This window comes from Pinus tabuliformis, chromosome 5_1 (assembly GCF_031772625.1).
Source record: "Pinus tabuliformis cultivar Carrire ecotype Pingquan chromosome 5_1, CPIR1, whole genome shotgun sequence".
NCBI lineage: Eukaryota > Viridiplantae > Streptophyta > Pinopsida > Pinales > Pinaceae > Pinus > Pinus tabuliformis.
Window position 1 is genome coordinate 52,991,694 of NC_142305.1, and position 72,089 is coordinate 53,063,782.

Sequence of the window (72,089 nt, forward strand, 5' to 3'; positions counted from 1 at the left end):
CACCATCTTTATCCCCTTTTGTAGTGCCCTTTTGGTTCATCGCTTATGGCTCCAAAGGCAAAGGTGAAGGAGAAGGAACGGTGATTTATCATACACTTGTGGTGCAGACAATGTAGAAAGAAGTTGCAGATTATTTTTCATGCTTTTGGGGGACCAAAAGATCCTCAGTGTGGAGGGTTGATCCAAGTGGCTCCAGAAACATGCAGAAGTCCCTGAGGACTCAGAAAGGGTCAAAATTAAAAGAGGCTAGATTGCTCTGAAACCAACACCAAATCGAAGTGCTCGTCGCCCTAATTCTAACAGTGCGAACAACACTCGAATCCAAGCTCGTATGGAGGAGATAGAGCAAGTCAAAGTTTTGTTCATAGTTGGGCAGTGGGCCACGTTTAAGTGTCCTACAAATTCATCGTCAACCGGCACGGAAACTTAGCTCCCGAGAGAGAGCGAAATTGTTGCATCTTTAAAATGCCCAATGACCCTTATTTTTCATTGAAATTAAAAATAATCAATATTGTATTAATATATATATATATATATATATATATATATATATATAATGAGGTGGCCAACCATGACCCTCGCCACCCCCCAAACATATGTTTAAAAAAAAAATTATGACCTTTCCGGCCGGGCGGGTTGAAACCCCACTGCCCACAATACTATTTTGACAAGTGGCAAGGGTAGCGGTCAGGTCCGCCAGTGGTGGTTGCCGCTGGCAGGCATCATGGCTCATCAGCCCATATCGGCCCATATATATATATATATATATATATATATATATATATATATATATATATATATATATATATTATATATAAATACATAATGTAAAGTTTTTTAAATAAAGAGCCAAAGCTTCTAGCTCTAGAAGCTTCATAACGGAAGTCTGGTAAATGGTTTGGCCGGATGGGGTCGAGGATGTCAGTTTGGGCTCCTTTCCTCTATAAGGATGGAACTACCTCAAGAGATAAGACCTTCTCCCATGAGAAGAGGATCCATCTCCCATCCATTCATGCTATATAAACCTCCCTTTTTCCCAAGCACAAGCTAGTGTTAATATTGGTGTGCTAGTGCTAATTAAGTTTGGAGTAAACAGCAAGCTATTCATAGTTGTAGCTCTCTAGTTGTGTGAGGGAGAAGTGTGAATTTGGTTTAGTGTGAAGCCTAAAGGGAAGAGCCTTAAAACTATCATTGTTGAGGCCATCATGGAATGTTAGCAGAAGTGTGTGGGAACCTGGTTTTGTCGGAGGAGAACGGAAACGTCAAGGCAATGGTTGTAATCTCTTCTTGATTCAATATATATGAAACTATCGATTGATTTCCTACATGATGTGTCATCTTACATATTCATGGTTTAATGTTTCTTGACTTGTTAAGTAGTTTGAATTACAATTTGTCTATTATCATGGTTGTTGTTTGTTGTGTGTTTACTTGTTTCAGGTGTTTGAAGAAGGAAACGAGAGATAGCTAGAGCGAGCAAGCAAGGACATCATCAAACGGGATAAGCATACTAAGAGGTAGGCCCTCTTAATTGGTTCCAACCTAAGGAAATCTTCCATAGAATGTATCGGTTGTGGCTAGAACCATTATCGGGCTAGAGGAATTGTTTATGTCCGCACTTATAATTTTACTTCACCACAAATTGGTGACCATACTGGGGAGCCAATCCTTCTGTTTGTCTTATTTGATATTTCATGGTTTTGTGTGAACTTTTGTAGTTCCACTTTTTCCCTTTGGTTCTGTTTGTTTTCCTTTTCTTATTGGTCTCAGTTTAAAATTCCTAGAAGCAAATATGGTCCCAACTTTAAAAAAATATATTTTTTTTTCTTGGCTCCCTCGCTCAGCGAGCTTAATTCACTGACGGTCGCGCCGATCAGTGCAATATGCTGAGAAACAGTCGTGGCAACCTCCCTCTAGCGCTTGTTGTCAGTTAGGCAGTCACGCCAATGCCTGTAAGTGAAGATTAGGGTTTGTCCCAAATCTTGGCCAGTGTGTTTTGCTCTCATGATTTCGACCCCATAAGCCTTTTAGACCATTTTCTCCCTGACTAGAAAGCTTCTTTTCATTTGGTTTTGTTTGCTTGTTGATTTGTCATCTTTCCACTTGATTTCTTGGGTCATTGGGTGGTTAGTGGCACTAGGTCATCTAGATTGTCATCCATTCAGCGAATTGTGAACTTAGTGAGTCGAGTTGTTGGCGTATTTACTCCTTGAATTTTTTTTGCGATCCTGTTACGGCTTTGACCTCCATTACACAAGTTTGAAAAGTTTTCATTTGCTTGTCTAAACGTTTCTTTTCCGGCATGGATCACATTGCTTGTCTTGTTTTTGGTAAAGTCGGTGCTTCATTAGTCTGAACGAGTTTCTCTTTTCATGTTTTTATTTGCTTGAAGAGCTAATCATCTCGAAAAAATTTTCGTTGAAGTGTTGTATGCGAAAAATTCATTTCCTCGATTCATGAAAAAGTATGAAATTCTAGTTTGTTTCAGCAGTATGCTACGATAGTCAGTATTATTAAACACTAGGATTGCATTAGAATTTGAAAAGGAAAAGTATTATTTTTGCTTTTGGAAGGACCATTAGAAATGTACTTGTCAGGAAATTAGGAATTGGAATGTATTTTTCATTAGTTTATTTTCTCAAAAAGTGAAGTAATGAAAAATCATTTTGCTTTCAGTTGCTTGGTTGTTTGCATTTGATTGTGTGTTTTCTACCCTCTCTAGTGTAGACAATTCATCGAAAAGGGTCTTGTCTCATTTAGTTGCATTTAAGGTTTTTCGAGTCACATTCCTAAGGCCTGAAAACTAAGACATAACTCAAGATAAAATTTAAAATGAATTCAATTAACCTAAGGCACATTTGAAATCTAATGATCATATCTAGAAGGTCTAGGCTAGAGACGTGTTCCAGTGTCTTTAAACCTAGCAGCTATCGTTAGCTTCAACATTAGACAGTGCTAGTACGGATTTGTGCTCCCCGTACCATCGAGTATATAATGGGAGACCCCTCTAGGCTGCAATCCTTTATCCATAGGAAGTCGAGTCAGCCACCTTGCAAACGTGATACACCGAACATAGCATTCGAGGAGATTGTCTGCCCGTACTTCTTGGTTCACCGGGAGGTATTCTGCAGTTCACAGTTGCCTGGTAATCCTTTTTACCTAGATCATCCAGAGTAGTCATTTGATCTTTTTGACTCATTAAACTTAAAAGATCATTCGAGCACTTGTCCTTTCAAGCTCGTTTCCAATCGAAAGCGATAGAGTCATATTTGTTTCTTTCTCAACTCTTAAAAAATGAAAGAGCACCAGTCTATTTATGTGTCTTAATAATTGATTGCCCACGATCTAATAACATCTTGTTAGTCTTTTCTAGACCAAATCGTGAGTTTCCCTTAAAGAACATTTTAAAGCCTTGAATTTTATCTCTCTTTTTTCTTGTTAACTAAGACAAGGTCATCATGGCTGAACCATCTGGTTCACCTAGTTCCTCTTCCTCTCCTCCGTCTGAAAGATTGCCTGAGGAGCCATTTCCTGAGTTACCAAAGTCACTCGAGGACCAAGGTGTTGAACTTGGAATTGTTCTGAGAATTCAACCTTTGTCATCTCGTCCTCCGCCTACTTCAGATACTGGGTCACCTGCTGATCTTGGCCTGGAATCTCCAGACAATCCCGTTCAAACTCCTGAGAGTTCGCTGACCACTGACGGTTATCTTGGACTGGTTATCTATCCTCTGAATCCTTTGTTTGACCCTGTTGTGATATCACCACAGCGTTCATACAGTCCGTACGATCAACCAGGTGTTCCTTTGGAATTATCCCCTCGTACTTCTTCAATCGTTCGTCATCATTTGTTCCCAGATATGGAACCCGAAGGCAATGCTCCAGTCACCTCCCGAATGAGTCAGAATTTTCTACTCCACAGACTCTTGAGGAGGAAGAACATCCTTTTCCTCCTGAAGGTTTCCCTATACAGGGAGCATTCCCATCAGTGTGTATCAAGAATTGCCGCCTAATTATGTATCCTTGACACGGTTGGTTTCAGGCACACCTAGTGCCTCATCACTTTAACATAACCTTGTTTGCGCGTCTGGCGCCATGCCCACTACAGGTCCATTCATTGTGAACTCGACCTCCCAACAGGCCATCACCTCAGTCCCGATGCAACCCACCGCTCTGAACCCTCTTGTATCTTCAATCCCAGTCACTCGTCTGGTTCAACTGGTGGTCTCGAGGAATGTCTCTGTCAGTTCCTCCATCCCTCCGGTCAGTGGCCAAGATGTGCCACCACCTGGGGGGAAAAATCTGAATTTTTTTGTGGTGTTAGGTGCCACCAATGTGAGTGTATCACAGGCTCACATGCTTGGTATGAACCAGCCTTCTTCTAGCGTTATTCAAAACCCTGCTGATCCCGCTAAATCGAGCAATGTCCAGTACCAATAGGTTCACAATCCCGTTGGTCCGTCTGGGTCAAGCAATGTCCAGTATCAGCAGCCTTATGAGGCTCAGGTCCAATACCAAACTCCTTACATTCCGTATGGTTCTCTCAAGGAATATTTAATCATCCTTACACCCTTCGGTCTAGGCAGTACGTTTAGCCTGGCTCATCCACTTTCCAGGGTGGCTATGGCCAGATTCAGTTCGGGAATTTTCCAGGCACTGTTCAAGTACCCTTGCAATAGCAAGGACAACCTCTACAACAACAAGGGCAACCTTTGTTACCGCAAGGGCAACCTTTGTTGCAGCAAGGGCTATCCGCGCAACAGCAAGGGCAAATGATCCTGTAGCAAGGTCAACTGCAACAACCGCAGGGGAAACCCTTGCAACAGTTGCAGCAAACCGTGCAGCAGTAGATGCACTATGCTCCACAAACCTCCCAGCCCATGTCCTCGCAGGGCCAACCTCTGCAACCCCAGGGACAAATTTTGCAACTACAAGGCCAACCCTTGCAGCAGCAAAACCAACCCGGGCAGCAGCAACCCTTGTATACATATCAGGAGGGTCAACCCTTGAAAGGGTAAGGCCAATGTCAAGTCTTGCAGCAGCAGGCCCAAAATCCTAATGTCCTAGGTCAACAAGTCTAGAATCCTTTTGGCCAAAAGCAGCAGGCACAAAATCCTCATGTCATAAGTCAACAGGTACATAATACTTTTGGTCAAGGGCAGCAGGTATAGAATCCCTATGTCTAAGGGAAACAAGTGTATAATCCTTACGCTCAAGGACACCAAGTCCAAAATCCTCTTGTTCGGGGGCAACAGGTTCACCACCCATATGTTCAGGGACAACAGGTACAATACCCATATGTCCAAGGTCAACAGGCTCAATAGCCTCTTAACCCGCACGTTACATATCAGCAACCTATGACTGGACAGTTCCAAGGTATTCAAGGTCAAAATCCTCCCTGAGGCCAAGGTGACCCGCAATAGGGACAGAATCAAATGCCATATGGCCAAAATCCCCCACTGTGGGGCCAAAATCCTTACCAGTAGGGATGGGCTCCTCCGCTTGGACCCGCTTACCGACCTCTAATGCCTTTTAATACTCAATTGCCATTCTTGGCCACACTAGAGTTGCTAGATCTATCTCACCTTACGAATGATCCAATTCTTCATTCGCCATATTGGCCTCCGGTTCTATCCAAGATCCCAAGCGATTGTCTGAAATTCGATGGGAAAGCAAAAGAAGATCCTCAAGCCCATGTGATGACATATCACCTTTGGTGCTCTTCGAATTCTTACGTTGATGATTCCATTCGTCTCCATCTTTTCCAACAAACCCTCACAGGTGTTGCAGCCAAGTGGTACATCGAGCTTCCTCGAAGTACTTACCATGACTTTAACTCTTTAGCCATGGCTTTCCAACTATCGGTTTTCTATGAAACTGGCACCTATTTGCTCACATCACTTAAGCAAGATACTGTGACACACATCTCCAATCACATCCATGAATGGAGACATAGACGTCGCCTGATCAAATTCAAGATTGTTGATCAGTTACTCATCGAATGGTTCACTAAGTCATTCATGGCCCCAATTGCTCACGATATAGCTATGGGTGGGTGCATTACTGAAGAACAAGCCATTGCTTGTGCCCAGTACTTAGATATAGTTTACTGTCATTCTGGCACTTTATATGAGTTATTACATGATGATCTGCAGCCATCATCCGTCACAAGTTGCACCCTCTATTGAAAAAGTTATTGGTTCAGTGTCCCAGACCCCTGCTAAATCTTCTTCCAAACAAAAGTCGGTCTCGAACACTATTTCCAATAGTTCTTCGCAGAATGCACTAGGCCCTAATAAAACCTCAGAGGTCCACGCTGTCCAGTCTACCGCAGCGGACAAATCCTCGAAAGGTAAGAAGAAAGGCAAAGGAAATCGTAAAGTTGATGCCCCAAAATAGGGTCCTCCTAAATCGTCTGCTGGTGAATCTTCACAATAGAAACCTAAGTATCCCTACCTAATTTGCGAGGAGGATCACTATACCAAGGATTGTCCCCAAAGATCTTAAGTTAGTAATTTGCTCAAAGGGACCCTAGTTGTCCTAAAAGAGCCATTTTCGTCTTAGTAGACCCAAATGGTAGACCAACCTCAATCATCTGCTTCCTCAGGATCTCAAGTGTTCATGATGAGTACACCTATTAATGTGGCTACTAGATCAAAAGATTACCAAACTCCTGCTCTGACCGTTGGGAAAGAGAAAGAAGCCACCCCTTCTTCTTCTGCCCCGAGTTCTGGCCCTCTTCATATCGAGTGCCCTAACCCTGATTCCACTATACGGCCACCCTCTCGAGGTGTGCTAAGGAAATCCTCGTACAATCCCAACGCTCGAGCCGCTCAGCACTACAATATTGTTGAGGACTTGGCTCAGGCACCGTCAACTATGTCGACTCTCGAGGTGCTCCAAAGCTGCCCATCACAGAAAAAATCTCTGATGTCAGCTATTGGGGGTATTGATCCCACCGATTCCAATTTGATATGTTTCGATCTAGAGAACCATGTTCTGCACCTACCTCATCAGATTGCCTTTCTCATTCAGGTAATCATCAATGGGAAGACCATCCACAAGATTGTCATCGATGAGGTGCCTCCACCTGCATCATGTTAATCGCATGTTGGAAGGCCATTGGTTCTCCTACTTTGAACCAATCCCCAAACACTTTGGAAGCTTTCGATGGGCACGATTTGCGACCCTTCGGTGTCTTACCTAACCTTGCCATTACTCTAGAAGGCAAGACAGTAAGGGTCGAGGTAGAGATTGTTGACGCTAATCTCAATTACAATCTTCTACTCAGCTAAAGTTGGCCCATGTTATGCATGTTGTAGCCTCCTCCCTATTCCGCGTGATTTGTTTTCCCCATCAAGGGAATATTGTCACTGTCGACCAGTTGTCCTTCTTTGCCTCTTCCTCCTCAGATGGAAATGTTCTGTACATCAAGCACATTGGTGCTCCCTATGAGAGTGTGGGGGCAGGTCTTTTCAAAGATTCTGCCTTAATGGGAATTTTTCCGCTCCCACCTCCTCATGTTGCCTTTGTCAACATGGTCTCGGTCAAATATGATCCTTGGGTCATACCTTCACCAGATCTTGTTGATACCTGGGGCGAGGTTATGCCACTTATTCCTGCTGAAATCAAATATGTGGAAATTGTTTTGGCCTCAAGTTCCGCATCCTCTGATTCTTCTGTTTTGAAGACCTCTCTCGACAATCCCCATGGCTTGGCACTTTGGAATTTCTTGATCCCTTAGCCGAGACTTTTCTTGCTAATGAAAGTATCATGGAAGTAATGTCTCTCGAGGAACCACCTTGGAATGATACTCATCATCATTCCTCATTCCTGCCTAGCCCGGCGGTCATGTTTATGCATCTTGAGCAGTTCTCTTCTCAGTTATCTATTAACATGTCAGTTTCACCTGCCATTGTCAAGATCTTCCAACTGAGGACGCCTTTATCTCATCATGGATTCAGGATTTTTCTCCCTCCCCGAGTTTTTACCAATTACCCATTCTTGCAATGGGTTTGTCATCTAACTCGTAACCCTCCCTCGCCCAGGGGGCATGGGGGTAAAACATTATATGAGTTCCACTCTATTGTTTGGCTGATTCGATGCTTACTCTTCATGTCAAGGGTAAAACTTTGGTGTTCATCTCTGTTGATTGATTACCAGAGTCCCAACATGGACTCTCTCAAGAAGTACTATGATTAGGTCATCTTGCATAGTTACCTGTGTACATTAGTGTGTCATTCATTTTTGTGCAGTGTGGCTTGGTGTGTTAGTTTTCAAACAGCTTTCTTGTTTACTATGTTTTCCTTGCTTTGCAGATGTTTGTGTCTCCACACATCGGTTTTGTTGACGGTGCTTGCCGTAGTACCCGGAACCTATCATCTGCGGCATGGGCTATTTATGACCCTAACAGTGAGTTGATTGACCTTCAAGGTATCTGTTTAGGTCGTATAACTAACAAAATTTCTTAATACAATACGGTCATCAAACTGTTGTCAGAAGCCATTTCTCTTGACATTCGAGAGTTGGTTGTTAACCTGGATTCACAGCTTGTCGTCCTTTAACTTAACGGGAAATATTCCGTTAGAAACCCTCAAATATTGAGAATGTATCTCTGTATTCGTTTACTGGAAAGGCATTTTGATTATATTACATATCATCATATTCCTAGACGCATGAATACATTGACAGATGCATTAGCTAATTATGTGTTGGATAGACATTTACGAAACATGTGAAAAGACAAAACAAATCATTTGTACCATAGTAAGCAAGATATACAACATATATATGGTGATAATGTTTTCTACATCAAAACCCCAAAAATATGAGTCCAAAGTAACATCGACATCTCGCAGGCCTCATATATCCATGACACGCAGGCCTCAAAAAAATGTAAATGCTGGACCTAGGAACTAATCAACATGGTGATCGTGGTAGCATGACACAGCTCGTGCAACACAAGTGAGAAATCAGCGAATTTGATTTAATACTCCCACCATGTGTCTCTGGTACTGGCAAGGAATGTCTCCCACCCGAGCATACTCTGGGATACCATGAGTCAACCCCTCAAGGTTCCTTGTGATCTCCTCCTCGTTGTTACTCCCCTCCTAATAAGGGTGACAGCATCAATCGGGTAGGCGACATGCCTGGCTATTGGGGACATCCCAGCAGGACGCTCTGGTCCAACGTCTACATTAACAAAGCAAAATGATATAAACACATATATATCAAAAACAATTAAAAAATCACAAAATTAAAAAGATTGATTTTTACCTTCATCGTCAAAATCCTCTCCATCTGGTAGTGGCATGTCCAGATCTCCACGGAAGTCGGTGCCACTGTATGGCCAGTCCTCCATGACGATCTTTTGTCATCGTAGCCATGAAAATAAGGCAGGCATGTACGACATGTGCTGGCCCCCAGTGATCTTGGGCATCAAACGACTCCAGCGGGCCATCCACGGGTCGCATGGCATGGGAGGATCTACCTCAGTCAACTGGTACTGGAACAGTGGCACTCGTTCCATGCCTTAGCTTTGGTCAGCTGGTGTTTTATGTTGATCTTCATGGCCTCCGCCCAGTTGAAGATCGTCGGTGCTGTGCAGTCGATGGCATACAGGAATTTCGACTTGTTAGTCTCATGCATTGCCTGGGACCCCACCACTCTGTTGATAGTCAACAGTAGCACTCTCAGTGTTAGATCTTGAATGGTGGAAATCTCAATCTTGCCACTCTTGGATTTGAGGGCTTCATGGCAATGTTCAGCGAGCAACATGGATATGCTTGCCCCAATCGGTTGTGACTAGTACAAGTCGACTGGTTCCCCTCCTCGGTAATATCCTGTGAAGAAATATATGTCTGAAGTTTCTAACTCCAGCTCCTGGTCACCAATGATGAATATCTCTCGATTTATGTCCCAGAGACTAATCAAGTACTGAAGCAACTCAGGTTGGGCCCGCATCCCTGGCGTGAGAAAGAATTTGAGGAGCCCACAAGCCCTCAAAGATTCCAGGCAATTTGGATCATTTAGTGCCTGGGTGTCCACATCCTCATGCTCACATTCTTTCCAGTCTACCATTTTCGGCGATTCTTTCCTGCAAAAACCATAAATTTAAGTCAATAATCATTTTTGACCCATAAAATTCAAATTTCAACGGTGGTTTTAAGGGGAAATAGGTTTTTTCCCTATTCACGGTGTCGGTGCGCCTGTTTCAAAAACAGTTGCACTGAGGGCGCGATAGGCCGTGTTAATTACCCTCGGCTAACGAGATTCCGTGCCTGGAAGTCGCGTCAACCGAGGGCGATTTTTTTCAATAAATCCTCCCTCAAAAATCCCAAAAATGGTTAAAAACAGGAATAAATGGTATGAAAATGAAGCTTAGGGCTTTGGCTCTTACCTGTAACTGGCGGCTCGACGAATGACCTCCCGGATCTCCCGCAATCTGCTCCAGAACAATTAGGGAAAAAGTGAGTAAAAAGTATTTCACAACAAGGTAAAATAGTAAATGGTAAAAAATATTTACTTTTCCTCCTTTTTATTCAGTTTTTCATGAAATATTAGGTTTTTGTAAATATTTTGACCTATTTTGCCTCAAGAATTGGATAATGCACTTTACCTTTTTGCGCAGCGACAGGTGATGGATGTTCGACGATGATGCTGAGTCACATTTCAGCTCTTTTCTCGACTCGTAAAACTCATATGAAAAGATTGTCGAGTATTTTTCCCTTTTGACTCGTAAAAGAGAATAAAATGGGGGGTCTGCTTTCAAGCTCTTTTCTAACCCTTTAAAAATGAAAAGATAATCGAGCTCTTGTCATTTTAAACTCGTTAACGGATGCAAAACGTCATGTGCCCAGTATACATTTACCCCTTTTTCGGGCTGGGATGCACTATTTACGAAAAAGGTACTCCTTGACTGAAATGGTCAAGCGGTTCTCTCAAGTATCGTTTTCTACCTTTTTGGGCTTGTGAGACACAAACATACAAAAAGGGACCATGTGGAGTTTTCTTTTCCGTATCTTTTTCAAACTCTCTAAACATGAAAAAGATGTCGAGTTACACCTTTGTCAAACTCGTTAAATATTAAACGACATCGGATTCGTCACCATGACAAACATGAGCTTCTCCTTCCTAGGGCTCGTTAAACTTACTAGGTTGGATTCGTCCGAAGGATGAACTTACAGTGCAAGCATATGCTATCCCCTTCAAGCTTGCGATTAAAAATAATTGGGGTACCTACCAGAAATGGTGGGGGGGAATTTGGAAATCTAATCAGTTGTGTCAGCAGCTCACTCTTGAACATGACACTTTCTGCTTTGTGTCGGGTTGGGATATCCTCCTTTGTATTGTTGACCTTCCTAGGTTGGGCCGTTCATTTTTTGCCTTCCATTTGATCTTTGCCATGTCATCATGACCACTGATCCTATGGATCCAAAAGTTTCCAAACTTCCAATTGTGTCGCTGATATGTTCAAGAGTTGTCCTTCTGCAGTTACACTTACCTCTGATTCTTTGTATCATCCAAAATCATTTTGCATCCCTTTGTCTCATGTCGATGATGTGGGATACATTATGGCCCTCCTTCGACATGGTCACTTCCTATCGACTTCAACTCATTATCCGAGAAGTTGACCAAGAGACTCCCTTCCAGTACCTTAGAGCTTGCATGCCCTAATGGCAAGTTCTTCGCACTCGATGACAAGTTCACATCATTGGCTTTTCGATCAAGTGATTTCACAAGTGTTTGACTTCAGTTCCTCTATTCACATTCCATGGATTGTGCTAATAGTACCTTGAGGACCATTGTCATTATTGGTGGTTTCTCTCACGCTTGTTAACAGTTTACATCATTGACTAGTAATCAAGTGACTTTCTAGCATGTTCGATGTCAACACATCTATTCACATGTTAGAATTTGTACTTTGATCGAGTCGTGTTAGAGCACAAGACCCTGGACTCAGATCACAAAAGTCTAGGTTGTGAAGTGATGTGACATGGTTATGTTGATATACATGTCTCTTTCAAAAGGATGGTTGCGACCATACCATGAGTTCTCATATGTGATCATTGTCATTATTGGATGGCTGTGACCATACCTTGGTTTCGATAGGATCCTCTTTAATGTATGGTTGCACCCATGCCTGGATCCCTTTGCATGATCATTCTCTAGATGGCTGCGTCCGTACCATGATTCATGTATCATTTGACAGAGTTTTCAGTTATGTATATGTATATGTACTTTCTTTCAGGTTTTCCGATGACAGACTACGGTTCCCCACACTGATTCATAAATCATTTCATCCCTCACTCTAGTTCGGCCTTCACGCTTTAGGGGGCATCTATTACACAACATTTTGTCACTGTCCCTATACTCCCCGTTCCTTGATCCTGGAGGACCTCTACAATGAACCCTACATGCTTTCCCTTCATGAAGAAACTCCCATTGTGTCCCTCTTCATGAGCAAAACAATTCCCTTTTGCACCATTTCCCCAAAATCTTCTATTTTTCCCAGTTTACAAGACCGACGCTAATGGCCCTTGTCCTCCTTGCACCAATATGTAGGGATTAACACTGTCCCTAGTGCCGACCGAAGTGACTGAGCTTTGTTCCAGTTGTGTTGGTCCTCTTATGGAAAGTTTTTTAAATAAAGAGTCGAAGCTTCCAGCTCTAGAAGCTTCATAACAGAAGTCTGGTAAATGGTTTGGCCAGACGAGTTCAAGGATGTTAGTTTGGGCTCCTTTCCCCTATAAGGATGGAACTACCTCAAGAGATAAGACCTTCTCCCATGAGAAGAGAATCCATCTCCCATCCATTCATGCTATATAAATCTCCCTTTGTCCCAAGCACAAGCTAGTGTTAATGTTGGTGTGCTAGTGCTAATTAAGTTTGGAGTAAACAACAAGCTATTAATAGTTGTAGCTCTCTAGTTGTGTAATGGAGAAGTGTGAATTTGGTTTAGTGTGAAGCCTAAAGGGAAGAGCCTTAAAAACTATCATTGTTGAGGCCATCATGGAATGCTAGTAGAAGTGTGTGGGAACCTGGTTTTGTCAGAGGATAATGACAACGTCAAGGCAATGGTTGTAATCTATTCTTGATTCAATATATATGCAATTATCAATTGATTTCCTACATTATGTGTCATCTTACATGTTCATGGCTCAATGTTTATTAACTTGTTAAGTAGGTTGAATTACAATTTTTCTATTATCATGGTTGTTGTTTGTCGTTGTTTACTTGTTTCAGGTGTTTGAAGAAGGAAACAAGAGATAGCTCGAGCAAGAAAGCAAGGACATCATCAAACGGGAGAAGCGTACTAAGAGGTAGGCTCTCTTAATTGGTTCTAACCTAAGGAAATATTCCATAGAATGTATCAGTTGTGGCTAGACCCATTGATGAGCCTCATCATTGGGTAATTATATGGGCTTTAATTCACCTCCTAGCTTAGTCAAACCAACTATTCTCACAACTTAATGTATACTTTTGATTATATTTTGTTTATGAGATGAGTTAGAGTTGGATATTTTGCTTTGTGGTCTAATGTGCATGTAATGAAAAATTAAAGGATAAAAGCAAGGAATTTTAGCAAATACCTTGGTCAAAACTCGAATGGGACAAGGGAGAGGAATTATAGGAGGGAAATCCTCCTCATTTACTACCCCTCCATTCGAAAATTCCTCCATCAGCTTGGAGTGCAAACAGCCGAATCATGAGGACCAGAAGGCAGTCGAGCAAGTGAACGTCAAAGCACCAGTTTATCTCAAGTTTGGGAGCTGAGCCTCCCTAATTTTAAGGAAGTCGTTGGAGACTTCAGTCGTATAAGTAGAGAGGCCTAGGACCTCAGTAGGATTCGGACTTCTGATTGTAAAGCTCTATTTTTATTTTCAAGCTACAAGACTTGTGACAGTTTTGATGTAATCCATTGTTTTTTACAATAAGAATGAGTTTTGTTTTGAGCCAGCACTGAGTTAACTCAGAGGGCTGAAGCTCTTGGGTTAGGCCCAACCCTAGTAGCTAAGGCTCCTCTTTATTGTACATGTATGCTATCTTAGATTCATGGTTTAATCGTTCAATTACTCAAGTAGCTGCATTTCACTTAAAGCAGGGTAGTGCATAGATTCATGGTTTAATTGTTCATTTGCTTAAGTATTTGCATTTCCATTACAGCAGTGTAGCGCATAGATTCATGGTTTAATCGTTCATTTGCTTAAGTAGTTGCATTTCCATTACAGCAGTGTAGCGTAGATTGGTTGTGTTTTAGTTTGCTTCCATTTGTGCCTTTTTCTTCAGTTAGCAGGTTAGCAAGGATTATAACCATAGATCTCCTTACCCTTCGATCCACAATAAACCTGGCCAATCACCGTTAACCCCGTTCGATTCATTTCAATGCTTGACTTTATGTGCTCCAGATCTCTACTGTCGATCTGTCTAGCTTGATCCAATGGCTATCATGAATTCTTCCACCTACTTTATGCGCTCCAAATCTCCGTCGTTGATACGTCATGCCCTCGATCCAACGGTTATCGCGCAATCTCACGTGAATTCTTGCACGGCCGATATCCACCCAAAAGCACACGATAAAAGTGGTTTCTCATGCTACGTGCCATTCACTTAAGCTAATCGCGTAAAATTTAGAAATACAACGTACAACCCTTAGGGCGCGCGAGACAATGCTTACCACCTTTACTCATTTCAACATTTGACTTTAGGTGCTCCACATCTCCACCATCGATCTGCCTCGCTTGATCCAATGGCTGTCGTGTCACACTTAACCCTGAATCACTAAAGTTGGTCTTGCTAAGAGGAGTAAGGGAAGATCTTCTAGATACCTTACATTTGTTAGCAGGAGGAGATATCTACCAATTACCCTATGAGAATATCAAGACTTCCTTTAGAAACCATTCTAGGGCAGCTAGGAAAAAGGGGAGGAGTAGTCAACCTATGGCCAGTACATCATCTTCCAACTCATCCATCAAGGGTGAAATTGGAAATATGTTGGAAGATTTCAAAAGTGAGATGCTGCAAACCCTTGCCTTGCAATTGGACACCATGAACATCAAAAGGAAGCAAGAGGAAGCATAGAGAGCCTTGGCCATATTTTGTCCTAGATGCACCAAGAGGCATCCTAGGAATGAATGTCCATTGAAATGCATTGAAATTTGCTCGGTCTGTGAAGAAAACCACTCCATAGACAAGTGCCCTTCTTTACCCGGACTCAAAGCTATATATCAAGGAGCTGAAGGGGTCACTGAGCAGCTTTGTTACATCAACCAAAGGAGACCTCCTGGGCATAGACCATACTAGCAGGGTATGCAAGGGTCATCCCATGCATATTAAAACCCCAACCAAACCACAACTATACCTTCTTGGGGACCCCCTGCTCATCCTTCCTAGTCTACACCCCCTCCTTGGTCCTATGCATCTCAGTATCATTCCCAGCCATCCAGCTAGTCATTTCAACCTTATGTTCCACCACAACCTCAGTGGAATACCCCACACCAGGGGTGGAGGCCCCAATACAACAATATTTCAGCTCTATTGCCTCCACCACCTACCCAACCACAACTCCTACACTCTGCTCCACCAAAGCAACCCTAGATGCCTGCCCAGCCAAATTCGAACCCAAACAATAAGCAGGCTCAACAAGTATACAGTGGAGAGACATCATACCCAACTTATGCTGTAGAAATCCAAGAGATCAACCTAAGATATGGGAGAATTCTCCCAGATAACCAACCTCCCTCTCCACATAGGGAGGTTGAGAAAGAAAGAGAGGAAAGCAACCTTAAAGTAAACCCACCCTTTCCTAAGAGATTAGCCCAACCACTCTAGCCTACCCCAGAAGAACTTGAACTTCTAGGACAATTGAAAAATCTATGTGTAAAAATCCTCCTTCTCCAGGCAATAAAAGATGTTCCCATTTACAATAATTTGATTAAGGAGAAGTTCTTAAAGCATCCAGGAAGAAGAAAAAGGGATGCCCCTACAATTAACATCATTGGGCAGTTATCTGACTTAATACTAGGGCAGGTAATATGTCCAAAATATTTGGACCCTGGAATCCCTGTAGTAGATTTGCACATCAATGGCACAATTGTCCCACACACATTGATTGATCTTGGGGCTACCATTAATGTGATGACCAGGGACACCATGCTCAAGCTCAACCTCCAAGGGTCATTGAGGAAGTCCACAACAGTTATGCAACTTGCAAACTATTCCATAGTCACCCCTGAGGGAATTGTGGAGGATGTGATGGTCTCCATTGACTCATGGGAGTACCCTACAGATTTCCTAGTTCTCCAACCTAAGGCTAAGCTTACTGGTTACCCTCTCATCCTTGGGAGGCCATGGTTGGCCACAGCTGATGCTTACATTAGCTGCAGAGCTGGGAATATGACCATCAAGAATGGGCATATGTCCAAGCAGTTAGTCCTATACACTCTTGCTCAACCTTCTCTAGTGCATGATTTACCGTTATGGTTGGAGGAGGAGGAAGAAGATGAGGCTTATTCAGCCCAACTTTATGCTTTGGAAGCAACCATAGGAGGAGGACAGCAAGATGAGGATGATTTAATTGAACACCTGCTCCAAAATCCAACTCCTAGTTCGTTACCATTAGAAGAAGAAGTAAGGGAAATCTAGAACAATCATCCAATTTACTTATGCTTGGCCAATTCCAACCCACTCCGTGTCAAAACCATAGAATTTTACCCAGAGAAAACTTTGAAAATTAATCCATCTCTTTCTACTCTTGAAGAGGAAAAGTTATGAAACATGTTGAGAGAAAACCTAGAAGCCTTCGCTTGGAGTTACAAGGAAATGAAGGGAGTACACCCCTCAGTGTGTACTCACCACATATACATCAAAGAAGGTTGCAAGCCAATCCGAAAACCACAAAGGAGGATGAATCCAGCTCTTAAAGATATAGTCAAAGAAGAACTACAAAAACTGCTAGATGCGGGATTCATTTACCCTATCTCTGACAGTGAGTGGGTCTCTCCTTAGTGTTAGTTCCCAAGAAAAATGGTAAGTAGAGGATTTGTGTCAACTACAGGGAGTTGAACAAAGCCACAAAGAAGGATCATTTTCCCCTACCCTTCATTAACCAAGTGCTAGATGGCCTGGCAAGGAAGAAGTTATTTTCTTTCCTAGATGGATTCAGTGGGTACAACCAAATCCAAATCTGCCCAGAAGACCAGGATAAGACCACATTCACCTATCCTTGGGGTACTTTTGCCTATAGGGTCCTTCCTTTTGGCCTATGCAATGCTCCTGCCACTTTCCAGAGAGCAGTCTTGAGTATTTTTGTTGAATTAGTACAGTATGCGATGGAAATCTATATGGATGATTTACACCTTATGGTTCTGATTTTAAATAAGCCTTGACTAACCTAGGAAAAGTATTGCACAAATGCATTGAAATGAACCTGTCTCTCAGTCCAGAAAAATGTGAATTCTTAATGACTGAAGGGATTGTGCTAGGTCATTCAATATCTCAGCAAGGACTGCAGGTGGACCCAAACAAAATAACAATCATCCAAAGGGTCCCACCTCCTCAAAAGTAGAGGGATGTCAGGAGTTTCTTGGGGTTAGTTGGATACTACCGAAGGTTCATAAAGGACTTTAGAAAGTTGGCCTCTCCTTTATTTGGGTTGTTGGCCAAATATTTTGAGTTTATATGGTCAAAGAGTTGTCAAGAGGCCTTAGACATTTTAAAGGGTAAGTTAACCACTGCACCAATTCTTCGAGGCCCAAACTGGGCCCTCCCTTTTCATATTCATGTTGATGCCTCACACAAAGCCATAGGAGCAACCTTAGGTCAGGTAGAGGAGAAATTGCCCTATGCCATCTATTTTATCAGTAAGAACCTGTCAAAGGCTGAGCTAAATTATACTGTGACCGAAAAGGAACTCCTGGTTGTTGTGCATTCATTAAACAAATTTAGGCATATTGACCATGCTGCAATCAAATATTTAATGAACAAACCAGATGTGAATGCTAGAATTATAAGATGGTTGCTTTTATTGTTATAGACATATTTGGGCACTGCAACCCCAATCACATATGTCCATAAACCAAGAGCTTCTAAACCCCTAAAAGTGTTGTTTCATACCCTAAAAGAACAAGGTGAGCTGATTACATCATCTTATTAGGATATTCCGACACATAGGATATAGTTAAGTTCAACTTGGTCTAGTATAGAGTTAGGTTAGAGTTAGGTAAAGTGTGTTTCTTTACCGTTGTACATTTTGTAACTTACAATCCGACGGTCACGATATGTAGTGATCCGACGGTTCACTCTCACCTCGGTATTACCGACACTTGATCCGTGGCTTGACACCCGATTGGTCCATGAGTTCTATTTAAAGCGCATGGAGGGTCATTGTTCGGGTAATCCGTGCATGAGAGAAGCTTATGTAAATTTTCATTCTTTGATTAATAAATTGTCTGTACCCACGTTGGGACAGGCCGTGGACTGTTTCCCTCCTTGCACTCTGAGGGTTTTAACCACGTCAAAAATACTGGTGTATTGATTTGAGATCTGGTTGTGAGCGGTGTCCTTTTGGTATTCTTCTGTGGAACTTACCCTGTAAATTCCTACATGGTATCAGAGCGATTTGAGGGCCGCGTCCGTTGGTGATCCAAATCTGAAGCCGGTAGAACTGCATGCGGCTGTCGTTTCCTAGATCTGCTGTTTCTGACTGCTTTCGGGCCGAGAGGACTGCTCTGTTGCATTCGGAGCATCTGTTTCAGTGAGGAACCCCTTTCGTTTCACGCGAAAAGGTTTCCGGTAGCCCTAGCTGCGTCATTTTTCAGATCGGGAGGTATACAGTGTTTTTTTTTGCAGTTTACTGTCATTTTCTCTCTGCTTATTTCGGTTTCGGTTTATTTAGCCTTTTTTTTTCCCGGATCTATACCTTTCATTTCTGCGTATGCTCTTTGCCCTGCGACTCTGTGCGATCTGGGCAAATCAGAAACAGAAAGAAAGGATTTTTCTCATGCGTATGCTCTTTTCCCTGCACCTTAGTGTGATCTCGGAAAATCAGAAACATTGAGGAAAATATTTAGTTTTTCGGCTAAAAGCTAACTTTGAGATTTTTTTTTAAAATTTCTAGTTTTTTGGCTAAAGCTAACTTCGAGCCGTAAGGTTCGTTTTTCTTTGGATATTCGTGTTGGGTTTTGTGTTTTGTGTTTTGTAGGGGAAAAGAGTCTTCCCAAGGCAAGCACGCAAATCGAGGCCCCCCCCCCCCCCCCCCCCCCTCTCTCTCTCTCTCTCTCTCTCTCTCTCTCAAATCTTTTGTATAGATCAATTGGTTCAAAGACCTTTTAAGAGAGTAGAGGTCTTGGGTTCAAGTCTCCATTTTGTGGGGGCAGATTTTTTCATTCCCGCACATTCGCGCACTTTGCCGGCAACGTCAACAATTTTTTTTCAAAAAGCCATAACTTCTTCATCCGGAAGCCTTTTTCAGAGCCGTTTTTTTTAAAACCGCCTATTTTTTCGAGATCTATCCATTGGACCACTCACTTTCAGCATCTTCAGCTTCAGTTGTTTTTCAAAAATGGAAAGTCCATGCCAAGTCATTCTTGACAGCACTAACTACTTCCAATGGGTCGCCTACATGGGAGATTTACTTAGAAGTAAAGGTCTCTTCAGAATAGCCACAGACCAAGAGAAGAAACCCAAAGATGAAGACAAGGCCGAAAAATGGGAAAATCGACAAGATCAAGCACGTGGCTTGATAGGAATGTCTGTTTCTCCTGATCTTAGATTCCACATTGCAGAAATTGAAACTCCTCATGAAGCATTAGAAAAACTTGCTAAAGTTTTTGGGATTAAAAATGAAATTAGATCCCATCAACTTGAAAATGAGCTGCTTACTTTGGATCCTAATAATTTTTCTTGCATTGAAGATTTCTTGTCAAAATTCAAGAACCTTAGATATCTCTTGGAAGGTGTTAAAGTTAAGAAAGATGATGGTAACCTTATTTATTCCATCCTCACTAAGTTAGGGCCAGCCTACTCTGTATTTGTTTCCACTTTCCATTCTACCAGGGAAGCTTTCATTTGTCAAGGCAAAGACTACAAGCCCCCTTCCTTTGACTCCTTTTGTGATTCCTTAATAAGAGAACAAGAAAAACTCTTACACCTTGGTCTTCTTAATCTTGGAAACTCTTCCACAAAAGCGTTAGCCGCCCAGCAGTATCCAAATTCAAAGAATCTTAAGAAGTCTTATCCTCAAAGGAATGGTCCTAAACCAACTCAGCCTCAAGATGAAAGATCATTTCAGCAATATGATAAGTCCAATAAAAACAAATGGAAGAAGACTGAAAGACATTGTAACTTTTGTAATCGAGATGGCCACTTAGAATCTAAATGCTTTAAGAAGATGGAAGCCTTGGAAGCCGCAATGAAGAAACATAACATCCATCTGGAGCCTACTTCAACTTCAACTTCCGGAACGGCATTTTCTGCATGTCATCGTCAATCATCTCAGTCTAGTTATGCATTAAATGTATCTTCTTCTTCTTCTCATTCTCATGAGTGGCTCATTGATTCTGGAGCCTCTTGTCACATGGCCAAAAACCAAGCCATGTTTTCTTCTTTAAATGATTGTAACACCAAAAATATATATGTTGGTGATGATAGATCTCTTAATGTTGTAGGGACTGGAACTGTTCATCTAGACAATGGTCAGTTCAATGATGTATTATGTGTTCCAAACTTATCCTGCAACCTTCTATCTGTCTATCAGATAACTCATTCAGGTGAAGGTAAAATCGTTGAATTTTCACCTCATGATGTTGTAATCAAGGATCTAAAAGATCCTAAACAGATTCTAGCTACTGGTCTTGCTGATGATTCCAAAAGGTTGTATAAGTTTCACAACTTTGGGTCATCCCATCTTCCCTCAGTATTTGTTGCTCATAATGATGAAGTGAGCAAACTTTGGCATGAGCGGTATGGTCACTTAAACTATCGCTCCCTTCAGCATCTCTGTAAAGAAAACATGGTGACAGGTCTTCCTATGGTATCTTGCAAAGATGGTGTTTGTTCCGGATGTGTACTCGGAAAACATCATCGGGACAGTTTTGACAAACGTGCCTCTTGGCACGCCTCAGCCCCTTTACAGCTTGTGCACAGTGATTTATGTGGTCCTCTTCCTGTTGCTTCATTCTCTGGCTGCAAGTACTTCTTAACTTTCATTGATGATTTCTCTAGACGCACTTGGGTATACTTCTTAAAACTCAAGAGCGAAGTATTTACCACCTTTTTGGCCTTCAAAGCATTCGTTGAAAAACAATCTGGACATCAAATTCTTAAGCTAAGAACTGATAATGGTGGAGAATATGTTAAAAATGCATTCATCACCTTTTGCACCGAAAATGGCATTCAAATGCAACATACTGTTCCATACACTCCACAACAAAATGGTGTAGCTGAAAGGAAAAATCGCACTTTAAAGGAAATGGCTAATTGTATGCTGCAATCTAAAGGACTCAGTCTTAGTTTTTGGGCCGAAGCAATTAATTGTGCAAATTATATAATCAATCGCACTCCTACTAAGGTTCTAGAGAATATCACTCCAGAAGAAGCTTGGAGTTCCATTAAACCAGATGTAAGTCACTTTCGTGTGTTTGGAAGTGAAGCATGGGCCCATATTCCAGATGAAAAGCATAAAGCCTTAGAACCTAAGAGTGAGAAATGTACTTTTGTTGGATATTCTGAAGATGTAAAAGGCTATAGACTTATTCCATTTAAGTCCAAAAATGTTATCATTAGAAGAGATGTAAAATTTGATGAAAATAAATCGGCCTGCGAGCCTAGTCCGGCGGATGTGCCACCTCTTCCCATCTCTTCTATCTTTGAGAACATTTCTTCTTCTGATGATGAAAGCGAGGATGATAATCCTTCCCCACCTTCTCAGGATCCTCAACTTCCAAGATGGGTCCGTGCTACTCGGGATGCAGCAGGTGATCTTGCCGGTGATCCTACAGATCAGCGACGTACACGTTCTCAGTTTGAAAGAGCCTCTTCTTTACTGGCTCAAGCTCCAGTGAATCATGATCCTGACACTTTTGCAGAAGCTTCAGGCCATCCACATTGGGAAACAGCTATGAATGAAGAATATCATTCATTGATGACAAATGATACATGGGATCTTGTTCCTCTACCAAAGGGACGCAAACTTGTTAGATGCAAATGGGTTTACAGAACCAAGTATGGACCAGATGGGAAAGTTAACAAACATAAAGCTCGTCTAGTTGCTAAGGGCTTTTCACAGGTTGAAGGCATTGACTACACTGAAACCTTCTCTCCAGTTGCCAAAATGAACTCTATCCGCCTTGTTCTTTCCCTTGCTGCCTCTTTAAAATGGGAAGTACATCAAATGGATGTTAAATCTGCCTTCTTGCATGGGGACTTGCAGGAAGAAATCTATATGGAACAACCCATTGGCTTCATACAAACAGACTCCAGCCTCGTTTGTCGCCTTAAGAAATCCCTTTATGGCCTCAAGCAAGCTCCTCGAGCTTGGTATGCCAAAATGGATAGCTTTCTTTTAGAATCTGGCTTTTCTAGGTGTCATTCTGACAATACTGTCTACACCAAGAAAGTGGGCAACTCTCTCATCATCCTTGTTCTTTATGTTGATGATCTTATTCTTACTGGTAGTGATCCCAACCTTATAAACCATGTGAAGTCCAGCCTTAAAAAGAAATTTGAAATGACAGACTTAGGACACTTACACTATTTTCTCGGTCTTCAAGTCTTGCAATCCCAAGAGGGTATTTTCCTTTCCCAGTCCAAGTATGCTTGTGATATTCTTCGTCATTTTCACATGGAAGACTGTAAGCCAGCCCCTTCTCCCTTTCAGTCTGGAGTCAAACTTTCAGTCTCTTGTACTTCTCCTGAAGTTGATGCTACCTTATACCGTCAACTTGTCGGAAAACTCTTGTATTTAACCCATACTCGTCCTGATCTTTCCTTTGTTGTTGGCCTTGTTGCTCGTTTTATGCAAAACCCCCGTGAAAGTCATTGGAAAGCAGCTAAAAGAATACTTCGTTATGTTCGAGGTACAATACAGTTTGGGATTCATTACAGTGCCAAAGCAGCTCCTCTGTTAGTTGGTTTCACTGATTCTGATTGGGCTGGTGACCTTGATGATCGGAAGTCTACTGCCGGTTATGTCTTCACTCTTGGTTCAGGACCTATTACATGGGCTTGTAAGAAACAGGCTGCCATTTCTCTTTCGTCAGCAGAAGCAGAGTATCGTGGTGCCGTGGAAGCTAGTAAGGAAGCCTTGTGGCTTCGTCAGATCCTATCAGAGTTTGGCTTTGAGCAGCAGCATCCAACCACACTTTGGTGTGATAATCAAAGTGCCATTCAGCTATGCAAAGATCCAGTCCAGCATCAGCGCAGCAAACACATTGAACTACACATGCACTTCATCAGAAAGCTCATTCTTGACCATGTTCTTGAAGTGCAATATTGTCCAACGGATGATCAGGTTGCAGACATCTTCACAAAGGCTCTCACAGAGGCGAAGTTCACTAAACTTCGATATATGCTTGGAGTTCAGGAAGTTGTCACTAAGGGGGGATAGGCTCTAGTGCCTCCTTCCTTCTCCTATTGTGTCATATTTGTAAATCCTTCAATCCTATCCCAAGTTGTTCTTAAGGGGGGATGTTAGGATATTCCGACACATAGGATATAGTTAAGTTCAACTTGGTCTAGTATAGAGTTAGGTTAGAGTTAGGTAAAGTGTGTTTCTTTACCGTTGTACATTTTGTAACTTACAATCCGACGGTCACGATATGTAGTGATCCGACGGTTCACTCTCACCTCGGTATTACCGACACTTGATCCGTGGCTTGACACCCGATTGGTCCATGAGTTCTATTTAAAGCGCATGGAGGGTCATTGTTCGGGTAATCCGTGCATGAGAGAAGCTTATGTAAATTTTCATTCTTTGATTAATAAATTGTCTGTACCCACGTTGGGACAGGCCGTGGACTGTTTCCCTCCTTGCACTCTGAGGGTTTTAACCACGTCAAAAATACTGGTGTATTGATTTGAGATCTGGTTGTGAGCGGTGTCCTTTTGGTATTCTTCTGTGGAACTTACCCTGTAAATTCCTACACCCATAAGTTCTCCCTGAAAAACTACTCAAAACTGGTCAAAATTGGACCATACAAACTGCTCCATGCATAGGGTGCGATGCATCTCACCTATTACACATGGGGAGTGTGATGCATACTGGAAAGCCCTTCTGTAGGGTGCGATTGGTGAGAGTAGACAAATGGTAGAAGCAATTTGCTAGGTGGAAACTCAAACAATCTTCTAGAAACTGCTCATATGACACTTGCCTCTCTGAATTCGCCCATGGATGAGTAAGAGATCATGAAATCTCCAAGTGGAACCAAGAAATATCAGTGAAATAACACTAATCAAAACCTCAGAAGCTTACTCACTCTCCTACAAACATCTATATATGGATCCCTCATCCTAGAGATCCAAAGGCTGGAATTTTGTATTTTGAAAGGAAGTGTTGTTGGTTTCTCTTTGAAGACATTGTATTGTTGGGTGATCTTGCTTTGTATGAGGTGAAGAGGGATTTCATGCTGGGAGGATGATGTTGGATCAGATAGCTTGGTTGTAATCCTCTCTTCTACTACTTCTATCAATAAAGCTATTTGAGTTTTCCTCCATATGCTTGTATATCTCTGAATCTTGTATTTGTGTATGCATTTATATGGTTAATGTACATCTGATCCTACATTGTTTATGGTTATAGATCTCTATGCTTTGATGGTATTTTGCTGCTTTGACTCTACAGGTGTTCTTTGAAGTGGGACAAGCGAGAAAGGAGTGGCAAAAGCTCTATCAAAGGAGAGAGGAAACAAGTAAGGAGACTAGCGAAAGACTGAGGTTGGTACTCTCTGCTTCTCTCTCATCTATCTCTCATAAAGGAAAACAAAAGTAACTTTAGTTTGTTTGTTTCTAAGATAGCTACCCATCTTAGTGGGACTAGCAGCTCTGAATGGACACTAGTTTTCCTGATAACAAAATGGTGACTCTGCTGGGAGCGAATAGTTTGTTTGTTTTGTTACTGTTGTTTGCTTTATAAACCACAAACGGAGCCTGAAGTTAAGCCAGCTAGCCTTCGAACTGCTTTTGCTATGCAACTGCAAAGTAGATCAACGCTGCTTCAGTCAATCTCTAGGTTGGTTTATGAACTGAACATCTAGCTTGCAAACATCCTAAGTGCCCTAGTGGTAGCTCAAATAACCTCATTAGATCAGCCCCTATACTTTGTGTTTACTAACTATCATTAGCTCAGCCTAAATCCCTGAACTTAGCTGCAAACTGTGAGTGAAAACCAAGCTCAGTCTCATCCCTAGACCATCGCACTATCTCTTCTTGGAAATCTGGATGCATCGCACCTCCCATGTGTTGCAGGTGAGATGCATCCCTGTTTCCCTATGTTACAGGTGCGATGATTGACTAGGACTGTTTCTGCCTCCATATTTTGGTTTTTTCTTCATTGTCTTCAGCTTTATTCAGTAGTTTTGTTGTCTATGATCAGTATATCATTGTTGAAACCATCTTCCTTTGCATTATTTCAGCCTCCACTGATAAGGAATTGTGAATGTTTTTTATGTATTTTTCATCATTTACAGTTCTCCTTTGCAAATAGTAGCTTAATCGAACTGTCGTCTTTTGATTTGAAAGTGTCGCAAGTGTCGTTTTTAGTCAAGAAAAAGAGTGTCGCAAAGCATTCCTCTTTTAGATAGTTGATTACACTTTTGCCATTGTATTTGATTTGAATCATTAGTATTTCAAGTGTCGAAAGCAGTTTTAAATTCAAAATCGCAAAGTTTCGTCTTAGCCTTCCTTTCATTTTTTGAAGAGAAAATTGTTAGTATTGTCACTTTGAAAGAAGATAGTTCAGATCTATACTTAGTTTTCTTTTTGTCATTCTCACATTAAGGAAACTGAAAAACAATACATGCATGTGCATTTTCATTTAGACTGCATGCTGAAATTGATTTAGGAAAAGTGCATCTAGTGTGTGCTCTCTGCTCTATGTTGAAAGAATTTCATTTCTCTTTCCTTAGTAGCTAGGATTTTCATTGCAAAAAGAAAGTAAATGACTGTTTATCATCTTAGATTGCATATTTAGGAATTGTATATCTACATCACGCGGTGAACCTTAAAGGCAAACTTCTTAAGAAAGATCAACTGTAAAATAAACCTCAATGAACATAAAAACGCTTTGGAACCTAACGCACAACATTTAGAAGTCTAGGCTAGAGACGTATTCCAGTGTTGTAAAGCCTGGTAACTATCGCTTTCATCGTAGGTTGGGTGATTCCTCCTCTTTGAGATGACAAGTGCCAGTATGGACTTGTGCTCCCACGTACCGTCGAGTATATATTGGGAGACCACAATAGGCTACATCCTTTATCCTTAGGAAGCTGTGTCTGCCGCCCTATCGATCGCAATGCACTGAACACAGCATTCAGGAAGATTGACTGCCATACCGTAAAAAGTATTCTGCATTTTTTTGATTGGTTTGGTAATCCCTCTGTCTAGATTTCCAAAGTAGTCACTTTCATTCCTTTTCAGACTCCTTAAAATAAAAGGTCCATCTGAGCACTTGTCACTTTAGGCTCATTAAAAATCGAAGGTGACTAGAGTCATCTTTAGCTTTTTCTCGACTCTTAAAAATTGAAAAAGCAATTTGTGTCAAAGCATCATAAAATTTATTTTAATTGGAATAACGTCATTGTTCCCTTGTTGGTCTTAGGTTGAGAAAATGGAGTCTACCAATCAAGGATTTCCCCTTGGGGGAAATCCTAGTCCCTTCTCCTCTTGGGGGGATGTTGGTGCTCCACACATGGCCACATTGTCCCTTCCAAGACTCACAATTGGCCTGCCAGTATAGCTTTTGTCGTTCAAAACACCGTAATTCCTCAGCAATAAAATCAACAACCAGATGATCCTGAAGTCGCTCCCCCACCTTCTACTTCATTTGTTTCTCCCTCTCCTTCTTCCTCTTCACTTGGTGAAGCTAGTAACACTAAAAACCAAGTAATTGAGAAGAAGAAGAAAGGGAAGGAGAATAACAAGAAGAATCCAACAGCGAAAGGGGGCAACCATGCATCATCTGGCAAAAATCCACACACTGCACCTTCCAAACCTAAATCTCCATGTGTCATTTGCAAGGGAGACCACTATCATCGAGATTATCCCTACATCCCACGGATCCTGAGGGACTGGTCTCCCCACTTGCACAATCCGGTGTCTTCAACCTCTGACAATCATGTTGAAAGCACACCATCAACTAGTGAAAATGAAGCCAATGGAAAGAAAGGAAGATCTAAATTTCCTTGTAGACTGTGTGAAGGCGATCATGTCCTCCACTGTTGTTCTTTCCTAGACAAAGCTAAAACAGTCTTGGATAATCGTCCTGCTTCACCGCAGCGACTTCCTCTTGGATACAAGAAACTCTTGCCGAGTCCATCGCTAGTTGAAAATCCGACTAACACACCGTTGTTGTCGGTCGAAGCACCTATCATTGAAGATAGACCTTCTGAGTCCACACTGGACCAAAGTCAACAGGTCGAGACGGCAGTCGACCCAGTCTTGTCTTCAGAAGGTCCACCTTCAGATGATACTATCACCAAAGAGAATGAGAACGACACCATTCAAATTCTTTTCATTAACACAGAATCTAATGAACATGGGGGCAATCTACCCATTCCTTTACCGTAGGAAGGAAGTTCGTCAGAGATTTATCCGACCGTTTATTCGGTCCCTCCTCCAAGCAACCTAGTCGTTTCCTTCCATTGGAATCTACTAGGCAGACCCCGCCTACCATCTAATATACCATTCTGAATCATAGTACAAGCTTACAGAATGGTCAGGGTTGGTACTCTCATAGGTGAAGGGGCTTCTATGAGTATCCTTTCCTCAACTGCTTGGAAAGCGCTTGGTTCGCCATAACTTTTTCCTAAGATTCGAAATCTGACAGGCTTCAACAAATGAACCAGTCGACCATTGGGGATCCTTCCAAATTTGCCTATAACTTTGAGAAGGAAAACCATTCATCTAAACGCTATGGTAGTCCAAGGGCCTTTAGATTACAATCTACTCCTCGGATGTGACTACATTTATGGCATGGAAGCTATTGTTTCCTCACTCTTTTGAGTGATGTGTTTTCCAGAGTGGTCCAGCTCGTAGACCAGCTTTCATTCCCTGGTTCAAACACAGCTATTAGTCAAATGCCATCCCTAACTAGTCTTTTTACGCAAGGAATGTCTCATCAATCTCCAGTCTACCCACCTGATGATCGCGAGTGATTCGGTGATTGTGACTGAAACCCAGGAGGCATGCGCCCTGGTCTGCTTCGGCAGAAAAAACCCCAGATATAAGGTAGGTTTCCACGTAGGAATATGACTAGTCTGATACCCCTGTCCGTTTAGGAAAATGGATTTGGACTGGAAAAGGATTCCCTCATCAAAGGTTATGTGATTGGGACTGACAACAATCACCTTTGTCCATTTCGATGGACATCGCCAAGGAAGTATTTTGTCTGCTACGTGGATGAAACAACCTTGCTAATGCAAGAACTTTCGTATGGTAACCTGGAAACTCTACTTATACCTGGGGGCATGCAAACCTTTTTGCATGCAAGTGAAAAGCGACCTTTTATTTTCTTAGTTTGTAGGCTCTTAACCCTTTAAACTCGTAGGTTGGTCATTCCTAGCTTGCATAACGAAAGGCTCCGGAGCAAAGTTTCGAATGGGGCAATCTCCCTAAAAAATGAACCTATCAATGAGACATCCTTATTATACCACTGGAACGAGCAGTTTTACGCGAAGTTCAAGCTCGTTAAAAAATAAACCTAGCAATGAGCAAATGTTCCCCCAGAGTTCAAGATCATTAAAAAATGAACCTACCTTCGGTAAATAACCATTGCGATCGCATAATTATCAGTTTTTGAAACTTGGTCGTGTTCTAACCATCACCTCCACCTTTTTTTAGCCGATCATACGCCTCCATTTGATTGTTTACCCTTTTGAGGAACAGCTGCAATGAGTGATTCTATTAGCCACCTTCTTTACACTACCATGATTGAAAAGTTCCAAACCTTACCTAGAAACAGTTGTTATCCAAAAACATCACTCGTTCCTCAAAAAACGAGTCTCCTTTAAGCTCTTTTCATCTGACTCGTAAAATATGAAAAGATTGCCGAGCAATTGGCCTCTACAGCTTGTTAAAGCAATCAGAAGTGCTATCCCTCCTATAGATTTTAATCTTTTTGGACCTGAGGGATTATTACACAAAAATATAGAGTGCTTGTCTTTTTCGGCTCGTTAAAACTATCGAAAAGTCATCCATTTCGTATTATTTTATACTTTTTCGGACTTAAGGGATTACATTACGAAAAATGAATACTGGAGTTGCCTTTCTGTCCCTTTCTAGACTCTCTAAAATTGAAAAGGACCGAGTTATCTTTGTCGTTAAACTCGTTAAAACAATAGTGACAAACTTGTCCATGTAGACAAGAGCGAGTTTCACTGTCGCTAGGCTTGTTAAAACATAGCAACAGTTTTTCCCGAAGGGAAAATTATAGAACAAGCATATGTTATCCTCCTCAAGCTTGACAAAAATAAAGAGGTATTGGTCAGAAATGACAGGGGAAAAAGAGAAGAAAACTTGAAAGCTTCATTGGTAGCAGGTCGCTCTTGAACATGACACTTTCACTCCGTCACCATGATTGAGTCGGGTTGGGTTATTCTGTTCACCGGTAATATCACCATTGGTCCGTCGTACCATCCATTTTGGGGTTAATGCTACCAATCCATTTCAGTGTCGCTGATATGTTCAAGAGAAGTCGCTCAGAGAATTCACCAACCTAGCTAATGCCTCATCCGCTGCAATACCTTCACTCTCCATTTTTCATGACCGCCACCCTGAACCTCGTATCATCAGATCGTTTTCACCTCCACAAAATCATTTTCTCCGTTCCGTGTCATAGATGTGGGATTCATTAAGGCCCTCCTACAATGGGTCACTTCTTGTCGACATCAGCTCATTATCCAAGAAGTTGACTTAGGAACAACCCTTTCAGTACTTTGAAGCTTGCATGCCTCAATGGCAAGTTTCTCACTTCCAGCAACAGGTTTACATCAATGGCCTTCGACCGAAAGATTTTGCGTGGTGTTCGACATCAACTCATGTATTCACACCACGTGAATTGTACTGCAGTACCTTGAGGGTCATTATCATTATTGGTGATTCCTCTCGCACCTGTTAACAGCTTACATCATTGGCTGGTAATCAGGCGATGTCCTTCCATGTTCGACATCAGAACATCTTCTCACATGGATCGACTTGTACTTCAGGCGAAGATTGAACGTGTTTGAAGACCCCGGATCTAGTCTCATCTATTCGAGCTGCGATATATTTAGAAAAATAAAGACATCAAATGTACATCATTGCTGCATAGATAATCATCCAAACTAAGGGATGATGGCTCTACCAGAATCATCAGTCTACCACACAAATGATTGTCTATCATATGTACATGAAAATGAATTTATAAAGCTGAGCATGGGAATTCCCACCTCAGCTATATCATGAAAATATAATGAAGATAATGTATTGTATTGTATCTTATTACAGGTCACCTTCTAGTTCGAAAAACCTTGGATCCTCATTATAAAGCATTTCACCTGACATCAAAAGATTTACGACCTCATGCTTTAGGGGGCAATTGTTATAGACATATTTGGGCACTACAACCCCAATCACATATGTCCATAAACCAAGGGCTTCTAAACCCCTAAGAGTTTTGTTTCATACCCTAAAGGAACAAGGTCAGCTGATTGCATCATCTCCCAGAAGTTCTCCCTGAAAAACTACTCCGAACTGGTCAAAACTGGACTATACAAACTGCTCCATGCATAGGGTGCAATGCATCTCACCTATTACACACGGGGGGTGTGATGCATACTAGAAAGCCCTTGTAGGGTGCGATGAGCAAGAGCAGACAAATGGCAGAAGCAGTTTGCTAGGTGGAAACTCAAAGAATCTTCTAGAAACTGCTCATATGACACTTGCCTCTCTGAATTCAACCAGGGATGAGTAAGAGATCATGAAATCTCCAAGTGGAACCAAGAACTATCAGTGAAATGACACTAATCAAAATCCCAGAAGCTGACACACTCTCCTGCAAACATCTATATATGGATCCCTCATCCTAGAGATCCAAAGGCTGGAATTTTGTATTTTGAAAGGAAGTGTTGTTGGTTTCTCTTTGAAGACATTGTATTGTTGGGCGATCTTGCTTTGTATGAGGTGAAGAGGGCTTTCATGCTGGGAGGATGATGCTGGATCAGATAGCTTGGTTGTAATCCCCTCTTCTACTACTTCTATCAATAAAGTTATTTGAGTTTTCCTCCATATGCTTGTATATCTTAATCGTGTATTTATATATGCATTTATATGGTTAATGTACATCTGATCCTACATTGCTTATGGTTATAGATCGCTATGCTTTGATGGTATTTTTCTGCTTTGACTCTACAGGTGTTCTTTGAAGCGGGACAAGTGAGAAAGGAGTGGCGAAAGCTCTGTCAAAGGAGAGAGGAAACAAGTAAGGAGACTAGCGAAAGACTGAGGTTGGTACTCTCTGCTTCTCTCTCATCTATCTCTCATAAAGGAAAACACAAGTAACTTTAGTTTGTTTATTTCTAAGATAGCTACTTGTCTTAGTGGGACTAGCAGCTCTGAATGGACACTAGTTTTCCCGATAACATTTAATACAGTAGTTTGATCTAACTATTGTTGATAAGTCTGTTAAGGAAAATGTTGTTGCAGACTTTCTATCTAGGATGAATCTGCTTGCAAGTTAAGAAGGAATGGTGGATGACCAGTTACAAGATGAGCATTTGTTTGATATTTCAGTTCTCTCCCCATGGTTTGTTGATATAGCAAACTATTTGGTATCAACACAGTTCCCACCAAACTTGCCCTCCAAAGAAAAGAGCAAGATAGTCAGGAAAAGTGCCCCCTTCACCTAGATTGGGGGCAATCTTTTCAAACTTGGCCCAGATCAAATCTTGAGAAGGTGTGTAAGGGAAGAGGAAGTTTTTGACATCCTTCTAACCTGTCATGTTGGGCCTTGTGGAGGTCATTTTACAGCAAAGAGGGCAGCATTTAAAGTGTTACAAGTGGGCTATTATTGGCCCACTCTTCATCAGGATGTGAAAAAGTACATTAGTCAGTGTGATCGGTGTGAGAGGATGGGAAAGCCTACTCCAAGAGATGAAATGCCCCTACAACCTCAAGTGACTTTCGAGCCATTTGACAAGTGGGGCATGGACTTCATTAGGCCTATCAACCCTCCTTCAAAGAAAAAATAGTACATTATTGTGTGCATTGATTATTTGACTAAGTGGGTTGAAACCAAGGCGATTAAGGCAGCAACAGAAGAGAAGGTGGCTGAGTTCCTAAGGGAGAATGTATTCTACAAATTTGGGTACCCTAGAGAGCTAGTCATAGACCAAGGTAGCCAATTTACCTCCAACATGATTGAAGAACTGCTCAGCCATCACAAAATCAAGCATAGGACCTCCACTCCTTATCATCCACAAGCTAATGGGCAAGTGGAGGTGACCAACAGGGCACTGGAGAGCATCTTAACCAAGGTAGTGAGTAGCAGCAGGAAGGATTGGGTAGAGATACTAGTTGAGGCCACTTGGGCCTATAATACAACATGGAAGACCACCACTGGATTTACACCCTATGAGCTATTCTATGGGAAAAAGGCTTTGCTATCCATTGAGTTTGAATATAACACATTGAGGATGGAAGCACAACTAGATTTGGATCTCAGTCATGCACAGAAAGAAAGATTGTTCCATTTGAATGGCTTGGATGAATTCAGAATGCAAGCCCTCCTACATACATAGATAGTTCAGCTTCATAGGAAGATCTGTCATGATAGACATATTAAGGAGAAGCAATTTCAAGAGGGTGATTAGGCATTTTTATATGATTCTAGGTATAAAGACTTCAAGGGCAAGCTAAGGACAAGATGGCTCAGACCTTATGTGGTGGAAAGATGCCATGATAATGGTTCAGTGCAAATCAGAACTATAGATGAAGAGGGCAAGCTAAGGACAAGATGGCTCAAACCTTATGTGGTGGAAAGATGCCATGATAATGGTTCAGTGCAAATCAGAACTATAGATAAAGAAGCCATTCCATTGCTTATTAATGGACACGGATTGAAAATGTACAAGAGGCATTTATCAAAGCAAGAGTTCATTGAAAACCTCCATGAGGTGCTTGAGTCCCATCTTTGGGTTGAAAACCTCGTGAGGTGGCCCAAGGATGAAAAAATAGAAATAAGAATAAGAATATCCCTGGCTGAAAACCTTCCTTGAGGTGGCCAGGGAAAACATCTAGGGTGAAAACCTCTCTGAGGCAGCCTAGGTGTTTTTCAAAAAAAAAAAAAGAGAGAGAGAAAAAGACATAATTGTTATTTGTAGGTGGGCGAGAAAGACAATCAAGGAGCAAAGAGAGGATACAAAGGAACCCTGCCTCACACATATCCATCTCCTCCACTCCTTACCATTCATCACTCCATCATTTCTATCGTTTTCCACTTAATTGCTTCAATTTAGGTGAAGACTGTGTTATCTACAATCATCAGCTACAGGTCTTCACTAGGATGATCCAAGAGCTCCAAACAACAGAGGAGGAAGAAGAATGACCATGCAACAAATAAACAACGCAACACCTCTGATCTTCGACAACTGCAACATGGCATCAAGACCACAGGTAAGTATCCCTCTCACTCACTCATATGCATAATTTGATCAAAAGTTGTAAAGGTTACGAGGTAGTTGGTTTATAAGTGAAAAGGTGGCCAGTTAACTTGGCCACCTTCGTTCAGTCATCACATACAAAACCGGGTGTCCTCTCACACGTGGCCGCAGTCAACTCAAAGACAGAGGAGGAGTAGGACAAGAAGTGGTTAACTACAGATCTACAAGGTGGGAGCTGATTACGAGGAGTGGGAAACAAAACATCGTTTGCATGCATTCATGCATTCCACCTCCTCGAAACTCCCTCACTCAAGTCGCGCTTATAACTCTAGCCACCCACCAGAAGCAAGGATCCATCGTTCTACAAGAGAATTTCTACAGGAGCATGCATAGGAATTCCTACAGGAACAGTCTATAGGAGCAGTCTACAAGATACACAGAGGTAGTCTACAAGATAGGCAGAGAGGGGTTCAAGAGGGAATATCATGAGAACTATCCACTGCCACCATTCTAAAGAGGTAGGATCTAAAAATCCATCCCCATTTACAAGCAAATGAACTAGAAATGCTCTAAAAGCTAGTGGATATAACAACTGTGGGAGGTGAATTACATACACAGGAAACTTTGTTTTCTCCTGAATTTAAAATTCTTGTGTCAAACCTCTCATTTCCTCCTCAAGCCTCACAAGCAAGATGACAGGAGGGTTTAATAGGAGAGAACCCACAAACACTGTGAGGATACAACAACACCCCCAAGTGCTTGAAATCTTTATAAGACACCAATGGATGGGGTTTTTTGAAAAATTCACAGGGTATGATGATGAGGTGGCTCAAGAATTTGCTCATTCCCTCACTCCACACAGCAGAATCCATGCCATTGTTATAGTTAGAGGGCTCACTATAGATCTCACCCCAGAGCTCATCAATAGGGTCACCACACTTCCCCTAGGAATTCCATGGAGAAAAGAAGACAAAGCAGATAGTCAGGTGGAAAAAAGGAAATTCTTTTTAGAAGGTGAAGAACCCATAGAGGATAAAAATGAAGTAAGGAGAGACAGTCTGCCATACCCATGGAGTGAGGTATGTTACCAACTCATCAAATATATCGCATCTGAGGGTAGATACAGTGTGGTTTATGGCTACCATTTTAGGATGCTTGAAGAATTAAAATTTGGGGTAGAAACACCAGTTCACCAAAGACTCGGCATACCCTATTTCCTGATGTAATCACTCATAGACTCTAGCAGTAAAATAAAGGAATGGAATTCCCAACAATTGGCTCACCATGGGTTGATCAAGATCCTCATTGAGGATGCCCTCCAAAACCTCTGGATCCCTATAACATGGTCAGTCTTCAGAGACTTACCAGCAGAGGATGACATCAAAACCCTCACCTATGATGTTAGTCCTTCTGTCAGTGAGGAGGAGGCAAAACAAAAAGAAGAAGATACAAAGCTAGATGGGGATGAGATGGATGAAGAAGAAACTAATACAAAGGAACATGATGAAGGAGAAGAGAAGGAGGATGATGCTGAAACAGAGGAGGAAACGAAGGAAGAAACTGATGGAGATGAGAAAGAACAACAAAAGGAAGAAGATAAGAAAAAACATAGAGGAAGAAGGCATTGAAACAGAAGGGGAAGAACACAAGGAGGAGTCACCTAGGGTGTCTCCAGAGGCCCCTGAGAAGGAGGCAACAGCTGCCTTCACTGCTCTCAGCACCCCAGTCAAGAAAAAAGGGAAAATAAGGAGGCAAACCCCTCTATATTTCATAACAAGAAAGAGCACAAGAATCAAATAAGGGAAGCCACAAATATCAACAAAAATCCCTATTAAGATTGAAGATTCCCCTACACCAAGGGACAGAGAAGCAATAATGAGAGATCAACTTGAGAGGGAAAATGCATGGTTGAGAGGACAACTGCAGGAAAGGGAAAACCAACTAGCATGTATGGCCAGCCTCTCCTTGGAGGCCATCCAGTGTAGGATTCTAGCTAAATCCTATGCTCTTTACCTCAGAGAACAATGGCTGCAATTTCAGATTAAAACACTAGCACAAAGGGGAACCATGCCATTTCAGGACTACAAGCAGTTTATTGATCTTTGTGATCAAAGTACACTAGAGGATAGAGCAAAAATGGCTGAGTTTTACTTGCACAACAAGGCCCTCATAGACATGAATGTTTGGGATCCTAATGCCGAGCTAGGAGATCTACAATTAATGGCTTTGGCATCATGGATGAACCATGAGGAGTCAAGGGTTGCAGAGATGAAAAGAATATTGGCCAGAGAGCAAAATGATCATATTTTCATCAGAGTTGAATAATCAAATCCCATGGCCCTAATCATCAACCATAATCTAATTGCAAATGATCCTCAACTGGCACCTCAATATCTTGCTGCCCAAGAGCAAGCAATTTCACATTTTGAGGATATGTTTAGGCTGCTAGGAGATGATAGTAAACATGCCTACTTTAGGAGATGGAACACACTGCCACACAACTTGAAGATCAGAGAATATCACTCCCCTCAAAGGTTGGGAGAGGAACTCAACAGGACACCTATGTATAAGCAATCAATGCAAAGGTTGAAGGTTAATTGGATAGGCCTAAAACTCAGTCCACCACTACTGCTAGGGATGCTAGAAGGGAGAAAATAAGAAGAGGAAAAGAGGCAGTGGAAAGAAGTAGAAAGGAAATAAGGCTTCTATGAACAAGAAGAAGAGACCACAACAAAGGCTTGGGAGGCTTGGGACTAAGTTTCTCAAAGGATGAGCAACACTTTCAGTAGGGGGGTGATGATGAGCCTTACCATTGGGTAGAACTATGGGCCTTAATTCACCTCCTAGCTTAGTAAAACCAACTATTCTCACAAATTATTACATGCTTTTGATTATATTTTGTTTATGAGATGAGTTAGAGTTGGATATTTTTCTTAGTGGTGTAATGTGCATGTAATGCTGTATTAAAGGATAAAAGCAAGGAATTTTAGTAAAGACCTTGGTCAAAACTTGATCTAGGTGGCTCCAAAGACACATGCAGGACAAAGAGGGCTTATGAATGCTCGAAAATCAAACTAATCAGAATGATTTCAACCTAGGACCAGAGCATATATCTCGTCGTCCTGATCGTAGAGGTGTGAACGGTTCGTCAATCCGAGCTCGTATGAGAGAGAACGAGCCAATCAAAGTTTTGGTCAAAGTTGGGCGGTGGGCCAAGTTTAAGTGTCCTACAATTTGACCGACCTCGGGGCATGAAACTTAGCTCCCTTATTTTCAAAAGATTGGAAAATCTCCCATAATCTTAATAAAAATAACTATATATATATATATATATATATATATATATATATATATATATATATATATATATTATTACGGGAGTTATGAGGCGGGTTGCCCAATGCAGACCCAACCCCCAAATACATGTACATTTGTTGTTTCTAAAACAAATAATATATTAAAATGGGAGGGGCGGGGTTTGACCACCCAACCCCTCCTCAACAAACTGCCTCATTTACCACTATGCCAAACCACCTTCTTTGATTACTCTGCCAACAAACTTATATGAACCTCATTTTTCAGTGCACACAAAAGGCAGCATGGAGGAACCAGGAGCTGGCATGGAAATTGAGGTGAGATAATTTTTTTAATTAATTTATTTGTAGGTGGAACCATGACTGAGCGAAATTTCCAGGAGGGTGAAATTTTTGCAGTGTCCAAATTGGACAAATTTTATGTCGATCTTACACCTCTCAGCAACACGAACCCGATGGTGCAATTAGTTTCCTGATCTGAGCAGCCAATTTGCAGAGGACAAGGAGGAAGGAATCTTTGATGAATCTAGGGGGAATCTAAAAGATTCCTTGAGCCCCAGATTCTCACTTTCTAAGAATTCAAAAATTTGACAGTCGATTCTGCACTACTCGACGCCACAAATTTGATGGTGCGTTCAGATTTTCCATTTGCTCATTTCATTTTTTGGCCACTTTTCTTAGTGGAATTCAAGTGTGAGCATTCATGTGCGAGCAGTCATTTCCATGCGATTTGATGCCATGAGATCGATGGTCCGAATAGCTTCAGCAGTTTGACATCCTTTTCTTCAGATGGCCCCTGGATGTGAGGTATATGCAGTGTGTTCATGTACTTCTTTTTCTATGCATTGTGCTGCACAGATCCCTGTTTGATGTTTGATGTGGGATCTTGTTTCTTACTCGTTTTCATGATTCCTGCTTGATGTGATACGGAATCATCTGTGTGATGTACTTGTTGTCATGATTCGTCATGTTGTGTTTTGAGATCCCTTTGTTGTATGTTGATGGGATACTCATGTTGTTGTCATGTATGTTTGCATTGAGATCCCTTTTATGCCATGTCGGCGGGATGCTCATTATCATCATGCATGAGTTTGTGTGATACTGATAGGAGTCTTTTTACTGAGAGTTCCTATAGTGGAACATCTCTTGGAGCCACTCCTGCGTGAGGGCATTTTCCTTGTATGATAGCAACATCACCTCTTATGTACATCATCACTATTGACAACACTTAATGCAGCGGCCTACACCATCTTGACACCGGGGCCCAGAGACGTAGTCCCTCCTGGACGAACTCTGTTATCAACGTCTTATTATTTCATGTGTTGATTCTTGTCATGTTCGTCTTCTTTACAGCATGCAGATGTATTCATTTATGTTCTTTTAAAAATGCAATTTAACACATCACAAAAGTAAAAGCGATGTACGAGACCATGCTCAAAATTTCCAAAAGGGTGGAAATAATATATGAAACTCTACAGAAAGAGACAAAGAAAAAGGATCGATTGCAGCTTCAGTTGCAAGTCACGGAAGAGGCCCTGGAAGAACTAAAGCACAACAACCAAAGTCTTCATACAAATAATGTTGAATTGAAGATGCGTCTACATGAAGAGAAAGAGGAAAAGCAGAGTTTGCTACAACAGCTACAAGCTAAGGACGAGGCCTTGAAAGAGCTACAGCGTGACCCATGTGAGGTAAAAAGTAGTTCTCTGAATTCATGTATGTGTCCTGATGATGATTTCGTTGTTTTTGAAAATCATACCATAGGAATTGGCTCCAAACTATTGAAGAAAATGGGGTATGAAGGAAAAGGCTTGGGCGTGAATGGCCAAGGAATTGTCAACCCCATCAAAGTGGAGGAATTACCCCATCGGATAGGACTTGGGTATGTCAGAAAGGAAGTTGGGGAATGCACCGAGACAGCTAGCGAACCACCAACAACAGATGATGAGCAGCCCTCATCAGTTCTTTCCAAATCGACAGAGGAGGTAAAAGATGTTGATTTCCTTTTGGTTTCATCTTCACATAGTATGATTTCTGTTGGAGATGTGGAGATCCCAATTACAGGGACAAACATGAGGCTCCTTACCAAGACGAGACACAAGGATGAAAAAGAACTTGGTGTTAATAACCAAGTCATAACTCAACCATTGGAGGTTATGCAGAGACCTCAATTTGCAGGCTTGAGATACACCAAGGGAGAATGCTCGAAGGTGTCAAATTCTTCTGAGACATCATCGAAATCGTCGAGGAAAGAGAATGATGGGAACACATCCCCATCATCCCATGGCAGTTCCCATTGCAAGGAAAGAGCTGAGACAAGCTCTCATCACCATACTTACACTAGAGACAGCAAGGAAAGGTATAACCACTCTCGACATTCAAATGTTCATTTCGATTATGATCATGTTGTTAATGATGAACGTAAAACATGGAATCGAAAAACATGTACCTTTTGTGGATTACATAACCATACATTTTCTAAGTGTTGGAAAATAATGGTAGCACACAAAAGGATGAGGCGTGAAAGACCCTCTCAATAGCAGGTAAAGAAACATGTTAAGCAGATCTGGAGGAAGAAGACCTATTGCAGTCATTGCGACAGAAGTGGCCATCAAAGAGCCACTTGTTGGAGGCTCCATCTAGAGCAGCGCCTTAAAGACAAAGTGTCAATGCATGAACCAGATGAAACAGTTGTTCAACAAGTGAATGTGCCACAAGGAGGCGACCCATTCACATTGATAAGTGAAAAATAGTTTCTAGATATGTTAGCATCTCATGGTCGTGCTTTTGTAAATCATTTGTTGCATTTTAAAATGTAAAAGTGATGATGTGTTTTCCATCACTTGTTCAATAATAACGATGTCTGGTCTTATTTTGAGAGGCATGATAAACTGTGAAAGTGATGTCGTGTTTCCATCACTTGTCAAAGAAAAACAATAATGTTTGGCCTTATCTTTGTAAATCATGTGTTGCAGTGATGAAGTGTTTTCCATCACTTTGAAGCAACAATGATATGTTGGCCTTGTTTTAGTAGCTGGGATATTGCGTCCATCTTGTTGTAAACTTGACCACCGAGTATGTGTTATAAACTCGTGGCAAGTGTGGGATGCTTGGGTCATTAGTTGATCATGAAAGTCAAGCATGTAATTTTCAAAACAATGTACTAGAGGTGGCAGGTGTCGGCTCATTACTTAAGGCTCCGGAGAACAAAGGTGAAGGAGATGGAAGCGAGACCTTTCAGGATGCTTGTGGTGTAGACAAGGTACAGAGAAGTTGCAGATTATTTTTCATGCTTTTGGAGGACCAAAAGCTCCTAGGTGGGGAGGATTGATCCAGGTGGCTCCAAAGACACACGCAGGACAAAGACAGCTCATGAACGCTCGAAAATCAAAGTGATCAGAATGATTTCGACCCAGGACCAGAGCATATATCTCGTTGTCCTAATTGCAGAGGTGTGAACGGTTCTTCAATCCGAGCTCGTATGAGAGAGAACAAGCTAGTCAAAGTTTTGGTCAAAGTTGGGCGGTGGGCTAGGTTTAAGTGTCCTACAATTTGACCGACCCTGAGGCATGAAACTTAGCTCCCGAAATCGGTCCAAAATGTGGCCTCGTTAATTTGCCCAATATCCCTTATTTTCTAAAGATTGGAAAATCTCCCCTAATCTTAATAAAAATAAAAATAAATAAATATATATATATATATATATATATATCTATATATATATATATATATATATATATATATATATATATATATATATATATATATATATATATATATATATATATATATATATATATATATATATATATATATATATATATATATATATATATATATATATATATATATATATATATATTCAAGTGGCCGGCCCACCACCCCCCCATCGGACTTCACATATAAATAAAAATTTTGATTAGCTGACGGGACATGACCACCCTCAACCTCCCTCAACCCCACGACACTTAACAAAATTTAATTAAAAGTGGCTCGGCGGCCATCACCTCGTCAAGCCCTCCAACCATCACTGCACCACCATATTAAATGGGGTGGGCACGAGCCACCTTTGGTGGACCCGGCCCACACCCCCAAACTTACCACAATTCCATATGATGTGTCATATATAGTGCGGGGCCGACAGGGATTGAACCCGCCCGGCCCACGTTGGTCGGCCCCCACCAGGCGGCCCCATGAACCACCACACAAATACCATGATGTGTACCAAGTACCCCGTGCACCATTAATAAAACGCGCCAGCAGGTTTTGTGTTACGGGAGTTATGGGGCAGGCCGCCCAATGTCGACCCAACCCCCAAATACATGTATGTTTGTTGTTTTTAAAACAAATAATATATTAAAATGGGAGGGGCGGGGTTTGACCACCCAACCCCTCCTCAACAAACTGCCTCATTTACAACTATGCCAAACCACCTTCTTTGATTACTCCGCCAACAAACTTATATAAACCTCATTTTTCAGTGCACCCAGAAGGCAAAATGGAGGAACCAGGAGAGGGCATGGAAATCGAGGCGAGATAATTTTTTTAATTTATTAATTTGTAGGTGGAGCCATGACTGAGCAAAATTTCGACGGTGAAATTTTTGCAGTGTCCAAATTGGACAAATTTTATGTCGATCTTACACCTCTCAGCGACACGAACCCGATGGCACAGTCAGTTTCCCGATCTGAGCAGCCAATTTATAGAGGACCCGGAGGAGGGAATCTTTGAGGAATCTAAAAGATTCCTTGAGCCCCAGATTCTCACTTTCTCAGAATTCAGAAATTTGACAGTCGATTCTGCACTACTCAGCGCCCCAAATCTAATGGTGCATTTAGATTTTCCATTTTCTCATTTCATTTTTTGGCCACTTTTCTAAGTGGAATGCAGGTGTTAGCATTCATGTGCGAGCAGTGATTTCCATGTAATTTGATGTTGTGAGATCGATGGTCCGAACAGCTTCAGCAGTTTGACATCCTTTTCTTTAGATGGCCGCTGGTTGTGAGGTATATGCAGTGCGTTCATGTACTTCTTTTGCTATGCATTGTGCTCCACAGATTCTTGTTTGATGTCTGATGTGGGATCTTGTTTCTTACTCGTTTTCATGATTCTTGCTTGATGTGATACAGAATCATCTGTGTGATGTACTTGTTGTCATGATTCGTCATGTTTTGCTTTGAGATCCCTTTGTTATGTGTTGATGGGATACTCATGTTGTTGTCATGTATGTTTGCATTGAGATCCCTTTTATGCCATGTTGGCGGGATTCTCATTATCATCATGCATGAGTTTGTGTCATATTGATAGGAGTATTTTGACTGAGAGTCCTTGTAGTGGAACAGATCTTGGAGCCACTCCTGCATGAGGGAATTTTCCTTGTATGAAGGCAACATCACCTCTTATGTACATCATGACTATTGACAGCACTTAATGCAGCGGCCTACACCATCTTAACACCGGGGCCTGGAGACATAGTCCCTTCTGGACGAACTCCGTAATCAACATCTTGTTATTTCATGTGTTGATTCTTGTCATGTTCTGCTTCTTTACAACATCCATATTTATTCATTTATGTTCTTTTAAAAATGAAATTTAACACATCACGGAAGTAAAAGGTCTTAGAAGGGTCCTTCGTCACACCCGAAACTGGATCAAAACTCAAATGGGACAAGGGAGAGGAATTATAGGAGGGAAATCCTCCTCATTTACTACCCCTCCATTCGAATATTCCTCCATCAGCTCGGAGTGCAAACATCCAAAACATGAGGGCCAGAAGGCAGCCGAGCAAGTGAAAGTCAAAGCACCAGTTTATCTCAAGTTTGGGAGTCGAGCCTCCCTAATTTTAAGGAAGTCGTTGGAGACTTCAGTCGTATAAGTAGAGAGGCCTAGGACCTCAATAGGATTCAAACTTTTGATTGTAAAACTCTATTTTTATTTTCAAGTTGCAATAATTGTGACAGTTTTCATGTAATCCATTGTTTTTGACAATAAGAATGAGTTTTGTTTTGAGCCAGCATTGAGTTAAATCAAAGGGCTGAAGCTCTTGGGTTAGGGCCCAACCCTAGCAGCGAAGGCTCCTCTTTATTGTACATGTATGCTAGCTTAGATTAATGGTTTAATCATTCAGTTGCTTAAGTAGTTGCATTTCCCTTACAACAGGGTAGTGCATAGATTCATGGTTTAACCGTTCATTTGCTTAAGTAGCTGCATTTCCATTACAGCAGTGTAGTGTATATTGGTTGTGTTTTAGTTTTCTTCCGTTTGTGCCTTTTTCTTCAGTTATCAGGTTAGCAAAGATTATAACCATAGATCTCCTTACCGTCCGATCCACAATAAACTTGGCCCAGCACCGTTAACCCCGTCTGATTCATTTCAACACTTAACTTTATGTGTTCCAGATCTCCACCGTCGATCTATATAGCTTGATCCAACGACTATTGTGAATCCTTCCACCTACTTTATGCGCTCCAAATCTTTGTCGTTGATCTGTCGCACCCTTGATCCAATGGCTATCACATGAATTCTTGCATAGTCAATATCCGCCTGAAAGCACACGCGAAAAGTGGTTTTCCCGTGCTACGTGTCATTCACTTAGGCTAATCGCGTAAAATTTAGAAATACAGCTTACAACCCTTAGGGCATGCGAGAAACTGCTTACCACCTTTATTCATTTCAATGTTGAACTTTAGGCACTCCACATCTCCATTGTCAATCTGTCTCGCTTGATCCAACGGTTGTCACGTCACCCGATCACCAACTAGCTTGGTCGATCTCCACCGTTGATCAATCCCGCATGATCCAACGGCTATCGCGCAATCTCGCACTAATTCTTGCACGGCCAATATCCGCCTGAGAGCACGCGAGAAAAGTGGTTTTCTCGTGCTACATGTCACCCAGTTAGGCTAATCGCGTAAAATTTTGGAATTCCGCTTATAGCCTTGAGGGCGCACGAGAAATTTCTTATCGCCTACGAAAACCCCCTCCATCATCCCGCACATTTTTTCTCACGGTAAGATCTCCGCAGCTTATCCTCCATTAATCCTGTTCGTCCATATATTACTTAATCTCCCGCGATAAGATATTTGTCGCTCATCTTCCGTTAACGTTGTCCATCCATCTATTCACTCAATCTCATGCGATCAGATCTCCACCATTCATCTTCCGATTAGTCATGTTCGTCTATCTCTTAACTTAACCTCCCACGATAAGATCTTCGCCATTCATCTTTTGATTAGTCTTTTTCGTCCATCTCTTGACTTAACCTCTCATGATAAGATCTCCTTCATCTTTCGTTAGTCCTATTAGTCCATCTATTCATGTAATCTCCTGCGATAAGATCTTCGCCACTCATCTTCCATTTCTATTGTTCGTTGATCGATCCAACGGTTCCCATGCACTGTTGCTTCGTTATGTCCTCCTTTCACTGATTTTGATCTTCACTTGTTCTCCCTCTTGACTCCTTGCATGCTTGATTTTACCAAAACACCAAAAACGTGAAAACAGACTTAGTTTAGTCTCCTTGCTTACACATTAGTTTGGTTTGATTCTCTTTACTTCTGTAACTTAGATAGCAGCATTAGTTTAGTGTTAATTTAGCAATTCTGCTTAGTTTAGTTGTTTAAATGGTTAATTAGGATATGGTGTGATTTAGCATTACATGTTATTTTCTTCATTATTGCAGTAGAATAGCTCTCTTAGAAGAGATTTGCTCTTCTTCCATCAAAGAATTAAGATTCTTCTGACTCTATAGAAGTCTGGCTTGGAACCCCTGGGGTCTCTTGCCAGATGAACAAGTGACAATAGGCAAGACCTTCACTTCTACTTGTGCATATAGCACCGCCACCTCCAAGTTTGTATGAACCCCAGGTTGATAAGTAAAGATGGTAGCCCAGGAGTTACAACATCCTTGCTACAATACTGGCGCTCACCACCCATTATCGTGCTAGAGGAATTGTTTATGTCCGCACTTACAATTTTACTTCACCACGTGCACACACACACACAAGACATAGGATATGCTCTTTGGGAAACCCTTTCGGAAGAAAACCTAGCTGGAAGGTGAGGTAGCATCGCTCTCTTTCTCTCTCTGGAAATATGGCTGTAGGTACAAAGAAGTAATGTATGTGGCTCGTGGGTTGATACAATGCACAGATTATCTCTATGTGCTCTACCTCCTATCTCTCTTGGTTATATTTGCTTAGATATGTAACAAAATGCTCTTGAAAAGAATGGAATGCCTCTTCTTCCTAGTGGCCTAGTTATAACACATTCTGATAACCTACTAGTGGTTAAGTTTGACTATATCAACTCTTAACTAGAGTTACAAAATATACTCTTCTAGAGTATTTTACATCACAAACAGGTGGCTAGCCCCTTTTCCATGAATAATGGGGGTTGACGCAACATCCTCCCAAACTATAGGTGTGAAAACAGGAAGGTCAACTTTTGAGTGGCATAACTTCTGCATACAGACTCTAATTGATGCACTTCTTGTGTTGTTGGAAAGGTCTCCGTGTGTAGAATAGAATGAAAATTTGTTATGATGTAGAAAAAAAAATTTACCCCGGAAAAATGTCATTTGATGGCTCAAATGCTCCTGAAAGGTTTCAGACCTCGTTTCACCAAATTGGGTCCCACCGATAAAAACAGTCTCGTGAGCTAATTCCTCCACTTTTTCCATTCTAGATGCATCAATATGGATGGAAAATAATATAATGATCCAATTCATATCACACCTCCCCATTTTGGGAGGCTTTTGGTCCCAAAAATATTTTATTGAATGAGATGAGAAATTTTTTCCTCCACTTCTCTCTGGTGTACCATTTAGCTTTGCCTCGATGTTGCCCCTTCAACCCGACCTGCCAAGGTCATGTTGTCCCTGTCTTGTAGTTCTAGACTTCCTTTGCAAAACTACATCTTCGATCAACTATACCTGATTTTTTGGTGCCAAATCCTTCACAAGAGGTAGGACTTGTTCCTATTCCTGATCGAGCATCGAAGGCTCATATAGTTTTAAATTCTATACATTCACAACTAAATAAATGTGCATATATGGTGGTAAACTAAGTCGATAGGAATTATCACCCACATTTTCTAGTATCTCAAAGGGACCATACCTCAAAGCCTTGATTTTCTTACCAAGCCCCTGCAACCTCTCCTTGTTCAACTGTAACCATACTATGTCTCCCACCTTGAATGACTTCTTTGTTCTGTGTTGATCATGCCTAGCCTTATACTTCTCCTATGACCTCTACAGTGTAGATGGATCTGCCTGATCTTCTCTATAATTTTTTTAGCCCTCAAAGCATCTCCTATAAGATATTCCCTCACTCCTCCTTATTGACCATATGCAATATCCAAAGGTGAAGGTGGAAAATATCCAAAACAAGTCTCAAATGGGTACTTTCTTGTAGAATTGTGGACTGCTTTGTTGTAAGAATGTTGTATATATACCAGATTTTCATCCTAGGTCTTTGGATGCTTCTGGTTGTATCCCCTTAGAAGTTGCACCAAAGTACTGTTGACTACTTTTGTCTACCCATTTGTCTGTGGATGGAATGTTGTAGATCTCTTCAACTTTGTGTCCATCTTCTCCCACAATGTAGTCCAAAATGCACTGAGAAATCATGTATCCCTTTCTGAAATGATGCTCCTTGGTATATCAAAGTGAACCCATACCTATCCAAAGAACAAGTTTGTTGCTTCTTGTCCACTGATGGTCTTTTTAAATGACATCAGAACACACATATTTTCGAACCTGACAACTACCATGAACAGGTTGTCATGTCCCTTCTTGGTTGTCGATAAACCTCCCAAAAAGTCCATGGAAATGATTTCCCAAGGACAAGTAGGTACAGGTAATGAATGATACAAACCTTGTTTCCCGTTGCTAGGCTTTTTAGTACAACAAAGCATGCCACCTCTTATGAACCTAGCTATCTGCTCTTACATCTTGGGCCAATACACATACCTATGCAAGTTAGCCACAATCTTCCCTACACCAAAGTGCCTTGCAACCTTGGATGTGTGAGCCTCTCTAATCAGCTACAAACACTCACTTTTAGGAACACATAACTTATCTAGCCTACAGAGTAACCCATCCTGGAGATGGTAGTCAACGGTGTGGTCGCCATTGTGCATGTTATGCAACCAGCTCAAAAAATAGAAGAAGAGATAGATCAATGACTTCAAAATAAGCCTCTTCGAGGGGGAAACCTCCTTTACATTACACAAATGAACAATTCTTGGATGATACAAATGACAATACCCTCTTTCTATATATAGGAGTCTAAGGGGTCACAATATAATCATAGCCTACATAACAATAATATAATAAGGGCACAACAATAACAATAGTGGGCTTCTATGGAGCATAATAATAATAATATGGGGACTACATGGGCACAACAATATAACAAAGGGTTGCACTAATAAAAATAAGGGGATACACTAGTAGTATAGGGACATAACATGCCCCTCTTCTCCAAAAAAGTGTTGTCCTCAACGCTTTAGCAGTTTTGGATGCTTATGTATAAAATTATCATCCTCCCATGTGGAATCCTCAGCGGGTAAGTTCTTCCACTTGATGAGATACTCTGAAATTGATCGATTTTGTAGTTGTCAGGTTCTTGATTCCGTGATTGCTTCAGGTTCCAATATGATTTTTCCTTCCTCGTCAAGTTCCAGCAATTTTGTTTCAACTGGGAGCTTGCCACTTATAACCTTCTTTAAGCATGAAACATGGAAAATTGGGTGCACTCGGGAAGATGCAGGAAGCTCCAAATTGTATTCCATAGTATATATCTTTCGCGGCACCTTGTAAGGACCATAGTACTTTGGTGATAATTTATTATCCTTCTTAGCTTACTTGAGGGACGTTGGTTTGTATCGTTTTAGCCATAAAAATACCTAGTCGCCTACATCAACACTTCTTTCACTGCGATGTTGATTTGCATATTGTTTCATTCAATTATGCACCAAAGTGAGGTTATCCTTTAAGAGTTGGAGAACTTGTTATTGATGCTTGATGTGATCTTTAACCTTATAATTTTCTCTTAAAGATGATGTGATGGATGGTGGATGATATCCATAAATTGCCAATGCATTACAAGATATGGTCAGATTCATTTCTTCTTTCTCTGGGTTGCTTCCTGGTGTATATCCTCTTCTTTTTATGTTTCTTGATCTTATTCTTCCTCCTCTTCATAATCTATGTAAAATAATTTCTTCTCAGCACACTTATGACCTTTAGTTTATTTACTATCACAACTGTAACAAAGCCCTTTTGCTCTTTTTTCCTCTAATTTTTGTGGTGTCAACCTTGTAGGTTGTGGAAGGATGGAGTAACAACACTTTCGTCTTTATAGTTGTGAGTGGTAGACTTCCTTATTGCCATAATTTTACTTTCCACTTTTCTTTCCACCCTGGATGCCTTCTCCAATGAATTAGGTTCCCAAAGGCAAACCTCATGTTGGATGTTATCCTTTAAAGTTCCTATGGAGACATTAAACCTATGCTCCTCTGGAATATCATTTATCCTGATATTCAATTTCTGGAAGTCCTCAATGTGCTCTACCATTGAACCCTTTTGTTTGAAATTTATCAATTGGCTAAATAAGGTGTTGCTCCTTTTATCATCATAATGTGTTATTATTTCCTCCGTAAAAATTGACCAAGTGACAAGTGATTTACGAGAACAAAGCCATCGATACCATATAAATTGATTAGGTTCTAAATATAAAGTTGCAATGTGTACCTTTTGTGTGTTTTGCACATTTCAAAATATTGCCCCATCTGTAGTATCCTTGTTACAGGATCCTTGCCATCAAACTTCCTCATATCGATCTTTGAAATATTGTGGGTCTTCAATCCAATGTTATATTTTATGAGATCATGTTTAACATTTCTTTTGTTCTCATCATGAGTTTCCTCTACTACCTTTTCGTCATTATGAAGCCTTTCTTATAGCAACTTTGTCCAACCTTCCTTCAAACCTTCCATGTCTTTCTTCAAATCTTCCATGCTCCCTTTCAATTTGCTTTTATACCATCAATATTAGATTCCATGGCATAGATAAAACTATTTCTCTTAGCTTCAATCACATTCTTCAAATCATCCATCCAATTTTTCTTACTAGGTGTTTCTATTTTCTTGATTCGAGTCATTATTTTTCTTTCTTTTAGGAGCTAGATATTTAAACTACTGTAAATATGTAATTTCTGATCTCCAAGTTCTGAAATTTCGGCTTGTGGTAGCCCTCTGAGTCTTCTTTCCAACCCCATAAGTCTGATCAATATTGGATTCTCCAAGAAATAGTTATGTCCAATCTCCCACGATGACCTAATTATAGACTAGTTCAATAGAGCGAACCTGTATGAAGTTACACGTGTCCATGTTTCGACCTTTGGACCTGAAAATGATACCCAACAAACTACACTCTGTCCTCTTTCTATCACTTTTTACGAAATTTGAATCTGATGCTCAGAGAGAAATTTATGACGCTTTTCCCAAGGTCACCTGTTTGAGATCGAATTCTGGAGACTCCAAAAACCCTAACTTCCTCGGATCATATCTATGAAAATATAGCGAGAAAATATATAAAATTCATACAAGGTTCACCAAGATTCATGCTCAAATGGATTTTAATTTCAGCTTCTGAAGCTTTGTAGAAAAAAATTTATAGCGAAAATTCCACGACGGCCTGTTTGAAGTAGCAAAATCCTAGAATCCAAATCTCTGATACCAAATTTTATGCAACCAACTCAAAAAATAGAAGAAGAGATAGATCAAGAACTTCAAAATAAGCCTCTTCAAGGGGACAACCTCCTTTACATTACACGAATGAACAATTCTTGGATGATACAAATGACAAGATCTCCTTTCTATGTATAAGAGTCTAAGGGCACAATATAATCAGAGCCTACATAACAATAATATTGTAAGGACACAACACTAACAATAGTGGGCTTCTATGGGGCACAATAATAATAATATGGATACTACATGGGTACAACAATACAATAAGGGGGTTGCACTAATAACAATAAGGGGCTACACTAGTATTATAGGGATCTAACAGTGCACGACTCTGACTCTGCAACTGTTGATACACCTCCTTGAAGTCCTCTATTCTGAATATGCCTCTTTGTATGCATCATGGGTGAATGGATCCTTGTGCATAAGAGTCCCCAAAGCTACAATATTTGATGTGGGTGGCCTTGAAATCATATTGGCCAACTTGTTTGTGTTGCCCTTCTTATACTTGATCACCAAATGAAACTGTTGTAAAAACACCATCCACTTGTAATGCTTGGTTTGTTGTTGCTTACTCTAGGCCTACAAGTACTGTAATGGTCGATGATCTATGTGGATTATTTTCTCCTTTCCCATCAGATAGTGGCCCCACTTCTTCATAGCTTGCACCATGGCATAGAGCTCCTTATCATAGGTAGGGTAGTTAAGAATTTCCCCATGAAATGTTTCAGAATGGTAGCAAACGGGCCTTCCTCCCTGGATCAAGACAGCTACCATAGCATACCCACTCGCATCTGTGTCCACTTCAAAGGGTCACTAAAAGTTTGGTAATTCGATAACTGGTGCTTGGCTGATCTTCTTCTTTAGCTCTTTAAAATCCCTTTGCTAGCCTTTTCCCCACTAGAAACACTTGCCACTTGCTATTATGGAATGGAGCAGTGTTGCTACCACTTAAAATGAGGTTATGAACTTCCTCACATACTTTGCCCCAATGAAACTCCTGACCTTAGAAACATTATTAGGCATTGACCATTTCATGATGGACTCCATCTTGGAAGGATCTACCTTCAGTTCTCCTCCACCAATCACACACCTCATATACACCAAAGATTGTTCCGTAAACTCACACTTCTTGAGATTTGCTAGCAGTTGGTGCTTCTTCAATGTTTCCAGCACCTGCGTCAAATGTGAAATATGTTCCTCCCAGGTAGCACTATATCATCTAGATAGACAATAACAAATGAATCTATAAAATGGCACAGTATATAATTCATTAATCTCATAAACGTAGATGGTGCATTACATAGGCCAAATGGCATAACTAACCACTCATACAAAGCTTGTCTGGTTTTGAAGGTGGTCTTCCATTTACCTTCATCTTTGACTCGAACCTGGTGATATCTAGACTTCAAGTCCAACTTGGTGAAATACTTCGTTTGCTGCAACTGATCTAGCACCGAGGGTATCTTTCTTGACCATGATTTTATTCAACGCCCTATAATCTATACACATCCACCAAGTCCCATCCTTCTTTGGCACAATGATGATGGGTGACCCACACGGTGATGTACTCGGTCAAATGACACCATGTTCCAGTAACCGCTGCAACTGTTTCTTCACCTCACTTGCTTCTATAATAGACTGCCTCGATAACCCAATATTTGGCAATGGGGAGTCTAGAAATAGTTAGATCTCGTGCTCCACTTCTCTCTTAGGTGGTAACCCTTTAGGCTCTCATAACACATCCTTGTATGCCTATAACAACTCCTCCAATTGTTGTTTTTCTTTCTTAGTACACCCCTCCAAGGATGCCTTGTCTCTTATTGACTCCTCTTCATGATGGTTTTCTCTTAAAAACAATAAAACATACTTCATGATAGAACTGATCAATTTCTTGGCTTGGTTGGCACTTACCAGTGAATTTTTTGACTTTCCTTTATGCACATTGATGATGAACAATTTTCCATCCTTAATTAGTCGATATTGGTTAGCTCTCCTAGTGAATATTTCATCACAGATGTACATGTATGGACTCCCAAACACTACTCCACATGCATCAAGGGGAACCACATCTAGATCTACTTCATCAATAAAATCAACAGTGATAGAAAATCTAATTTTGCATTATTTTGTTACCTTACATATCTGCATCCTTATTTACCCATCCCAATGGATATGGGTTTGGATGATCACGAACTTCCAGCTCCAACTTCTTGACTAGCTCTGCTGCAATGAAATTCGCCTGTGATCCTGATTCAAACAGAGCATCAAACTTTGTCTTCTTGACCTGTATCTTTACATTGAAGAGTTTGGTCATTTCTTTCTCTTCCTGTTGTTGAAGGTTACTCATATTCACCTCCTTCTACAGTGATGTACAAACAATCTTCTCATCCACGTCCAAGCTGCTTTCAACTTGGTTGCTCAAATCATTGGTCATGATATTCTTCTTCTTATTATCTTTCTTGTTCTTTGGGTTTAGTTCTGGATGAAACTTCCATCACTTCTAATATGTATGGCCATCAATGTTGTAGTGGTTTCCAGGATATTTGCATTGGTGTGTTATGGCTATCGTATTTTTATCTTTTCCCCCTTTTTGCTTCTTCTTCCCCTCCTTAGAAGCTTCATGTTTCTCTTTCTGCTTTGATCCACTTGATTGTGCTCTTTCCAGGACTATGTTCTACAGGTACTGTCCCTGTACAAAAGCCTCGTCCACCAATTTGGGCTTGAACAACATCACTCTCTCACCCAGGTGGGGGTTGTTGTGGGGAAAAATGCCTATGCAGGACGATCCTATCCACCTAAGGTGTGACAGCGCCTTAGCAACAAACGAATACAGCTACTATGATTTCTTCCTTTATGAAATATGAAAGAGGGGAGATTGGTAGACTTACCGTTGTCTTCCGGTTGTCCCTCGATCTAGATCCTCTTCTCTTTGTGTGTCCGCAGCTACTTGCCTCCTCGCTTGATCAAGAGAACAGCTACTTGAATCCCACGAGATCACAAGAGAATAGCTACCTGTGACAAGAGAACAACTACTTGCGACAAGAGAAGAACACAAGACAAAGGCAAATATACATATTCATAAATGATTCAGGATTAGAAGTAAATCAAATATACTAATGCAATTATACAAAATACACCAGCATATAGGAAAGAATCAAGATAGCTTTATTGAAAGTAACAGGATTCAGGAAGAGATACAACCCATAGGGCTCCAACCCAGCATCTCCTTCCCAGCAGAATGGAATTCCTTCTTCAGCTCCTTTCAAAGCATAACATACCCAATGTTTGTAGCCACAAACCAACAGCAATTCTTTGCAAATACCAAATTCCATCCTCCCCTGACCTCTTGTAGGAGAGATCTATATATAGGGATATTGGAGAGAGGATGAGTCAGCTTGAGACTGGTATGAAACTGACTAGTGTCCTCTCCCTCTCATAGTTCTTGAGTCCACTTGGAGGTTCTTGCTTCCACTTGGAGATTTGGAACCTCTTACTCATCACCAGTCGAATTCCTTGATCCAAGTGTCATTTTGGAAGCTTCTTGGGCATTGACACCTTGAGGAATGACTCTGCCACTTGTCCAAACTCGCTCAGCGCAGGTAGCCTTCTTTGCAGTTGACATTCAACGCAGGTAGAAAGTGGAGTAGTTGACATTCAGCGCAGATGCTCAGTGGAGCAGTTGACATGATCCAGAATTGCCTTTTTTGAGTGTTTTCAGGTGGAGAACTTTTGTGAATTGTTGTGGTTACTTGGCCTTGTTCCTCTAGGGGTAGGAAAAACATGTTTAGGGACTTTGGATCCCTTGATTATTGACATTTCATGCTCAGTGATGTCAGGCACAAAAATGTCTATAACAGTTGCCCCCTAAAGTATGAGGCCGTTTATCGGGTGAAATGCTTTATCCAGGAGGGTCCTAAGTTCATCCATCTGCTGGGAGGAGACCTGTAATAAAATACAATACAATACATTCTGATTCATACTGCTTTCATGATCTAGCTGAGGCGGGCATTCCCATGCTCAGCTTTATAAATTCATTTTTGTACATAGAACAGACGATCGTCTGATGGTAGACTGATAATTTTGGTGAAAATTATCATCCTTTGAGTAGGATGATCATCTGCTGCAATGATGTACATGTCAAATGTCTTTATTTTTCCTGAATATATATCGCAGCCCGGATGGATGAAACTAGATCTGGGGTCTTCAAACTCGTTCGATCTTCACTCTAAGTACAAGTCGATCCATGTGAGAATTGCGCTGAAGTCGAACATGGAAAGACATCGCTTGATTACCGGTCAATGATGTAAACCGTTAACAAGCGCGAGAGGAATCACCGATAATGATAATGACCCTCAAGGTACTGCAGTACAATTCACGTGGTGTGAATAAAGGACTTGGCATCGAACACCACGCAAAATCTTCTGGTCAAAGGTCATTGATGTATACCTGTCGCCGGAAGTGAGAAACTTGCCATTGAGGCATGCAAGCTTCAAAGTACTGAAGGGGTTGTTCCTATATCAAATCCTTGGATAATGAGCTGATGTCGACAAGGAGTGACCCGTCAAAGGAGGGCCTTAATGAATCCCACATCAGTGACACGGAACGGAGCTAATGATTTTAATGGAGGTGAAAACAATCTGTGACATATGATTCAGGGTGGCGGTCATGAATGGATGAAGGATAATGTATGGCAGTGGATGGGACCCGGTTGACTCTTTCTGAACGACTTCTCTTGAACATATGGCGACACTGATGCGATGGATTGGTAGCATTACCCCAAATATGGATGGTATGGAAAGACCATGGTGATGTGACCGGTGAATGAAACAACCCAACCCGATTGTGGTACGGAGGAAAAGTGTCATGTTCAAGAGCGACCTGCTACCATCAAAGTTTTCTTGATTTTTCCCAATTTTTCCCCAGTCATTGCTGACCAGTACCTCTTTATTTTTGTCAAGCTTGAGGAGGATAACATATGCTTGTTCTATAACCTGCCCTTCGGGCAAGCCCATCGCTATGTTTTAATGAGCCTAGCGATAGGGAAACTCGTTCTCGTCTAAAGACAAGTTTGTCGCTATTTAATCATTTTAACGAGTCTAACGACAAGGATAACTCGGTTCTTTTCATTTTTAGAGAGTCTGAAAAGATACATAAAGTCAACTCCAAAATTCCTTTTTCGTCATCTAATCCCTTAAGTCTGAAAAAGTATAAAACAATACAGAAGGGATGAGTTTTCGATAACTTTAACGAGCCGAATAAAACAAGCGCTCGACCTTTTTGTGCAATAATCCCTCAGGTCCAAAAAGATTAAAATCTAGAGGAGGGATAGCTCTTCCGGTCCTTTAACGAGCTGGAAGGCCAAGACTCGACAATCTTTTCATATTTTACGAATCAGTTGAAAAGAGCTTAAAGAAGACTCGTCTTTTGAGGAACGAGTGATAAACAGGGATAGCAACTGATTCCAGGTATAGGTTGGAATTTTCCAATCACGGCAGTGTCACAAGGATGGCTAGGTGAAATCACTCTTCGCAGCTATTCCTCAAAATGGGTAAACAATCATATGGGGGTGAACGATTGGCCAAATGAAAGATGGAGGTGGCAGGTGCAAACACGACCAAGGTTTTTATGGCTGATAAATTTACGATCACAGTGGTTATTTACTGGGATAGGTTCATTTTTTAGATAAAAATGAGCTTAAACTCTGGAGGAAACATTGCTCACTGCTTATATTTATTTTTTAACGAGCATGAAGACCGCGTTAAAACTTCTTGGATCTTGCGTTTATTTTTTAACGAGCATGAACTTTATGCTAAAACTGCTCGAATCTCGCTTTTCTATTTTTTAACGAGCATAAATTCCGCGGTAAAACTGCTCAATGATAAGTTTGCATGCCCCCAGCATAATAACGCAAATCGAGGTGCATGCCCCCAAAGCTTCATTGCATTCAACTCGGTGGTTGGAATGAAGGTTTACCTTTGAGAAAGGGGATTTGTTTCATTTTTTAATGAGGTTGACACAAGATAAGAACCGTCCTCGGCGTCCAAATCCATTAGATGTAGAAGGTTTCATATTCCACTGTGGACACTTCCGCCAGATTACTCAGAGGTGGTAAGGCAAAAGTACCCATTAAGGCAGGGTCTTTTAGGAGACCTACTCCGATATTTTGGAGCGAATGATTCCTTCCATGGATCATTGGAATGCTTCCCGTAACTTGCAAACTGTTGGGGAGAAAAATTTGTTGGTCAACGATTGTAATTCCTCCTTGGAAGGGAAATGTAATCTTCCTAAAATAGGTCGACACAACAGCTGCCATGGCATATATCCATGGTCTTCCTAGTAGGATGTTGTAATCAAGATTCCCATCGATGACTTCAACATCTATTTCTACCGTTTTTCCCTCTAGCTCAACTTTCAAGTTATTTAGTATACCATATGGGGTATATGTCCTTCCGTCGAATGCTTTTAACGTTGTCGCAGACCTCGACAAAGTTGGAGATCCTAAAGTTTTCCAGAAACTCATCGACATAATGCATGTAGATGCCCCCTCATCAATAATTGTTCGATGAACAGTTTTGTTGAGGGCTTTCACTTGAATAAGGAAAGCTAGTTGAGCTGGTAACTGAGGATCATATCCTTTATGATCAAAGGCCACAAGATTAGAATCCATTGGGTCAATTCCACCTATTTCTGATAATAAAGCTTGCTCTTGGGAGAAGCAATTTTGCGGTACCTCAAGTGTCGACATAACGGACGGCGATCGGGCCAGGTCCTCTATCTGTGCTATTTTCGCACAAGGATTAAATGTCGATTTGTGTACTGCTCCCTTTTGCGACTTTATCATTGGCTCAGGGACGATGGGTGGCACAACTTCGGTAAAAGTTGTTGTCGAACTACTAGGTTGTTCATTAGCCTTGTTGTTCGACAGCTTTGGATTCCTGTAATCCTTATTCCTCGTCAAAGCATCATTTTGCTGCTTTGATACAGACAACATAAGCACTTGGGATCGAGAAGCATTTTGATTAGCAACCAGTTCGGTTCTCGGGCTTGGAAACGGATCAGTCAACACAGCTGAGGTTTTCGAACTCTTAAAGAATCTTTTAAGCTCAGCTTTGTATGGACAATCTGCTGTCCAATGATCCTCATCGCATATATGACACCCCGTAGGGGGTTTCCTTTTTCTCCCTTTCTTTTTCTTCTTGCCCCCTAGTTGCTTCAGTCGTTTGCCCTTGTCGTCTGACACGGCACTTACTTCCGAGGCAAGAAGTTCCTCATTTGCATATTGACCGGAAATCATACGGGCCTTTTTAGATATAGCCTTTGTCGATTTCATGTCTGTTGCGCCAATCACGCCATCGCCGGCATGAGAGTCACTATTTGATTTAGGAGGAGGAGGAATTGAAAATTTCGGTCTAGGGGCGTCAGGTATTTTATCATAGAGCGTGTCGGACTGAGTATATACTAAGTCTAGATATTGTGCACGAGCAATAACTTGCTCCTCCGTTACGACTCCCCCCTTGGCCACATCTTCTGTTATGGCAGGAAGTAACGACTTTATAAACCATTCAGCTAACAGCTGATCTGGAACGTAAGTCTTTACCATCCTGCGACGATGACGCCACTCATGTATATGATCGGATATATGTGTGGTCGTCGTCTGCTTGAAGTTGGTTAAGATTTCCGTTCCAGTTTCATACCTTATCGGTAATTGAAAATGGGTTAAGAAAGTCGTGGCTAGGGAACTGAAATTGTCGAAAGAGGCTCTAGGTAATTCAATATACCATTTAGCCGCTGGACCCGTCAATGTCCTCTGAAAAAGGCGAAGCCTTATCGAATCATCGTTCAGGGTGTTCGAAGAACTCCACAGATGAAAAGTCATGACGTGATTTGATGGGTCTTCACCTGGATTTCCATTGAATTTAGGAATGTCCGATGGAAGTTTATGCGAAATCGCTGGCCACCAAGGGGCATAAGCAATTGGATCATTCGTCAGCCGGTTTAGATCTGGTAATTCTAGAGTTGCTATAAAGGGCAACTGTTGATTCAGGTTAGGCAGAACATACCCAGGATAAGATGGAATTGCCTGAGCAATGGGTCTTTGCATACCAGCATAATGTATTTGATGCTGGCAACTTTGACAAGTTTGATGGGCATAATCGTTATTATACGGTTGCCCATTACTTACAAAGAATTGTTGCTCGGGTCCTTGATATGATTGCTTGAATTGCGGTTGTTGAGTTTGAACCAGCTCCGGTTGTTGGACCATTTGCTGTTGTCCAATACTGGATGATTGACCAAGATGAGGAGTCATAGTACTTGTTTGAGCCTGAGTCGCTCCAGATAAGGAGGCACTAACCGGAGGTTGTGATTGAGTTGTCGAGACAAGAGGCTGTTGTATGGCAACCTGGGAAACTTGGGGTTGACATACAACAGGTAGCGCTTGTACTTGCGACGCAATCAACATACCAGGTATAGTGGCAACATTCGACACAGGGTGGACTGGTTGCATTGAATATGCAACCCTTGGTTGCTAAGGCAGTATTGGTACCCATCCGCTGGATGTAATTCCAGTTTGACCTGAACTTTGTTGTAAACTCCCATATGGTTGTTCTCCGGGGGGGAACAATGAAAAGGCATACTGCCCTCCATATGGTGGCAATCCAGTGCTTAAAGGGTAGATTGGCCTTTGAAGACACATTGGATCAAGTTGTTGAGTTTCAATATAAGAAATACCAGATGATAATCCGGATGAAGAAATAGGAACTAACCATGTCGTCGAAACAGTCTCTGATTGGACTCCAGTTTGTTGTTGACAATTTGCCGGGACAGATGGTATACCAGCGAACATCGTTGGAGTAGCAGCAGGAGGCTCTGCCGCTGCTGTGTCGGATGACACAGTCCTGGATGTCGACGGTTGTTCAGACATATTTAGTCTATCCAAAAGATTTCCTAGCGATTTTACAAGAACTTTGTGATAAAGGTAGACTAACTTCGAAGATCAACGCAGGAATAAAGGGTGATTGTTCCATTTAAAATAAAATGTTAACGACGCTTTAGACACAACTTGCTTTTTCAGTTTTAAAGAGTCGAGAAAAAGCTAAAGATGACTCTAGTCTCCTTCGATGTTTTAACGAGCCCGAAGTGACAAATGCTCGAATGGACTTTTTCTGTTATAGAGTCTGAAAAAGGCCAAAAGAAACTGCTCTGGAGATCTAAGCAGAGGGTGTGCCAAACTTTTCGCAAAACCACAGAATACGTTTTACGGTATGGGTGGTCGATCTTCGTGAATGCTGTGTTCACTGCATTGCGATCAGTAGGGCGGCCGACACGGCTTCCTAAGGATAAAGGATATATGCCTATAGGGGTCTCCCAATATATACGCGACGGTACGTGGGAGCTCAAGTCCGTATTAGCGCTATCGTCCCTCAGGAGGAATCACCCACCTTCCCCGAGATCGACAGTCACTAGGTTTAACGACGCCGGAACACGTCTCTACCTAGACCTCTATGTTGTGCGTTATGTTGCAAAGCGTTGTTAGGTTCATTCAGTTTATTTTAAGTTGATCTTTTTAAAGTTTGTCTTTCAGGATCACCACGAGATGTATGATACAAATTCCTAAATGCAGTCTAAGATGATAAGCAAGCTTTACAATCTTTCAACTTTGAAAATCCTAGCAACTAAGGGAAAAGAGAGCGACTATCTTTTCTCAAAGAGCAATCAGCACACTCTAATGCACTTTCCCTAAATCCAACATGCAAACTATCAAATGAAAATGCACAATGCAAGTGTTTGTTTTCCACTTTCTTAGTATAAATGCCTACAAAGAAAGCTTTTTGCACAAATTTGAATTTGCTTTTAAAATGATCAATACAAACAAGTTCACTTTCTTCGAAATCAACAAGGGTAGAAGAGATTACAATTACTATGCGATTTTCGAAATAAAGACTTGTTTTGACACTTAAAAGACACAAATTCAAACCAACAAGCAAAAGTAAATCTATAATCAATCTGCAATCAGCCAATGAACTCTCTTCTAAGATCACAATCAAATCTGAATCAAAGGCTACAGGATGACTACTTTACTCATGCAAAGGAAGACTGTAAATGACGCCACAAACACATAAAAACATTCACAATATTTTTGTACAAAAATGGGGCGGAATTCAGGCAAAGAAAAGGGTTATCAGGCTAGTACCTATGTTGGTTAAAGGCTGCAAAAACAGAGATCAAAACAGGGCAACAAAGGACAAAGAACCCCAGCTGCTCAAGGCCACACTGGTTCAGCGCAGGTCCAACACTGTCAGTTTGACATTCAGCGCAGGTATCCCCTTCGGGACCTGCGTTGAAATGCAGACTGTCTTCACAGTGCCTGCGCTGAAGAGAGAAACTCTCGTTTCTCTTGGTTTCTAGGTCACAAAATGCTCAAAAATCAACTGTTTCAGGCCAAATCAGAAACACAAGCAAGGTATAAATAGAGGGATGCTTTGATAGGGTACTAAAGACTATCACAAGGATCAATCAAATCATTTGTGGATCTAGTTTAGATCATAGACAAGTCCAACAACGGATCAAAGCAGCAACTTTTACTTTGCATCCGGGAAAGATGCAGTTCAAGAATTGTTGTCAAGTCTATGAAGTAAACAAATGACGGAAACAAAAATGAAATGAATAAACAAGTTCTTCCCCAGCGGAGTCGCCAATTTGTTGTGGGGAAAAATGCCTATGCAGGACGATCCTATCCACCTAAGGTGTGACAGCGCCTTAGCAACAAACGAATACAGCTACTATGATTTCTTCCTTTATGAAATATGAAAGAGGGGAGATTGGTAGACTTACCGTTGTCTTCCGGTTGTCCCTCGATCTAGATCCTCTTCTCTTTGTGTGTCCGCAGTTACTTGCCTCCTCGCTTGATCAAGAGAACAGTTACTTGAATCCCACGAGATCACAAGAGAACAACTACCTGTGACAAGAGAACAGCTACTTGCGACAAGAGAAGAACACAATACAAAGGAAAATATACATATTCATAAATGATTCAGGATTAGAAGTAAATCAAATATACTAATGCAATTATACAAAATACACCAGCATATAGGAAAGAATCAAGATAGCTTTATTGAAAGTAACAGGATTCAGGAAGAGATACAACCCATAGGGCTCCAACCCAGCATCTCCTTCCCAGCAGAATGGAATTCCTTCTTCAGCTCCTTTCAAAGCATAACATACCCAATGTTTGTAGCCACAAAACAACAGCAATTTTTTGCAAATACCAAATTCCAGCCTCCCCTGACCTCTTGTAGGAGAGATCTATATATAGGGATATTGGAGAGAGGATGAGTCAGCTTGAGACTGGTATGAAACTGACTAGTGTCCTCTCCCTCTCATAGTTCTTGAGTCCACTTGGAGGTTCTTGCTTCCACTTGGAGATTTGGAACCTCTTACTCATCACAAGTCGAATTCCTTGATCCAAGTGTCATTTTGGAAGCTTCCTGGGCATTGACACCTTGAGGAATGACTCTGCCACTTGTCCAAACTCGCTCAGCGCAGGTAGCCTTCTTTGCAGTTGACATTGAACGCAGGTAGACAGTGGAGTAGTTGACATTCAGCGCAGATGCTCAGTGGAGCAGTTGACATGATCCAGAATTGCCTTTTTTGAGTGTTTTCAGGTGGAGAACTTTTGTGAATTGTTGTGGTTACTTGGCCTTGTTCCTCTAGGGGTAGGAACAACATGTTTAGGGACTTTGGATCCCTTGATTATTGACATTTCATGCTCAGTGATGTCAGGCACAAAAATGTCTATAACAGGGGTGCAGACCCCCCAAATACTTGAGGAGTACATCTAGGTTCTTTGGAGAGATACCTAACATTATAGCCATATTTCTAAATTATGTGGTGTATTCTTGCATGCTTTGGCCCGACTTTTGCCTGAAGTAATGCCAACGGATCCACTGGTCCTCCATGTACCCAATGGGATAAAATTAAGACTTAATGAGGGTTTTTAAATTATCCCACTTAGTTAGTGGAGGTTCTACCTCTAACCTCAGTGTTTCTGTGTGGCTCTCCCACCAAGTCAATGCATGGCCTTTGCGCAAATGAGATCTTTTGCCCTTCCTCGATATGATGGATTCTGAAATAAAATTCCAGTTGCTACAGCAGTGGTTCAGCTTCAAAGCGTCGATCTTGTCGTGGTACAGCTTGATATTGATTTTTGCTTCCATTTTGAACAGGGATTGATTCACAGAACTTAAACTGGGTTGATCTTTTCTTGTTTCTTTCATCGACTGGTTCTCTGTCAGATCTCCTAATCCCCCTTCTGATTTTTTCTCTGCATTTGAACCCCCATATTCTCCAAATATCCCTATATTATTACTAGGGCCGCCATGAGGAGGTTTACATTGTGATTTATATCCACGACTTATTATTCAAGCCACAAAGACCTCACCTCTGCGAGATCACATGGGTTGTTTACAGATTCGTCGACCATGATTAGGGTTTTACGATTTTCGACCCATAGACCTAGATCCCCTGCAAATATCCACAAATACCCAAAGAAACTTGGCTATGATACGAGATGATCCATAAACTATCGTGGATATTCCACTGGATAGTTCATCACAACATACATAATAATATTATATTATAACTCTGAAAATTCTACAATATTACAATTTATTAAACTTTAAGATCCTTGGATTTTACTGTAATTAGTGCATGCATGAGAATGGAAATTATGTAGAAGAGAAGAGAACGATGAAATAAGCACACAGACACACACAAGACACAATATATGTTCTCTAGGAAACCCATTCGGGAGAAAACCCAGTTGGAAGGTGAGACCACTTCGCTCTCTTTCTCTGTCTGGAAATGTGGATGCAGGTATGAAGAAGTGATGCATGTGGCCCATGGGCTCCTACAGTGCACAAATTATGTTTGTGTGCTCTACCTCCTCTCTCTATTAGTTATCTTTGCTTAGGTATAGAACAAAATGGTCTCGAAAAGAATGGAATGCCTCTTCCTCCTAGTGGCCTAGTTATAACACAACCCGATAGCCTAATAGTGGTTAAGTTTGACTATATCAACTCTTAACTAGAGTTACGAAATAGGCTATTCTAGCATCTTTTACATCACAAACACATGGCTAGCCCCTTTTCCATGAATAATGGGGGCTAACACGGCATCCTCCCGAACTATAGGTGTGAAAACAGGAAGGACAAATTTTGAGTGGCATAACCTTTGCATATGGACTCCGATTGAAACGCTTCTTGTGCCATTGGAAAGGTCTATGTGTGTAGAATAGAAAATTTTTACCCCCAAAAAATGTTGTTTGATGCCTCAAAATGGTCTCGAAAGGTTTCAAACCTCGTTTCTCCACACTAGGCCCTGTCGATAAAAATGGTCCCGTGAGCTGATTCCTCCACTTTTTTACTCCAAATGCATCGAGATGGATGACAAACAATATAATGATCTGATTCAAATCACTATTATTGTTATTTTTTTTTATATTTGCTATTTCATTTACGCTAACGCTTATGAACTACTTTTTTTGCATTAGTATGACTCTTGTTGAATGTGTGTTGTTATGTTATTTAGATCATGGTTATCTTGTGAACTATTTGGCACGTTAACTTATGATTCTCTTACAACTCGTGTGTCCCTTTTAAGAAAAGTAATATTACATGATTCTAAGGGGCCCACTCTCTTTTCCTTTCATGTGATGGAACTTCTCATGCATTACACTTGACATTTCACAAAGTTCATACACTTGTTTCCGTCAAAATCACGTATACTTCATTCTATGTGCTTATTGCAACCAACACACACTATTAAAACCCACCATTTCGGCAACCAACAATATTCCAGTCAGGGATCCTACTCCAAAATGTCTGGGATCTAATCGGGACTTTACATTAGGAATACCCCCTTTCATGTTGGTGGTATCCAACACCGTCAAAAGATTATTAATGTCTAGATTCATATCACACATTAGAATCAATAGAATCTTGGATACTTGAATACCTAAATTCTGATATCCTTATATCTGGATCTGGATACAATTTACTTATCTGGATTCGAATGAATTTCATTTAATTACCATTTGGATGTCACATCCAGAGTTATTTTATCAATTTTTTGTGCTTTTAACAAACATTCGACAGTCAATGAGAGGTTGCAAGGGTTTGATGTACATTATATTGACATGGAATATGATATGTCATTGTGATGTGTCATATAATGTGTAATCCTAAAGGTAAACTTATGTTCATTAAATGTTTTGATTAGGCATTTAACATGGCAGATGATTTGGCATGGTGACATTATGAAAATTTCAACAATTGCAACAATTGGAAATTATTCTTCTAACTGTAAATTAATTAACAATTTATTTTCTCACACAAACAACGAATATTTCTCTACTAAAATTTTTATCAAGTTAAATTTTATGGTAGATAAACTAGAAACAGAGAAAATATTGGCACACACACACACACAAAATTTGACATAGTTGTTTTTGGACAAAAAGTCCTTGGAAAAAACCCAACTTTGGAAAATTGGTGCAACAATTGAGGGTTTTAATTATTAAGTAGAAACGAAATTCTAAGTATAATTTATGGATTCCCAATTGGAAATCTAATTAGCAAATAAACTAGTTGAAATATCTATGAGGCAAATACCTCAATACCACACTTGATCCTGCTCAAAAAACTAACCAAACTAGCCAGTCGTTCTGCCTCTGTGTGATCCTCTGCGCAGTGCTTGCACAAACCCCAACTCGATGAGCTCAGAATTGCAAGAAAAATGACATCCTGGCTGACTTTGCCTCTGACAGAAAATCTCTTGCCCTCCTGGAGAATTTCTGAACCAACAACAACCGAATTTATCTTCCCTTCAGTTAAACAAATCTCCCTTTGAAGCTACCTGTGTTGCCTTTGTACAACTTCTTTGGAAATGCGGCCCTTTTACTATTTACTCTCCAGATCTAGATGAATTCCTCCAGACTCACTGTCCCTGCCCCTCTCTATCTCTGCTTCCCTTTTCTAGCTTGAACTCTTCTGTCAACTGCTACTTCTCTCTGGAAAATTGAATTGCCCAAGGAAAATCGATCTCAAGTGTGTGTTCTCCATCTACCCATCGACTTCTTCTTACAATATTTTGTTGGCACTCCATCAACCAAGATTAAAACTTAATCAAGGGCCAAGATCATATCTGGGTCTATCCGTGTGAGTACGTAGATGATTCACACCTTATCTGAATTAATATTGATTAATTAACCCAATTTCCTAAGTTTAGACTTAGGGAATATTTAAAAATAGGCTAATAATCTAATTAAGACACTTCTGGATGTAATTTCCATAAATGCTTTCTGTGTTATGGAGAACTCCTATGTTTTAGCCTCTCTACAAAGTTTCCAGACTAGAGCACCTTCGATGCTACAAAAACTATCATTCCCTCTTAGCAAGGAAGGTGTTATAGTGTTGCACCATTGTTGCAACACCTTGTCTCTGTATCACCCTCTATCACGTTGCTAATATCTAGCCACTATGACTACCTTACACTGCCCACCAACCACTGCGCAACTCTGATGTTGCATTTGTGTTACTGTTGACACTGTCATACTACTGCCAACTCTACATCTACACTGCAACTCCCTCTCAACTTTTGTTGTTGCAACTGCAAATGCGAAGCATCCAAAATACTTAATCAATTTCGTATGTGCTACATTTGTCTCCTGAATATCTGACTTCTACTAGCCTTTGTAATATCTACTAAAGAATCTATGCTACTGCTAACTCTACACTGAGCCACTTGCTCTGCTGTCAACATTGTATTTGCGCTCCTCAGCCCCTGACTACGGCTAGTCTACAACTGTCACTCTGGAGTCTGACTACATCACTGACATTGTTCCATCCTACTATTGAATATTGTGGGCCCCTATAGCAAGGTAATGATCTATGAGGAGGACACCTCAATGGACCCTTCCCAAACCTCTACAACTTTGGGACTATAACTCCATATCACCCCTCCCCACTCTTGGAGGTATAGCTGCTAACATAAAAAAATCTACCTCCAGCCTGAAGCATAACTTATCTATCTCCGCAGACGTTGCCACCTAGTCTTGCTTGTTCTTCTTCCTGAGAGGACACTAGATACTATAGAGGCCAAACTCGCCACACCTGAAGCACTTGACCTGAGATAAATCCTTCTTCATCTTCTCCCATTGACCCTTTGATGCAAGGGCTAAATTCTCCTCTTACTTCTCACCCTTCACGCTCGTGCTACTGTTACCGCTAATGTTGCTCTTTAATAGAGCTCACCTAAAATCCTCCTTTTGTAGGTATGAACACATCATGTCCCATCTAGGCAATGTTTTTATGCCCAAGATATTGTGGAAAAACACTTTCCATTCCTCTGACACACTGTTCAATGCCAAAAGGACAAGCTATGTTGGTTGAGATGCCTCCCCAACAGTTGCAAACTAATCATGGACCTCCTAAATCCTGGTGAGGAAAGCATCTATCCTTTCACACTTCTACATCCTTATGCTCCTTAGCTTCTCCTGAAGGAACATCTCTCACTTCTTAGAAGTACTCTGATGTAGCTGGGAGAGAGCATCCCACATCTCCTTGGTCATTCCTTTGTTTGCCACATGTGAGACTATATGATCTCTAACTCCATCTAAGATCAATTACTTCGCCTTCACCATCTCTTTCTTGTACTCCTTTGACTAATCTAGGTCTTGGGGTACTACCACCACATTCTCTGTATAGGTCTTCAGGCCATATTCATCCAAAAGGAAGGACATCCTAGCCTTCCAAATGACATAGTTGGAGGCTCCCTCCAACCTATCCTGATCTTTAAGCCCAGTTGTGACCATCTCATAATTTGGTCGAAAATCCCCCTCTTCCTCTGCTTTGTTATTGAATATACTATTCCCACTCCTTTCTAGAGTGAGAAAAACTTTCTACAACAACTGCCAACTAAAAGAGGGAAAAATGGATTTATAGGCTAGAAACCCTTTGACAAAAATTATCTTTGTGTGTGCTCTTTCTCTTCCACCAGACACTGACTTTGATACTGCAAACTACTGCAAAAGCCTTATGTGTCCAAACAAGGAAGCTGCCTAGTGAAAATACTGGACACCTACTCCCTCTACCTGCTGGAATCACCGAATATGACAAACCAAATTTTTTTGCCAACCTGCACTGAAAAATCAATCTTCCAAGCAATTCAAACTGCCACCAGAAATTCATCTTGTTGCCCCCTTTGAACAACGAATTTCTTCTTCTGCATGTAAGCTTCCCCGTCTGTTCAAAATCACTTTGATACCATGTGAAAATTTAAACTATTTTAGTAACTGGAAATTATTCTTCTAACTGTAAATTAATTAACAATTTATTTTCCCACACAAAGAAAGAGTAATTCTCTACTACAATTTTCACCAAATTAAATTCTACAGAAGATAAACTGGAAACTAAGAAAATAGTGGCACATACACACAAAAATTTGACACAATTATTTTTGGACAAAAGTCCTCGGAAAAACCCAACTTGGGAAAACTAGTGCAACAACTCAAAGTTTAAATTCTTAAGCAACAGTGAAATGTTGAGTACAATCTATGGATGTCCAACTGAAAATCCAATCAGTAAAATAAACTGGTCAAAATATCTATGAGGCAAATACCTCAACGCCACGCCTGATCATGCTCTGAAAAAAATGACCAAACTAAGCAGTCGTTATGCCTCTGTGTGAGCTGTTTGGTCAATTTAGTGTGTCCTAAATTGCTATTTAAAATGTCAATCCAAGAGTCGTAAACTGTTGAAGTGAAGTGCATTGTATATGTAAGATAACCGATTTCTTATTTCTTTGTCGTTTTTGAGTTTTTGGTTTGTTTTTGGGTTTATCTTCTGTTGATTCACTAATGTGAAATGGTAGAATTGAAAGTCAAGTATAGATGGCAATGGTGATTTCTACAATGATTTTCCAAACTTTAAAGTTCTCAAAAAGGCTGCAAAACTTGCTGTGATGAAATCAATTCCCAAAAGAAAATAAAAATGTACCAAAACAGTGAACTAGTGACAATGAAGCCCAGTATCCTTACTGTTGTATAAAAAGAAAATAAAAACTGAACTCAAAGCAATTCAAAGACTGTAAGCAAAGCAAACTAAATCACACTACTTCAACTCATATTCTGACCCCTCACCTTTCGACTCGCTCTGGCTATAGGAGGTAATCATAAACAAATTGAGTAATCTGATATCTAAATTGCAGGAAATGAAATTGCATAAAATGAAACTAAGACTAAACTACTCATTCATACTTCAATCCCTGAAAATGACATAAGTAATCTAATCACTAACTTGCAGGAAAGTAAACTAAATCATACTACATCAAATAATATTCTGATTCCTCACTATTTGAGTCGTTTGGCTATAGGAGGTAATCATAAACAAATGGAGTAATATGATATCTAAATTGCATGAAAGTAAATGAGCAAAACAGAACTGAAAGAAATGACAATGTTGGAATTAAAACTCAGAAAATAAATCAGCAGAAAGGACAAGATGATTTCATGTCATTAGCCATTAAAACTATGTAAATTGCCTGGGCTGCCTACAAGAACCTGAAAGAAAAAACACTAATCAGTTAACAATCATGAGAAAGCATAAAAGAAAAGATAGACAGCAGTTAACATGAATATCAGAACAGTGTAATATATACAAGCAAATGATTATAAAAACAGTAACATAATGAAAGCAAGCAAGAAACTATACAGTAGATACAGAGCCTTGGTGTACAGGGGCCCTCTGCAACCTCGGCCAATTAATACTCAATCACGAATTGAACTTAAGAACGTTATCTTCTCATATATTAAAATACTGCTATAAGATAAAGATATAGCACGGCATAGTGGGCCTGTAAAAATAGTCAAGATTACATATAAAAAGCTAGCTATCAAGCGTATGATAACGCGTTATTTATAACTGAAGATGCTATAACTAATTCCTAAATTCTGCGCTGCCAAACAGACACGTAAATATCCACGTCCTAAGATCTAACAGTATGGTAGTCGTGACAAATAAATCTATGGAGTGGTGGTTGTTCGATTTGGTTCACGGATCAATCCACAGGTGTTAGCACACCTCTAGAGATTGAGGAACTTGCCACGCAAAACTTCACGTGGTAAAAATAGAGTCGTGCCACCGCAAAACTCTTGGTTTGACCACTCCTTTGACCGTCCTTGACCATGGCTGTTTGTGAGTGATTCGGCTGAACCAAGGGGACACGCTCCATGTACATGTCATTTGCATCTTGCCCATGTGGCTGGATTCTCCAGTGGACACCTGTAACATAGTCTTCAACAAAATGGCTGCGGAAACTTGAGCTGGATGCGGAAAGTGACAAGTTTCTGCAACTGATTGAACAAAAATCTAAATCAAACAACAGTCACAAGACATAGTTAGGAAACCATTTTATAAGCTCTTTTTAAACTAATATGCAATGATTTGGCAGCTTGGTGGGTTAAGTAAATGGAAAAGAAGGCTAAAAAGGTGTATAGGGAAGATGCAAGTTTGGGACTCAACATGAGCCTCTTTGCAGTGCTTGCGCAGACCCCAACTCGCTAAGCCCAAAACTGCAAGAAAAATGACGTCCTGGCTGACTTTGTCTCTGAGAGAAATTTGCTTCGCCTCCTAGAGAACTTTTGGCCCAACAAAAACTGAATTTCTCTTCCCTTCAGCAAAATCGATCTCCCTCTGAAGCTATATGTGTTGCCTCTGCATAACTTCTTTAGGAAATGTGACCCTTCTTCTGTTGACTCTCTGGATCTGGATGACTTCCTCCATACTCATTGTCCCTACCCCTCTCTGTCTTTATTTCTCTTCTCTAGCTTGAACTCTTCCGGCAACTGTTACCACTCTCTAGAAATCGAATTTCTTAAGGAAAATAGATCTCAAGTGTGTGTTCTCCATCTACCAATCGACTACTTCTTATAATCTTTTGTTGGGACTCCAATGGCCAAGATTAAAACTTAATAAAGGAAAAAGATCATATATGGGTCGATCCATGTGATTATATAGATTATTCACACCTTATCTCAATTAATATTGATTAATTAAACCCTTTTCCTAATTTTAGACTTAGGGAATATTTAAAAATAGGCTAATAATCTAATTGAGATGCTTCTAGGTGGAATTTTCAAAAACGAATTATGGGTTATGGATAACTCTTATGTTTTAGCCTCTCTACAAAGTCTCGAGACTAGAACACCTCTGACACCACAAAAACTAACAGACATGTCATTTTAGTTCTCATGTTTCACTTGCATCCATATTTGGAAGAGGCTTCATTGAATGTGTAACATCCCCTCGTTGCTTTCCTATGTAAATAAATAAAAATAGTAACCAAGGTCACAAGACACCTATTCCAATATGAATGTTGGGAAAAGCATAGTGATGGGGATCACTGGTGATTAATAAAAGGCTATGGAAATTGGCAAAGGCAAAGAGGCATTAATTGACATTTTAGTTATGAAAATAATGGAAAATAGGAGAAAAGGAAGGTGAAAGGTCACATAATTGCATGAGAGGAAAATTGAAGTAAAAATAGAGGAAAATGAAGAAAATAGAGGCCTCAATGATAAAAAGGTTTTCGAGGATCAATTCACAGCTTTTGTCAGTTCAGTCTTTGGCACTCTCATTCTATTCTCTCTCTTATATGCACACATAGAGAAGTCTTGAAGAATTGTTGGAGCATGCCTGGAGCACTCTAGTTTTCATTGGATTTGGAGCAAGAATGCTAAAGAAAAGCAGGAAAGCGTAAGGGGATAGTGGGATCAACAGCTATAGTGGAATTCCCTTGCAGACATCAAGTTGCACGTTTGATTTCCTTGCTAGTTTTGACATGCATGGCATATGCATGTGGTTATTTGGTTATGATCTGTCATTAGCATGGAGGATTGCCTGGATTGAAAGTGGTTTTGCCTAGCCTTACCATTTCCTGGATAACCATGGCGTTGTGGGTTTTTCCACTCGTTTTTTCTAATTTCTTCTTAGGTTCCTTATGGTTTTGGGTTAAGTTACTAGTTCTTGGAGCCATTGGTTGGAGAAAACACTCTAGAACCCTAGAACAACTTGGGTTGAGTTACTAGTCATGGAGCCTTGGTTGGAAAAACACTCTGGAGCCCTTGGTGGGTTGAGTTACTAGTCCTGGTGATCCGAGTTGACTCAACTCTCGGATTTAACCAAGATCTTTTACTTTCGTGATGTGACTAGAATTGCATTTAAAAAAAGAATTATTGAACATATATGCATGTTGTAAAGAAGAAGTAACATAACAATCATCAACAACATAAAATAACAAGACGTTGATAACGGAGCTCGTCCAGGAGGGACTACGTCTCTGGGCCCTGCTGTCATGATGGTGTAGGGCGTTGCATTAAGTGTTGTCAATAATGATGATGTACATAGGTGGTGATGTCGCTATCATACAAGGAAAATGCCCTCATGCAGGAGTGGCTCCAAGAGATGTTCCACTGTAGGAACTCTCATTCAAAAAGGACTCCTATCAGTATGGCCTATTTATGTTATTATTATTATTATTACTTATTCTATTATATATTTCAAACAATTTTAAATTAATTTAAATTTATTAATATATTAATATATTTCATGATTTACCTATTATAATTTATTTATTTATTCCATTTTCAAATAAAATATATAAATAAATAAATAAATACACCTTATCAAACTAGGTCAAACTAGCCGTTATAACTAACTAATATTTTTATTTAACAGTTCAATATTAATATTATTTATTTTTAGTAATTTACTTATTATAATTTTACCTATTATAGTATACATTTCTAACAGATTTGAATTAATGTAAGTTTATTAATATATTTATAAAAAAAATTATAATTAATTCATTTTATGATTAATTTATTCTATAACTAAAATTTATGTTATATAAAAAATAAATAAATTAATTAATTAATTAATTAAATAATATTAATTAATATAATGGTCAAACTAGCCGTTATCAGGCCAAATCGAGCTGTTGTCTTTCTAGTAATCTGAGTCATTGGATATTCTGCCCGGTCTATTTAAAGTGCATAGGCCAGATCTTCTCATTCAACTTGTCCTGACGATGAACCACACTGGTTGGTTCGAAACGC